This window comes from Peromyscus californicus, unplaced genomic scaffold (genome assembly GCF_007827085.1).
Source record: "Peromyscus californicus insignis strain IS unplaced genomic scaffold, ASM782708v3 Scaffold_10__1_contigs__length_136768540, whole genome shotgun sequence".
Classification (NCBI taxonomy): domain Eukaryota; kingdom Metazoa; phylum Chordata; class Mammalia; order Rodentia; family Cricetidae; genus Peromyscus; species Peromyscus californicus.
The window spans coordinates 85172214-85244302 of record NW_026294391.1 but is presented as its reverse complement, the minus strand read 5'-3'; the positions used below and the strand labels follow the sequence as shown (position 1 = coordinate 85244302).

Here is a 72089-nt window from a genome sequence, read left to right as displayed (position 1 = left end):
TTTACAGTAATCAAGATGGCTCTTAATCCAGAGATCACTTTATAGTCTGCCTCCTGGCAGATCTTCCAAAAAGCTGTCCTTGAGCCAGTAATCATCAAGAAAAAAAATCAAGGCACAGAGTAAAATCCATCTCTTGTTCCCCAGACCTCCCTGACTAAAACTTAAGCATCTGGAGAGCAAGGCTCCTGACCCCACAGGCAAAAGTGTCATCTGTGGCATTCAAGGTATGCCAGAAAGAGATAAAAAAGCCCGAAAACACAATTGCCAAATGCTGACACTCGCTGATTCCCGATGCTGTTGGGTCCCTGTTCTAAATGTGGAAAAACGGGCTAGTGCGTGCCCTGCCAGGCCATCAATAGCCTTGTTGAAAGGGCCGCCTAGAAAGACAACTGGTCAGCTGACTGCCCCCAGGTGCCAAGATGCAGGGGAGCATCAAGCTAAGACCTCCAGCAGACCTAGGTTTGGCTACAGGCTCCTTCACAGGGAACCCAGAACATAGCATGGAAGCGATCCATTTCTTTCCTTCTGGACACCAGAGCCACTGACTCAGTACTGGGAGTTTTGGGATGTCATCTCTCCTCGTTTCCCAATTGTCGTGGTAGGGAGGACAGCCTTACCCACCTCACCAGACTTAATTGCACTTTCAGAGTTACTTAATGGGAAAAGATTTCCAGCTAAGATAGGAACTTCCATGTGCCTCACTCCAGACCTACCTGCCTGTGTTTCTCAGGTGCACACAGACAGGGCCCTGATCTTTGCCTTGTCCCTAATTCAAAAAAAAAATTTCTTATGCACCACAAGCTTTTCTCTTCCCAGTTCCCTGTTCTAACTCACTGTTCAGCTAATGGTACAGGACCACCACAGAACTAGAGTCCAGAGATCATCAAGTAAGAAACTGTAACAGCTAAAAGTTATTTACACTCCCAGACCCAAAAGTGTCTGGGGTCTACAAAAAAAGACTTTAATATAACCATCTATTACTGTTAAATGCTCTCAACAATTGATCACCTGTCTCCTGGATGCCAAACTAGTAAAGGAAACAGGTGCCTTAAAATAATCTCTCTCTGATAAGGCTTAACATGTTCCAATCTCTCTGTCTCTCCCATTAACACTAATCAATACAAGCAGAGTACTAAACACCACATATGGTCACTAATCTCATGGATGCTTCTTAACATGTTCAAATTTTTCCCAAGCTCCAGAAACCAGCTTAAATCCATCTGGACAGGTCAGACCCACTTCAGGCTTTTCATGTCTCACCAGCATCCTGTCAGATACAAAAGCAGCCAGAGTGCCAAGCCAAAAAAGATACATGACTCCAGGACAGACAGCCCATCATCCAACAACACCTGTCTACCTTGGAAGATCCCCCCTTCCCTATTCCCTCCAAGAGCCAACCGACACCCTCCAAGTCAGCTGGAAGTAGTTTTTCCTGAGAGAAATGACGCCCCTATTCCCATCTACTTGCTTTTTTTATAATGAGCAAAAGTCTGGAATATAAGGATTCTATATATGTGCAGCACAGGGGTCTTGTCTGGCGCCTTATTAAGTTATCAGTGGGCGACTGCGTCCCAGCCTAAAAGCTGGACATGCACCCCCACACTCTCTCTCTGCACCTCTCTCTCTCTCTCTGCATCTCTAGGTCTCTCTCTCTCTCTCTCTCTCTCTCTCTCTCTCTCTCTCTCTCTCTCTCTCTCTCTGTCTCCTTATCCTAATAAAGCTCTTAAAGGTACCACTGGGTTCTGTTGTGACTGTAACCAGCGCCGCCGAGGTAACAAGCGCCAGCCACCAGCGCCGTATACCCTTTCAGGTATAATACATCCACATAGGTGTACACATACAACACACATTCATATACACACATGGAGAACAAGAGGGAGCCTGAGATTTGTCCTGAATGCTAATACTTTGTTTTGTTTTTCTTTAAAAAAATTTTGAGGTAGTATTTCACTATGTCACTTTGGCTGTCCTGAAACTCACCATGTAGATGAAGCTGGCCTCTAATTTTCCCAAATCTACTTTCTTATATTTCCTAAGTCCTGGAATTAATGTGGGCCATTAGACATGGCTTGGTTTTGTTTGTTTGTTTGTTTGTTTGTTTGTTTTTGTTTTTAAGACAATATCATGAGGTTCACACTAGTCTCAAAAGTACAATCCTCCTGCCTCATTCTATGTGCCTTCATGCCAACAACTCAAGAATGTTACCACAAACATCTCTCATTTTATTTATGTTGCTATAGTAAAATATCCTCACAAAAGGCAACTTAGAGAATAAAGGGGCTTGTTTCTACCCCCATGGTCTTTGGTGTTCCTTTGGCCTTGGTGAGGGATGTTATAGATGTCCTGTTTAGAGGTGAGATTCAAGAGTCACTTGTTCTCAACACTTTGGTTGGTACGGATCTCTATTAATCTCTGATTAATTACTATAAAAAGAATTTTTCCTGGCAGAGGGTGAGAGCAGCATTAGTCTTTAGGTATAAACATGAATATTTAGAAGGCAGCTTGACTGTATTTCATTTTAGCAAAACAACGGTAGTAAACCCTCACCAGGGCTTGTGACCTCTCCAGTCCTTTGACTATCTTACAGGGCATGTTAACAGGCATATAGTCTCTCCTATGGAGCAGGCCTCAGATCTAATAAGAAAGCTTTGGCTGCTCATGTTTTTGTTTTGTTTTGTTTTGTTTTGTTTTTTACCACTTAGAGCAGAAGAATGCTCAGCAGGCGAATAGTGGCAACATGAGTAAACCTTTTATATGTATCTTCCCCTGCTCCTCTCTTTTGTTTGTTTTTCAAGACAGGATTTCTCTGAGTAGTCTTAGCTGTCCTGGAACTCGATCTATAGACCAGGCTGACCTTGAACTCAGAGAGCCACCTGCCTCTGCCTCCCAAGTGCTAGGATTAAAGGTGTGTGCCATCAATGCCTGGTCTATCTATGTTCTCAATATTGGTGAACAACTTCACCTGGGTTCTTATATAAATGAACAGGAAATTGTCTCCCCAACCAAATAATCACTAACCTTTTTTGCCATCTCAGGGTAAGGTATGAAATACAATATTTTATGAATTTTAGTTGTAGTTTTAATTAAAATTCATATTTTTCTCAGTCTAATTTATCACTATAAGCACACAGTTCTCCCAGCACAGAACTCCTGAGTTACTTTGCTAAACCATGTACAAATAAAAACAGTAAAAATAGAATCAGAGCTGGAGAGAAGAGTCAGTGCCTAAGAACTCTGGCTACGGGACGTCCCTTTTGGAATACTGGTGAGTACCCTTCCTTGCCCCAGACCCCATCCCTGGGCACCAGCCACTCCAGGGAAGACCTGCCCAACTCGGCCCCAGGTTCTGGCCACCGGGCAGGTTCCCTGCTAGCCGCACCGGGAAGGATCCCCTTCTCCAAGACCCCTGGCAGACCCTGCAGTCTCCACGCCCTGCCCCCATGCCCATCCGCCTGAGCCCCAAGCCTCTTCCTGAGACTTAGAGGCCGGCCCCCAGCTCCCATCTTGCTCCGGACGTCCCTTTTGGAACAATCGTGAGTACCCTTCCTTGCCCCAGACCCCATCCCTGGGCACCAGCCACTCCAGGGAAGACCTGCCCAACTCGGCCCCAGGTTCTGGCCACCGGGCAGGTTCCCTGCTAGCCGCACCGGGAAGGATCCCCTTCTCCAAGACCCCTGGCAGACCCTGCAGTCTCCACGCCCTGCCCCCACGCCCATCCGCCTGAGCCCCAAGCCTCTTCCTGAGACTTAGAGGCCGGCCCCCAGCTCCCATCTTGCTCCAGACTTCCCTTTTGGAACACTGACTTCCCTTTTGGAACACTGGTCTGTCTGAACCAAGTGTGCGGATAAGGCCAAGAACGAACCACAAGGAGATGGGCAGACGTCAAGGCAGAAACATATACAACAAAATGAATAGCAATACAGCATCACCAGGCCCTAGCCCTCCTCCAACACCTAGACCTGAACATCAGAAATTGGAAGAAGCAGAAGAAAACAGCCTTATGAATGACATCATGAAGAAGCTAGAGGCTTGCGTAGAGGAAAAGACAAAAAAATGTGAAGAACGCTGTAAACAACTAGAGGAAAGGGCAAACAAATTAGAAGAAATCAATAAAGTCCTGGAAGAAAACAATAAAATACTGAGAGAAAATCAAGAAAAATCAATGAAACAAATGAAGGAAACAGTCCAAGACCTGAAAAGGGAAATAGAAAAAATGAAGAAGACACAAACAGAGGGAATGCTGGAAATAGAAAATCTGAGAAAACGATTGGGAACTTCAGATGCAAGTATAATCAACAGAATGCAAGAGATGGAAGAGAGGATCTCTAGCGTTGAAGATACAGTAGAAGAAATACATTCATCAGTCAAAGAAAACACTAAAACCAACAAAGTCATGAACCAAAATGTCCAAGAAATTTGGGACACCATGAAAAGACCAAACCTAAGAATAATAGGGGTCGAAGAAGGAGAAGAATACCAACTCAAGGGCACAGAAAATATATTCAACAAGATCATAGAAGAAAACTTTCCCAACTTAAAGAAGGAAATGCCTATGAAGATACAAGAAGCTTATAGAACACCAAACAGACTAGACCCCCAAAAAAAGTCCCCTCGCCACATAATAGTTAAACAACTAAACGTACAGAATAAAGAAAGAATATTAAGAGCAGCAAAGGAAAAAGGCCAAGTGACATATAAAGGCAAACCCATCAGAATAACACCCGATTTCTCAATGGAGACTTTGAAAGCCAGAAGAACCTGGACAGATGTAATGCAGACACTAAGAGACCATGGATGTCAACCTAGACTAATATACCCAGCAAAACTTTCAATCACCATAGATGGAGTAAACAAGACATTCCATGACAAAGCCAGATTTAAACAATACTTATCCACAAACCCAGCCCTACAGAAAGCACTAGAAGGAAAATTCCAACCTAAGGAAGTCAGATACACCCTCGAAAACACAGGCAACAGATAAAGCCACAGCAGTAAACCCCAACGTATAGAAGTACCCACACATCACCACCAAAAAATAACAGGAATGAACAATCACTGGTCATTAATTTCCCTCAATATCAATGGACTTAATTCACCTATAAAAAGACATAGGCTTACAGAATGGATACGAAAGCAGGACCCATCTTTCTGCTGCATACAAGAAACACATCTCAAATTCGAAGATAGACACTACCTAAAAATAAAAGGCTGGGAAAAGACTTTCCAATCAAACGGTCTTAAGAAACAAGCGGGTGTAGCCATCCTGATATCCAGCAAAATAGACTTCAAACTAAAATCAATCAAAAGAGATCAAGAAGGGCATTACATACTCATCACAGGAAAGATCCACCAAGATGAAGTCTCAATTCTGAATATTTATGCCCCAAACACAAGGGCACCCACATATGTAAAAGAAACATTACTAAAGCTTAAATCACATATAAAACCCCACACGTTAATAGTGGGAGACCTCAACACCCCACTTTCACCACTGGACAGATCTCCCAAATTGAAACTTAACAGAGAAATAAAGGACTTAACTGATGTCATGACTCAAATGGACTTAATCGATATATACAGAACATTCCATCCTAACAAAAAAGAATATACCTTCTTCTCAGCACCCCATGGAACCTTCTCTAAAATTGACCACATACTTGGCCACAAAACAAATCTAAACAGATACAAAACAATTGGAATAACCTCCTGTGTTCTATCAGACCACCATGGTCTAAAGTTGGATTTCAACAACAACAAAAACTACAGAAAACCTGCAATCTCATGGAAACTGAATAATACCCTACTGAATCACCAATGGGTTAAGGAAGAAATAAAGAAAGAAATTAAAGACTTCCTAGAGATCAATGAAAATGAAGACACCACATATCCAAATTTATGGGACACTATGAAAGCAGTACTAAGAGGGAAATTCATAGCACTAAATGCCCACATAAATAAGTTGGAGAAATCTCACACTAGAGACTTAACAGCATACCTGAAAGCTCTAGAACAAGAAGAAGCACAGTCTCCCAGGAAAAATAGACGCCAGGAAATTATCAAAGTGAGAGCTGAAATCAATAAAATAGAAACAAAGAGAACAATACAAAAAATTAATGAAACAAAGAGTTGGTTCTTTGAGAAAATCAACAAGATAGACAAGCCCTTATCCAAACTAACCAAAAGACAGAGAGAGAGCATCCAAATCAACAAAATCAGAAATGAAAAGGGGGACATAACAACAGACATTGAGGAAATCCAGAGAATCATCAGGTCATACTTCAAAAACCTCTATTCGACAAAACTGGAAAACCTAAAAGAAATGGATAACTTTCTGGATAGGTACCACATACCTAAGTTAAATCAAGACCAGATAAACTATTTAAATAGTCCAATAACCCCTAACGAAATAGAAACAGTCATTAAAAGTCTCCCAACCAAAAAAAGCCCAGGACCAGATGGTTTCAGCGCAGAATTCTACCAGATCTTCAAAGAAGAGTTAATACCAATACTCTCTAAATTGTTCCACACAATAGAAACAGAAGGAACATTACCAAACTCCTTCTACGAGGCTACAATTACCCTAATTCCTAAACCAAACAAGGATACAACAAAGAAAGAGAACTACAGACCGATCTCCCTCATGAACATTGATGCAAAAATACTCAATAAAATACTGGCAAACAGACTCCAAGAACACATCAAAGCAATTATCCACCATGATCAAGTAGGATTCATTCCAGGGATGCAAGGGTGGTTCAACATACGAAAGTCCGTCAATGTAATACACCATATAAACAAACTCAAAGAAAAAAACCATATGATCATCTCACTGGATGCAGAAAAGGCATTTGACAAAATCCAACACCCCTTCATGATAAAGGTATTGGAGCGATCAGGAATACAGGGAACATACCTAAACATAATAAAGGCAATTTACAGCAAGCCAACAGCCAACATCAAATTAAATGGAGAGAAACTCAAAGCAATTCCACTAAAATCAGGAACGAGGCAAGGCTGTCCACTCTCGCCATACTTATTCAATATAGTACTTGAAGTTCTAGCCAGAGCAATAAGACAACATAAGGAGATTAAGGGGATACAAATTGGAAAGGAAGAAGTCAAGCTTTCCCTATTTGCAGATGACATGATAGTATACTTGAGCGACCCCAAAGATTCCACCAAGGAACTGATACAGCTTATAAACACCTTCAGCAACATAGCAGGATACAAGATCAACTCAAAAAAATCAGTAGCCCTCCTATATACAATGGACAAAGAAGCGGAGAAGGAAATCAGAGATACATCACCCTTTACTATAGCCACAAACAACATAAAATACCTTGGGGTAACACTAACCAAGCAAGTGAAGGACCTATATGACAAGAACTTTAAGTCCCTGAAAAAAGAAATTGAAGAAGATGTCAGAAAATGGAAAGATCTCCCATGCTCATGGATAGGCAGGACTAACATAGTAAAAATGGCAATCTTACCAAAAGCAATCTACAGATTCAATGCAATCCCCATCAAAATACCAACACAATTCTTCACAGACCTGGAAAAAATAATACTCAACTTCATATGGAAAAACAAAAAACCCAGGATAGCCAAAGGAATCCTGTACAATAACACAACTTCTGGAGGCATCACGATCCCTGACTTCAAGCTCTACTATAGAGCTACAGTAATAAAAACAGCTTGGTACTGGCATAAAAACCGACATGTGGACCAATGGAATCGAATTGAAGACCCTGACATTAATCCGCACACCTATGAACATATAATTTTTGACAAAGAAGCCAAAAGCGCACAATGGAAAAAAGAAAGCATCTTCAACAAATGGTGCTGGCAAAACTGGATATCAACATGTAGAAGGCTGCAAATAGATCCATATCTATCACCGTGCACAAAACTTAAGTCCAAGTGGATCAAGGACCTCAACATAAATCCAGCTACTCTGAACCTGCTAGAAGAGAAAGTAGGAAGTAGTCTTGAACGCATTGGCATAGGAGACTACTTCCTAAATAGAACACCAGTAGCACAGACTCTGAGACAAACAATCAATCAATGGGACCTCTTGAAACTGAGAAGCTTTTGTAGAGCAAAGGATACGGTCAACAAGGCAAAGCGACAGCCTACAGAATGGGAAAAGATCTTCACCAACCCCACATCTGACAGAGGACTGATATCCAGAATATATAGGGAACTCAAGAAATTAGACATCAAAATGCCCAACAGTCCAATTAAGAAATGGGCTATAGAACTAAACAGAGAATTCTCAACAGAGGAAACTCAAATGGCTGAAAGACATTTAAGGAACTGCTCAACATCCCTAATCATCAGGGAAATGCAAATCAAAACAACTCTGAGATACCACCTTACGCCTGTCAGAATGGCTAAGATCAAAAACACTGAAGACACCTTATGCTGGAGAGGATGTGGAGCTAGGGGAACTCTCCTCCACTGCTGGTGGGAATGCAAGCTTGTACAACCACTTTGGAAATCAATATGGCGCTTTCTTAGAAAATTGGGAATCAATCTCCCCCAAGATCCAGCTATACCACTCTTGGGCATATACCCAAGAAATGCTCAACCACACCATAAGAGCACTTGTTCAGTTATGTTCATATCAGCATTGTTTGTAATAGCCAGAACATGGAAACAACCCAGATGCCCTTCAACTGAAGAATGGATAAACAAAATGTGGTACATATACACAATGGAATACTACTCAGCAGAGAAAAACAATGGCATCATGAGGTTTGCAGACAAATGGATGGATCTAGAAAAAATCATCCTGAGTGAGGTAACCCAGACTCAGAAAGACAAACATGGTATGTACTCACTCATAGCAGGATACTAGACATGAAACAAGGATGACTTGTCTGCTACTCACATCACCAGGGAGGCTACCTGGAAAACAGGACCCCAAGAAAGACACAGGGATCACCCAATGACAGAGAAATGGAATGAGATCTACATGAACAGCCTGGACATGAGTGGGGGTAATGAAAGGCGAGGGTTGAGGGAAAGAGAGCTTGGGGGAGCGGGAGATCCCAGCTGGATCAACAACAGAGAGGGAGAACAAGGAATAGGAGACCATGGTAAATGAAGACCACATGAGAACAGGAAGAAGCAAAGTGCTAGAGAGGCCCACAGAAATCCACAAAGATACCCACACAACAGACTGCTGGCAGAGGTCGAGAGACAGCCTGAACTGACCTACTCTGGTGATGGGATGGCCAAACACCCTAATTGTTGTGCTAGAAACCCCATCCAACTACTGAGGGATCTGGATGCAGAGATCCATGACTAGGCCCCGGGTGGATCTCTGGGAGTCCAATTAACGAGAATGAGGAGGGTTTATATGAGCGAGAGTTGTTGAGACCAAGGTTGGATAAAGCACAGGGACAAATGGCCAAATGAATGGAAACACATGAACTATGAACCAATGGCTGAGGGGTCCCCACTGGATCAGGCCCTCTGAATGGATGAGACAGTTGATTGGCTTGATCTGTTTGGGAGGCACCCAGGCAGTGGGACCAGATCTTGTGCTCATTGCATGAGTTGGCTGTTTGAAACCTGGGGCCTATGCAGGATTGTTTGGCTCGGCCTGGGAGGAGGGGACTAGACCTACCTGGACTGAGTCTACCAGGTTGACCTCAGTCTGTGGGGAAGGCTTTGCCCTGGAGGAGATGGGAATGGGGGGGGGGGGTGTTGAGGGGAAGGTGAGGGGGACGGGAGGGGGGAGAACAAGGGAATCCGTGGCTGATATGTAGAACTGAATTGTATTGCAAAATAAATTAATAAAAAAAAAAAAAAAAGAAATGAAAGTTAGTAGTTAGACATTACAATAGAAGTTGTAGTCATATTAGATATGTTTTAAAAATTGAGCAGATATATTTTAGACAGGTCATCTTCAAACCCTTCAGAGATCTACAGAATATGGCATTTAAAATGTTTTAATAACTTAGAAAATTTTTCTTTTTTGTTATGATTATGAGACATGTCGGCTCCTGGCAGTACCAATCTACTTCAGAGAAAATATGGGCATTGAAGAAACTGCATATGGAGTTAACTTTCATTGTGGCAAAAGTTAGCCACTGGACAACAAAGTATCCTTGAATCAACTGCTGACAAAATGGACAGACAGGACATGAAACAAAGGACTACTGATTCTTGCCAAAACGAGTGTGGCTATGGCTTTATCAAAAGGCATCTTCTGAGGCCAGGACAATATGGCACCATCCCTGAAGTGGCCTTCGCAATTTGGAAAAGGTACAGTGCCCTTTTCTTCGAAGGCAGCTGAATAGGCAGTGGGCCGATGGCTTCTGATGTGCAATGGAACAGCAGCTGAAACAGTTATTCTTGAAGAGTAACTAAGCTCACGCCTCGCAATAGTAAACTGGCATTTGACAGAGGGATGTGGAGAAGAACGGGATGTTAAGATGAAGCCATATATACACAGCCAAGAATGGACAGCTGAATTAAAAAATCAACAACAATTTCCAGAATTTAAAATCCTGAGTCATGACATGACACTAGTGGAATTCAGGTGTTTCTGGTACATGGACTGCTCTCACCCAATGTGAGGTTGAACTGTCGACCTTGTGTACATCCTACCTCACAAATGAGTCTGTCAGATATGCTAAGCCTATAGGCTGAAGATGATGCCCCAACACTGTGGAGAAACCTCAGGTGACTGTCCAGGCAGCTGGCTGTTTCTGTCAACTCACAAATTTTTTGGAAGTTGCTTGCATGCACTTTCTGTTTTTATTTTTGTTAGCTAATATTATTTCCTTCTTGGGTCTCTGAGGGAGTTGAAGATTAGTTAGTTATAGTTGAAGGTTAGTTAGTTATAGTTGAAGATTAATTAGGATAGAAAGTGAATTAGATACATTTTGGACTTAACAAAATAGGATAGATAATGAAATTATTTTCTCTGAATTTGTCAAATACAAATGGACTAGACATTGTTTAGACATTTATTACTTGTATATATTGTATATAGTCATTGTACTTTTGTATATAATTTTTCTTTTGTTAGTTATAACCTTTTTCTTTTTTTTCCTTTTTATTAAAATAGAAAAGGGGAAAAAAAATAAATAAATTTTAAGATTGAAAAAAAAAAAAAAAAAAAAAAAAAAAAAAAAAAAAAAAAAGAACTCTGGCTACTCTTTCAGGAGACCTAGGTTTGATTCCCAGCACCCACATGATAGTACACAACCATTTGTAACTCCAGTTACATCTAGAGGATTCAGTGCCCTCTTTTGTCCTCCACAGACACCAGGCAAGCACACTGCATAGACATACATGCAGGCAAAGCACAAATATACATTAAGAAAAATAGTACCTAGACTACTAACCTTTAATCCTACCAGTCAGAAGACACAGGCAGACAGATTTTAGTAAGTAACGTACAGAATAAAAAGTTCCTGAAATAAAGAATCAAGCTGGGATTGTCTTTCCAAAGTGGTTCAGTTGAGATAAAGAAACTGTTAGAAGTGAATAAAAAATGTCTAATGTACCACATAGTGTTCTAAATTTATATTTTATCTGTGTGTTTGTTGAGAGGACTGAGCAGACACCATAACAGGCTGCTCAATCTTGTTTCAGAGACCAGGCCTCAATTTCAGTTTCCTGAAACTGGGCAGGCAGTTTCTGAGGAGGAGCCATGAACAAAGAACAATTAATCTCCAACACCCCCAACAGCAAGAACAAGGAGACCTGGTACATGCAGTCCAGGCCTGAACCATAAACAGCTCAAGGTGATAACCAAATAAGGTCAAGGCCTGGGACATGCCTAGGCCTGCCCCCAATGAAAAACTGTAGACCTGACCAGCCCCTAACTAGACCTAGCCAATTAAAATGTACTAATATGATTGCCACTTGCTTAAGCCAATCATATCTAAAATGACCTAACTGCCTTAGGACCTCCCCTTGACTGTGCTTAAAAGGAGCTCACACATCACATCTCTCTCTCCATGTCTTCATCATCTTGCCTTTGCATGGGATGGCAGGCCTCAGCATGCTGGAATAATAAATGCTCTTGTTGATTGCATATGTGTATGGTGGTCTTTTGTGGGACTTCTCCAGGACCCTAACATTTGTATGTATGTGTGTATGTTATATTTATGTGTATATGTGCATAAACAAGCTCATGTGGAGGTCAAAGGTCAACAACAGGTATCTTCAATGTTGTTATCAACCTTATTATTTGAGACAAGGTCTCAAAGGGACCCCAGAGATTGTTGTTCAAGCTAGCCAGCAAGTCCCTAGAATTAATGTCTCCACCTTTTTCAATGCCAGAGTTACAAATCCATGCCGACATATCTGGCTTTTACCTGGGTTCTAGGTATCCAAACCATACTTATGCATGCATTTTACTCATTGAACCATCTCCCCAGCCACTGTAAGTGTATTAATACTCCCAGGCTACAGTTTAAGAATGTTGAAGCACATTTTCCCAAAGGTTATATCTTTATTAAACACACAGGTGGATTTCCAAACTAGGAACCCAATACTACTTTAGTAGACTCTCTGGGACAGACTTTCTGGAGGCAGACTTTTCTGTACCATCAGCCTGCTCCTCAATAACCACAAAGAGGTTTAATATTAATTATAAATTATCAGCCAATATCTCAGGCTTGTTACTAGCTAACTCTTACATTTTAAATTAACCCATTTATATTATTCTACATTCTTCCATGTGGTGGTACCTCTCTTTCATCTTGTACCTCCTGTTTCCTCTCCATGTCTGGCTGATGATTCCTCTAACCACTCTTCTTTTTCTCAGTGTCCTTAGTCTTGTTTTCCCACCTAACCTTATCCTGTCCATCTGTTGTCCAGTCAGCTTCTTTATTAAAACGATCACAGCATAATTTACACAGTGTTAAAGGAATATTCCACAATTTTCCTCAGAGAAATCCACTGAGATTTGGACTCAATTATTGTGGGATGGGAATGGGATGAGGTAGAGTGTAGGTAGTGGTCTGCTGAAACCAATTTCTATGGTTAATAAGAACTCTTTATTAAATTCTCTGGCCAGTGATTCTTTGGTATTTATCTGCCTCTGTCCCTTGCAACATTGTGGTTACTGACCAAATATGGCTCTTACGTGGGTGCTGGGTATTGAAATTCAGGTCCTCATTCTAGGGCAGCAAGCCCTTTACCCAAGGAACCATCTCTTCAGCCCTGCTTCACACTCATAACTCAATTTTAAAACATGTTATTTCTTTTTTCAAGATTTAGTTATATTTGTAATCTCTCTCTCTCTCTCTCTCTCTCTCTCTCTCTCTCTCTCTCTCTCTCTCTCTCTGTGTGTGTGTGTGTGTGTGTGCATGTGTGTGTGTGTGTGTGTGTGTACACATGTATGAGTGTAAGTCCTACCAGAGTCCAGAAATCAGTATCAGATACCCTGGAGCTAGAGTTACAAGTGGTTGTAAGCTATGAGATTTCGTTGCTGGGAATCAAACTTGGGTCCTCTGTAAGAGTAGCATGAGCTTTTAACCACTGAGCCAATTCTTCAGCCCCAAACCCTGTGGTTCTTAAGTCTCTGTTGTTACAAGGTTTAGGAAGCCTGAAATATTGGGGTGAGAGACAAATTGTTACACTAGTCTGTGCCCAGAAAAATCAATAAAAATATACCCAATAATATACTAAGAAATAATATTACTGAATATAGTAGCCCATGAAGCCACTGGTTTATTTTAACTTAGACCAGCATGCAATTAAGCACAAGTCCTTCCCAGTTCTTTCTTTCTCTCTTTCTTTTACTAAAACCTATATTTATTTATTTATTTTGGTTTTTGAGACAGGGTTTCTTTGTGTAGCCTTGGCTGTCCTAGAAGTAGCTCTATAGACCAGGCTGGTCTCCAACTAGTAGAGCTCCTCCTGCTTCTGCCTCCCATGTGCTGGAATTAAAGAAATGCATCAATCACTATTGCCCAGCAAAACCTATATTTATTAAGAACTTCAAGTATAATCATTCAAGTTTTAACTACTCCCAGATAAAATGTATTATCTGTATTGAATTCATATTCATAAATTCATACTCATTGTGTTATTTTATATAGCTATAATAGTAGTTCCATATGTCTAATGGTGATATGATTTTAAATCCAGGAAACAGAGTCTAGAGATACCTCAACAGGTAGGAGTTCATCCTGCTCTTGCAGAGGCCCCAGATTTGGCTCCACAAGGCAGCTCACAGTTCCACTTCCAGGGAATCTGATGCACACTTCTGGTGTCCAAAGGTTTCTGCATGCACATGGTATACATATATACATGTGGCCAAAACATTCATACACATAATAAGTAAATAAAAATATAAATAGGAAACAACTAAGATTAAAATATATTTAGTCTGGATACCTACCAACCTTGTTATCTAATTTAATGTTCTACCTTTTACCTAAATAATTGCTCCTATCCCATTGTAGAAACCATGTTGAAATATTAGAGCTTAACAGCTCAAAGTACAGGACTGTGCAAGACTACATGTTGAATTTTACTTTTGTTCAATTGTATAGTCTTCAGTCAAATGGCTCTAGTTGGTATGCTATGCCCTGGAATAAAATTTCAAACATAATTTTCTGGAAGATAGGTTACTTAAGAAATAAGAAAGGGATTACTTTGAGCTGATTTTTGTAAAACAAGATTTAGTAGAATCAAATATGATGCATGTTTAATAAATTGTTATTACAAAGTTTTGATCACCCCTGGGGCATTAAGCTACTAAACTAAGCTACTAAAAATTTTGTTAATACTCAATTTTCATTGAATTCCTCTCTCATCTAAATTCTCATACAGTAGAAAATATTTGCCTTTTTCCTAATTTGTTTTTGTTTTTGTTTTGTTTTGTTTTGAGACAGGGTCTCACTATGTAGCTCTGGCTGTCCTGGAACTCACTATGTAGACAGCAGGCTGGACTCTCTCAGAGATCCACCTGTGCCTGGTTAAAATATTTGTCTTTTTAGATGGTAATTATTTCCAACTGTTATACAAAGAGGCAGAGACTATCATAAAGACTTTGTTCTTATTATCAAATGCAGTTGTTGTGGGATATCTTTCTGTATGCTGTGAATACATGCTGCTCTGATTGGTTGATAAATAAAGTCATTTGGCCTATGGCAAGGCAGCTTAAAGGCAGGTGGGAAATCTAAGCAGAGAGACAGGAAGAAGGCAGGGAGACATGCCAGCTGCTGTCAGAGGAACAACATGCCAGCAGACTGGTAAGCCACAGAACACATGGCAACTAATAGATTAATAGAAATAGGTTAATTTAAGATATAAGAGATAGCTAACAAGAAGCTTGAGCCATAGGCCATATAATTTGCAATTAATATTAAGCCTCTGAATGATTATTTTACAAGCAGCTGCAGGACTGCAGGTGAGAGAGTTTTGTCTGGATCATGTGGGGCCAGGCAGGACACAGGAAAACTTTTGACTACATTTGGCCAGAGAAAATTTATGGCTACATTTGGCTGCCCAATGTGTTGGCTCGATTTTCCACCTAAGGCTTGAGAGAACTTAAAAATTATTCTAAAATGGAGCTAAAAACAGCTTCCTAATGTGTCTCTCAGGCCAGCCACAGCCTGCCGGCTTGAGCTACACTATGGCATGTTCACAGGGTGCAGGCTTGATCTGCAACATGACAGATTCCCACCATGGTACACAGAGGCGTCTCCAAGCCGCGCAATATGCTGCACTGCATTGTGGATTTAGCTTTTGCTACTACAAAAAAAAAAATGGTTTCTGGGCTATACACTGCTGGATGGAGTCATAGACCCACTCCTTCCCAGAGTCAATGGAGAGCATGGCTCCCAGAGCTGGAGGTGAATTACCTCTGCCATGTTGAAAAGCTGAAATGGGCAGAGTCAGCAGCCAAGGCTGCAGCTTTTCATCCTGGCCACACATTTTAGCAGTTTAATGTCTCTCCTGGTCAGAGAAGGATTAAAGATTCACAATAAGTCAGATTCAGATGAAATAAAACCCTAAATGGTTTATATTATATGTAAAAATGTACATAGGCTTGGAAGAGAGAGGAAAAGGAATATATGCAGTTATATAAAGAAATAGTTTCAAAAATAAAGTCTTTAAAGAGACAGTAAAAGTAATATATAAAAAATAAGTCACGCCGGGCGGTGGTGGCGCACGCCTTTAATCCCAGCACTCGGGAGGCAGAGCCAGGCGGATCTCTGTGAGTTCGAGGCCAGCCTGGGCTACCAAGTGAGTTCCAGGAGAGGCACAAAGCTATACAGAGAAACCCTGCCTCGAAAAACCAAAAAAAAAAAAAAAAAAAAAAAAAAAAAAAAAAAAAAAAAGTCACATAAAGATGGAAATTACTCAGAGTCTAGATTGTGTTGTTTTTGGGATTTTTAACTGGAGAGAGACATTTGATTATAAAGGCTGCTGAGTTAAACCAATACATATATTTTAAAGGTATCTTGATTTCAAAATTTATGTCTAAGGATACATTGCTTTGGAAAAGAGGTTCTGCTTTTGTTTCCACAGAAGATGAGAACCTATGGATTGCTTCCAGGCTCATTTGGTTTGATCAACCAAGACCCCCTGAAAGGTCTCCAATGACACCATGACCAATATGATCCAATATCCAGAACAGCTTCAAGGCTACTGGATCAGACAATGCAGCCTCACAGACTATTCTAGTCAGGACCTGACCATAATTCTTAATTTTCTCAGGATCCCCATAAGATTGTCAGCACCCCCATCCAGCAGGATGTAGTGTGAGAAGCTATGCCCAAATTCCTAAAATATTGTTTATAAATGTTTATTTTTATTTAAAGGGGGTTGATTATAAACACAATCTCTTTCTAAAAAAGAAAAAGGGATAATATAGATATGATAGGATAAAAGGGTAGATTATCAAACCTACTTTTAAAGAGCAGCAACTTGTTTAAAATGTTTTACATTGCTGTAGATTTTAGTTCATTACAAATTTAAAGTTAATTTTGTTGTACTGTGTATATATTTCTACTCTCGTTAAAGGTATTATGTTTATGTAACTCATTTAAATTGTAATGGATAATTAAGAAATACTGATTAATAGTTAGTCTTCTATGATAGTCAAACTTACAGTCATGTTAGGTTAAGTTTTCTAGATATACATAGATATATTTCAATTAGGTAGGTAATCTTCAAACACTTCAAAGACCTACAGAATATAGCATTTAAAACATTTTAAAAACTTAGACTTTCTGGACAATGAGACACATCTGCTTCTGGCAGCACCGATTTACTTCAAAGAGAAAGATGGGCTTCGAAAACACTCTATATGGAGTTTATCTTCTTTTTGGCAAAAATAGCCATTTGGGCAAGAAACTGCTCTTGCCTGGACTGCTGATAATGTTGTAGAAAGTGAACATACAGGACCCATAGGAAAATGACTACTGAATTTGCCAAAACAAGTTGAGATGGTCCTTCAGGTTCCTGCTTCACAGAGGAGACTGCCAGACATTCTACAGGACACAGGAAAAAGTGACTAAGAGACTAGGCCTGTGGGCTGAAGATGGATGCCCCAACATTGCAGAGGAACTTTGGATGACTGTCTAGGAAAGCAGCTTTCTCTGTCATTTCCAGAATTTTGGAATTTGCTTATAATGCTCTTCCTGTTTACTTAGGTAATATTATATATATCCTTCTGTGGTCTCTGATGTAGTTGAAGACTAAATAGATATAATTTTCCTTGGTTATGATAAAAGATAAATTAGTTATGAAACTTTAGACTCATAAATATAGAATAGATGATAGAGTATTTTCTTTAATTTTGCCAAATACAAATAGACTAGATACTGTAACTGTAATTCTTGTTTGTTCTATTATATGTAATTTTACTAAGTTAAAGTTAAAAACCTTCCTTTTTGATTAGACAGAAAAGGAGAAGTGCTGTAGGATGTCTGTCTTTCTGTATGCTGTGAGTATGTGTTGCTCTGACTGGTTGATAAATAAAGCTGCAATAGCCTATGGCAGAGCAGGATGGAGCCAGGTAGAAAGATCCAAGGGATATAGGAAAGAAGAAAGGAGAGGTAGGAGTGATGCCAGCCTTCACCAGGAGAAGCGTGATGTGAAAGTACAGGTAAGCCATGACCACGTAGCAACTTATAGATTAGTAGAAATGGGTTAAGTTATAGGAGCCAGCTAGTGAGAATCCTCAGCCAATCAGCCATACAGTTTGTAAGTAATATAAGCCTCTGTGTGTTTACTTGTCCCAGCAGAACGGGCAGGACACAGGAAAACTTACAGCTACATACAGTCTAAATATTTACATTTATAAGCACAGAGGTCCTAAAATTGAACAAACTCCAGCACCCACGAAGCTTAAAGCTGGGGAGGGGGTGCTGCAAGCCAGGGCTGCCATCCAATCAGAGAGACTTGTGTGTGACTGGGGTATGATGTTATGGTCATCTATCCAATCACAGAGTGATGGGTGGGGCCCAGGGCAGGCCTTGCTATGGAGCTTATAAATGAGAAGCTGTGCTGGGCAGCACCACTCTGGCCTGCAAGCTAGAGGTAGACTCAGCTATTCATTTAACAGGCACCTTGAAGTGAACAGGTGAGGGGGCGGGGGAGATGAGGCTAGCTGGTGCAGCACAGCCGGGTAGCACTTTGGAGTGGAATCCCATCTCAAAGTCCACTTCACAGCGGCTTTGTTTCTTGCATTGAGGTCTTTTCAGCACACAGAGCGGTATCCTGGGGTCCCACCTAAGAAGGCCCAAACGGACAGGCAACTCAGAGGAAAGGGCAAAGGCCAGGAGGAGAGTTGAGGCATGTGTGCATGGGGGTGGGGGTATGGCCTTCTAAGGTGGCTCTTGCCCTTCTGTCCCTTAGGCTGGCGCTGGGCAGTGGTAAGTTATTTGTATATGGCACAATCCAGACAAATGCCTCTGCCCTGCCCTGCAGTTAAAAACATGTGAATCCCAGTTTCCCCAACTTTTACCTTGGCACTGTTCACCCAGTAAGGAAGGACCTTAAGATACGATCGATTGAACCGGGTGGTTTGAGACACATGGAAGCTTCGGAGCTGGGGCTGGGTGGGGTAGAGAGCTCTCTGGACTGCCCTGGTCACTACATTGTGTCCTACTCCCGCTAAGATAGGTCGAGGCACTCACTGAAGAGCTCTGCCTTCTTATCTTTGAAAATGGGATTCAGCTGTATTTGGCGGTCCACATTCTACTAAAGTTTTGGAGTCTTGATCCGAAATAGCTGGATTTTTTCTTTCTTTTTCTTTTACACATTCCCTAAGGCTATAAGAAGGTATTATGAGACTTGTAATTGACAGTGACTAGGTTAAATCCTCCTCACTCCTACTGTAGTGTTCTAATATACTGACTTTGGACATTCAATGGAAATTTGTACAGCACTGTGTGCCACTCTTTTAGTGTGTGATGCTCACCAGCATTCCCAAATACCCTAAAAGGAATTGACTAGAAGGTGAAGATGCTCAGATAGTCCTGTCTTCTGTTACAAAACCATTGCTAGTCGAATCTAACCCTTTATTTGCTCTTCTCTCTCTATCTGCCAATGCTCATCACTTCTGTTTTACCTTTGCTAGGATTTTAAAAGTTGGGCTTTTATTTATTTATTTACTTACTAACTTACTTATTGCCCTGGGTTTCTAGAGAATCTTGGTTTCTAGATCATCTTCATCTGCTGTCATTTAATGCCACCAGAAATGGGCCAATGCTTTGCAATCAGAGTACTCTAAGAAAACATGACTTTCTAAGATCTGTTGTTCTCTTATTGAAAATCACCATGCAAAATATTCATTGATATTTTGAATTTTTATGAATTTTTAACCATTATTCCTAATCTGATCATAGATCTAGTAGGTAACTTTTTTGTTGTTGGTCTTTCTTTTAGTCAAATGAGTGATAAACTAGACTTGTCAGAAGTGGAAAGATTTGACAGAACAAGACTGAAGAAAACTAATACTGAAGAAAAAAATACTCTCCCATCAAAGGAAAGTAAGTCATAGAGGTTTCTAGTTAAGGTGAACAGTGGTGAAAGTTGATGTATTCAGTTAACAAAACAAAAAGTTAAAATTGCCAAATTGTATGCAGTAGAGAATCATTATAATTAATTCAGCAATTGAAATATCAAATAGTTGCCTTTTTATTTGGATAATGTACATGGTTTGCATGCTAGGTTGCATTAGTAATGCTATCATAGATTCATCCTTTTTTACAAAATTACTAAAACTACATTAAAGCTAATCTTGGAATATTGGATGGGGCACTATATAAATCTTGATTTTGCCTAGTTTTTTATTTTATTATAAATGTTAATTAGACATTTTTTTCAAGATGCAACAATTTAAATCTATGGTTTCATCCATAAAAATAATGCAAGCCGGGCGGTGGTGGCGCACGCCTTTAATCCCAGCACTCGGGAGGCAGAGCCAGGTGGATCTCTGTGAGTTCGAGGCCAGCCTGGGCTACCAAGTGAGTTCCAGGAAAGGCGCAAAGCTACACAGTGAAACCCTGTCTCGAAAAACAAAAAACAAAAACAAAAACAAAATGCAAACTGTGGTTTTGGTCTTCCATAAATAGCTATAAAGTGAGGTGGAAGAATAAGTTTAGAGCTTGTGTGTGTTCATGTTTCTCAGATTCAAAGGATCAGTTTGCTCTTCAGGATAACAGCCTCCTGGAGAAACTGAAAGCGTACTTTTAAAAGCTGAGTGGCACTTTTTGTCTTGTTAGAAAACACAAAAATTGAACAAAATCATCTGAAAAGGTCTAACTTCTAGTTGTATAAGGATAAAACTGAAGGAAAATCTTACTTCCTAGAACACTCAGTGGAAAATAGCAATATTTTAACAATATTCTAAATCTATCACTTAAATCTAGAGAGTAGATATAGAGACTATATAGATTTTAGTAAGGTCTTCAGGTGCTCTAACACACACACCTCCATTATGAGGATAAGTAGTTAATGTCTTTGTAGTCTAAATGTAAGGCATGTTTATCATTTTCAGTGACTTAGTAAAGCCATCTTTTAGAAGAAACTGAACTTAATTTCAAGAAAACCAACAAAGAAAGAAAAAAAGAGAAGAAAATCCCTTCTAATGATTTTTTTCTATTTTTTTCCCCTAGCAATCCAGCAAGAGAAGGAGTTTGTGAAAAGATCATGAAATGAGGATCTCTTTGGGAGAATAAACTCCAACATTGCCTAACAGTCTTGGTTTTGGGCTTGCTTTTTGGAAACCTATGTGTTTCTAGAGATTTATGACAATTGCTGATGGCTTCTCACCTATTCCTGACAGTTAAGTGTTAATCAGTACCCAGTTAAACGGTAATCAGGACTAGGCATTCCCTTTGTTTTTAAACTTCCTCATTGATGAATAAATTGCAGATGGCAAATGCTGACAGTAATCTTACCACTAATACCCATGGTGCTTGTAGTCCTTGTGCCCTATATAGTGAAAGCCAGTTTTAACCTAGGATGGATGACTGCATTGCTTTTCCATCATTCTGAAGTTGTACACTTTTGCAGCTTCTCACACTTGATTTTCATTTCCAATGTAGCAATAAAAATAAATATGGTTATTATCTTGGTACTCCTATGGTATATTCTTTCTTAATTTTTTTTACATTTATTTATTTTGTGTGGGTGTGGGAGCTCCAGTGCACATATTGAGATCAGAGGACAAACTGAAGGAGTTGTTTTTCCCTCTACCACAGGGATTAGGATCCAGGGACCAAACGCAGGGGATCAAATTGAGATCTTTAACATTGACAGCAAACATCTTTACCTGTTGAGCCATTTTGTTGGCCCCCATTTTATTTTTTTGAATTTTTAAGGTTTTTCATGTATATGTTTTGGATTTTTGAGACAAGGTCTCACTGTGCAACTCAGGCTAGCTTAAAATGTACTCTTTATCTCAGATTGGCCTCAAACTTGTAGCAGTCTTCCCACCTTAGCCTCTTGATGCTGGGATTAAAGGTGTGTATCTCCATCCTGGCTTTGTTGAACTTAGTGTGTGTAATAATGCAGCATATACACATGTGTAAGGGTGACAGTGTTGTATACGTGTATACCATGGAGGGCAGAGGACCGTGTTGGCTATCTTCTATTCCTCTCCTCCTTATTCATTTGAAGCAGAGTCATGCCCTGAACTTGAACTTATGTTCTTTTGGTTAAACTGACAGCCAGCAAGCACCAGAAATCCATTTGTTTCCATCCCCCATAATACAGGTTTCAGGCATCTGTGGAATTGTTATAGTTTGCTCACCAGAGATGACTACTCAGACACACTACATAGCCAATTGAAAGTCTTTATTCCAGCCAGCTGGGACCTCACCCAAGTGTTTGGGGACCTGGGTATAGCTCCAAGTTTCCAGAACACAGGGTTTTTAAAGGCAGAAACCATGTACTGGCATTTCATTTGGCAGATGCTGCAGGGCTTTGCAGAAGCAAGCAGTTTGAAACAGGCAAGTTTAACAGAAGTTTAAAATTAGCAGTTAGTTGGAGGGGCTCCTGCACAGAGGCAGTTTAACAGAAGCTAAGTTAGCTAGGTCATCCTGATCTTTGGTTCCTAGAATAGAGTTGGGTAGTTTTTCATGAGATTCTCCATCAAGGAGACCAGATTTTAGTTAAACATGGAATGGCCTCAGCAAGAATACAAGATGGAGGAATCTCTGCACTGTCTTGCTGCATCACATTCTCGACTGATTCTACGTGCATGAGTCTAATTATTGACTCATTCTGTTCTAGGGGAATATAGTTGGTCCTGGATAAGTAGCTTAACTAAGTTTATTCTCTGATGTAGTTGGTCATGCAGTTGAGGATGCAGGGTCCTACCATTAGCCCAATCAGGACAAGAATTAATGGTCCGGCTAATGCTGACAGTAAGGTGGTCAGTCACAGGGATCAGGTAAACAGAGACCAATACCAATGATCTGATCTATGCCTCCTTTCCCCCCTTTCTTTGAGGTTTTCCCTGATCATGGAAAAGTTTTCCCTAACTACACCTGATTATTAAGCATAGAAATAGCAGGTTTCTCCTAAAACCATACATAATTCTTGTTTCATCAAGAGAAGATGTAAGCCTCTTTGATTTTGCAGAACTATTTCAGCTACTAGTGTACTTGCTTCTCTAGTGTGAATATAGAGTTCTCTAATATTCCTAAGTCCTTGTCCACTTGTTTACTTAATTCTCTAAAGTTCCTATCACCGACTATGAGGGCAAATGTTCTTGTGGCTGTTGCTCCAACAATACCAGCTCCAACCAGGAGCAGAATGAGGGTAGATGTGGCCCATTTTCCCACTTGCAGACCAATTCATCTGTCCCCTTTCGCATTTTCTGTTGGTCCAGTCATAATGAAAGGACCAAGTAGATGCCATAACAGGCTGCTCAGTCTTCTCTCAGAGGTCAGGCCTCAATTTCAGTTTCAGAGGCTTGAGCAAGCAGTTTCTGGGAGGCCCATGAACAAAACATAGTCCTTGCAGTAGCTCCTTTTCTGCATGTACTCCAACTGCTCAAGGTTCAGCCAGTTGTTTACTGTCTGGGACTCCTCAACAGCTTAGAGCTATGTGCATGGGTCAATGTGAACATGCAAGGCCAGCCAGCCCCCATGGCAGTTCAAGGACAAAGCCTGGGACTTGTCCAGGACTGCCCCCCAAATGATAACTGTAACCCCCAACCAGTAAATTCAAAAGTTATATACCCTCACCCAATCATCTGATGCCAAAGCTTGTACCACCCTGCTTGTGGTTTTTCCCTTTGAAAACCCCTCACCCTGGGAGCTCAGGGCTGTCCTCCTCCACCTGCTGTGTTGGATGTTGGACACAGACCAAGCCTGGGTTTGCTTGTTATTAATAAACCCCTGTGTGTTTTGTATCTGGTATCTGCTCTGTGGTGGTCTTGCTTGGGGGTCTCACAATGGAGCCACAACATTTGGGGGCTTGTTTTGGATCCTTCATGACCCCCAGACCCTGATCTGAGGGGTTCCTAACCAGCTGGTAAGTTTCTATGTGTCTTTGTCTGTCCCTGTCTTTGTGTGACTCTGTATGTTCATTTTCTGAGGCACACTAAGGTCTGTGATGTGATCCGGTAATGGACAGTGCCTGTGCCAGGGAGCCAACAGACACATTGGTGAGCCAGGATCATGGGGGTCTCAGGAGACATTTCGGGCCCTGGAGGCAGGGATATGGAAGCCCCTGACAGGGATGTGGAAGTCCCCGGTGTATGTTTGACTAGTGGGGATGTGGAAGCCCCCAGTGTATGTCTGTTTAATGGGGATGTGGAAGCCACTGACAGGGATGTGGAAGCCCCCGCGGGGGATGTGGAAGCCCCTGGTACATGTCTGAATTGTTCTCCTTGTTGACTTGACTGTGATGGACACTATGGGACAGTCCCTTTCTTCTCCCCTAGATTTTTGCCTAGCCCACTGGAAGGATGTGCAAGCCACAACAGAGGGAACTGGGTCTCCCCACCCTACCCCCGGCTGAACTGAAATAAGCAGATCGCTCCTGCCAGGTGGGGCTTGCATACTGCAAGAGGGGCTTGCTAGCTGTGAGTGAGGCCGTCATCTCAGTGCTGATGTACCTGTACTTGGATTGTTTGTGTAACTGTTATTTGTTTCTGTCTACTAACCTCCCTTATTTTCCTGGAAGAGAAGGAGAGAGACATAGCAAGGGCCACCTCCGTCCCTCCCTAGCTCTCTTGCTATCAGGACTGTAGCCAGCTAGCTGCTCTCACGAGGGTGGGGGTGCCTGCTCTCCGTACAGGCAGGCAAAGACGCGAGTTCTGGACAGGGCAATGGGGACTGCCTGAAATTGACAAAAACAATGTGAACACTGAACAGAGAATCTGATTTTAGTCAGAGGAGTTAACAAAAACTTTTTATCAGGAACACTGGCAGCCAAGGACACTCTCTGTGTGCACCGCTACCCCTCCCTTCCTTCCTAAGCCAAGTTCTTCACTGTGATAACTTCAAGGTCCCTTCTGCCAGCCAGCAACTTCTCCTGTTAACCCTTCTCTCTCCTGATATTGCTTGAAAAAGAAATGTTGAATTAACAGTCAAAGATACATGGATTTTGGTCATTTGAGTTCAATGGGCTACAAATACTTGCCATCATTTAAGAGAATTGGTTTCAAGTTATTGTTGGTTAAGATAAAAAAAAGCTGTATCAAATTCCAAGTAAAGGATAGCTCAATGTATTAAATAAAAAAAATGTTTTAGAATGTAATGTTTTTATAAAAATATAAAGGTCTGAGATATAAAGATAAAAGTTTAAATAAATGATTTTTTGGTTTGAGGAAGCAGTTTAAGATGTAAAAATTTAAAAGCTTAAGCATGTCATGAGGGTTTGAGTATGTGATATTTGGGGTCTGAGTAAGTAGTTTAAGGTATAAAAATATGGAACTTTAAAGTCTAACTTTAAAGTTTAAGTAAGTTGTGAGGTTTGAGTATAAGTAAAGTTTATGTAGGGTCTAAGATGTAAAGGTTTTAGGTATGGGAATATAAAAAGAATGTTTTGGGAAGAAGGAAAGTATGTAAAATGCAAGTTATTGGAATGTGTAAAAGCAAGTTATAAAGGTCTGAGGATAAAAAGGCTTAAATAATGATTAAAAAAGTGACTTGAGGTGTATAAAAGAATGAAACATGTTTCAGATTTCTTTCTCTTGCTATTCTGCTGTTACATTGAGACTCCAAAGGGTCATAGTTTTAAAAATGTCTGTCTACTCTGCAGGTATGAATGAAAATGTGGCCACATGTATGTTTGGTTTTGAATGTCTGAGTTTGCATGTTCTTTGTGTTAAGGAACACAAGTTAATACTAGTCATCCAGCTATCTAGATACTAGTTTAAAGCATAAACTGTTCTATTTAAATAAAAAGAAAAAAACAGAACCTGAGAGGTGCATTTGACTAATATATATACAGGAGAACAAACTAGCCTGATTATTGTTACCAAACTTAGAGATGTTTTCAAGATTAGGCCTAGATTTGTTTAGCTCAGATATATTTAGTAGATAATGGTCCTCAAACCCATCAAAGATCTGATGACTATGGCATTTAAATTTTTTGATAAAAAGCTTACTATATACAAACAGAGACTCCCAGCTCCTAGCAATGACTCCCAAGGTCTCCAAAGAAGATATGGAACAACAACAAGACACCACCTGAATTGCGCATGACACCGACCACTGGGCAAGATGCTCTGACTCAATACCTGCTGCCAGGGATCCGGCCCAGAATGGACAAATGAGACACTGACAAGATAAGATCAGTTTTTACCAAGTTGCTCCTCCACAGAGAAAGGTACATGTTATGAGCCCAGCAGCCAAGACTGATGCTGTCCTGACACCTGTCCTGCCAACGATATGAAGACTACAGGAGCCTGGGATGATGGCGGTCTGGGTAATGAATAGTTCCGGTCATTTTTTTAAATAGATTTGGAAGTCTGCACTCAGGTAAAATTTATCTTTCTCAGATCTTTGATGACATTGATGACTGGACTAGCTATAACTTTGTCAGCTTAGTACCCGAGTCTTCCACAAGGTTTCAGCCACCTTATTAATTGATTGATCAATGAATTAATTAATTAAAGCCAATAAGTCTCTTAAAAAAAGATAGACAGGTTCTGAATATAGGCTTACAGATGCTTTTCATTGGGCCAAAGACATTTCAGTCCAATCTATACCTGGCTCTCTAGATAGAAAAGGCAGTATGGATTTCAGAGCGAATTGATAATACTACAATTACTGAGACTATGGGTCTGAAAGTTCCAAATAAGTTCATGAATTTTAACTCCTGTTCCTAGTTTATATCTGTCTCAACAGGTTTCCACTTGGCTGACAGACACATCCAAGCATCATTTGCTGGCAACAACTTACTCCAAGGGACTGTGAGCCCTGAACTTGCCGAAAGCTGATATGGACCAATTCAGCCTATATACATACCATCTCTACAGCTGGTCAATAAAACGTTCCCTCCTTGTCTTTGACTAACATTTTGGCTTTTCAGGGCCCTGACAACAATGTCCCAATGTCAGCAGGAAGTAATTACAGAAGAGAAAACATCACCCTTGTTTTCCCCCCTGGAATGTTAGCTCAAAAGGGAATTTATGTCATAGGGAACCTGAGATAAAGTAATATCTGGTCCCCATTCTCATTTCCGAGTTCCCTCAGGATAAGGAACCCTGTCAGCCATCACAGGGCTTTTGGCCCTTGTGCTTCTGCTAATTACTGTTGGCTCTTATGTCACTGATGTCTTAATTAAATGATGATTCTTGTCTGGGTACCACTAAACTGAGGATGCTAGAATCCCAATATCCACCCCTGAACCCATGACACACTTACAGATGGCAACAACTGAATAAGGGGAAGCTCACTTTGCCATTGATAATGGGAAAACTCTTATGTGCTGGTCCAATTAGTCTCCGATATGATATACTACCCTGGTGATAAAGTCTTTTACCAAAAAGAAATATCTCCAAGGTTGGAGATGATATACTACTCAAGTGGAGAATGAAAGGACCAAGTAGATGCCTGCTCAGAGATCAGGCCTCGATTTCAGTTTCCTGAGACTTGAGCAAGCAATTTCTGGGAGGGCCATGAACAAAACATAGTCCTTGCACTAGCTCCCTTTCTGCACATTCTGACTGCTCAAGGTTCAGCCAGCTGTTTATTGTCTGGAACCCCTCACCAACTTAGAACTATGTGCATGGGTCAATGTGAAAGTGCAAGGCCAGCCAATCTCCATGGCAGCTCAAGGACAGAGCCTGGGCCACTGAGCCAGCCCCCACAGTCATCACGTGCAAGGCCAGCCAACCCCCATGGCAGTTCAAGGACAAAGCCTGGGACTTGTCCAGGACTGCCCCCAAAATAATAATTGTAACCCCCAACCAGTAAATTCAAAGGTTACACACCCTCACCCAATTATCTGATGCCAAGGCTTGTACCACCTTACTTGTGGTTTTTCCCTTTAAAAACACCTCACCCTGGGAGCACAGGGCCATCCTCATCCACCTGCTGTGTTAGATGTTGGATGCGGACCAAGCCTGGGTTTGCTTGTTATCAATAAACCCCTGTGTGTTTTGTATCTGATATTGGCTCTGTGGTGGTCTTGTTCAGGGGTCTCGCAATGCGGCCACAACAATGACATAAGTAGGCTAAATCTCCATCTCTTCAGATGGAGCAGAGAGAACCTGCAGTAGTTTTGGCTTCTCTGAGTGTCCCGGCTGGACCAAGAGAACCCTGACTCCCAAAGAAAGAACACAAATTTTCAACCATGGGGGTAGATGACAGGCAAGGGTAAACAAACAATTGACATAAGAGAACTGATCAGGAAGACTGGGAGAAACTGTCACAATGTTCCAGACTGTCTGACTGCCTGGGGATTCAAAGACCCCCTCACATGGCTATCCCACCTTAAAAAGAGGGTCACTGATGTTTACAGAGTGAGACATATTCCTGGAAAGAAATGAATTCCATAATCCTCCATATCCTAGAAGCCCTTCTGAAAATGTTTTTCTTTTTTTGGTTTCTTTGAGACAGGGTTTCTCTGTGTAGTTTCGGTGCCTGTCCTGGATCTCGCTCTGTAGACCAGGCTGGTCTCGAACTCACAGAGATCCGTCTGGCTCTGACTCCCAAGTGCTGGTATTAAAGGTGTGCGCCACCACTGCCCGGCCTGAAAATGTTTTAACATACACTTTAGAAGGGTTCTTGGGCAGCTTGAATTCCTTCTATCACAAGGGCAAGTGGCAGACTGACTTAAAGATACAGAGACAAACAATACAGACACAGACAACAACAACCAGACCAATCACAGGTGGCCATCAAGCAGACATTCATCCTACAAGCACCGACCCCAACACAGGATCCAAGGGCTGGACTGGTAGTGTCAGACCTCCCTTCATGTGTCCTTTTCAACTGGCACCTTCTACAGAATGAACTTATCTCCAGAGGTATTCAGACCAAATGACTTTCATTTTACTCTTTTGAGTGGCAATGTCGGGGTGCTTTGGAGATCTCAGCAGCAATCCATCTGAGAGGATTTCCTGGGGCTCTGGAATATCTCAGGCCACGTGTCCCCTAAGAGTCTTCTCTACCTGGCTCACTCTTCATCGATCTTGGGGATCCCAAGGCCCTAAGCGTCTGTGTCCAGTCTCTGGGATCTTGGTGGGACCTCCAAAATGTTACTGGAAGCTCACTCAGACACAGTGTATATAGTCAATTGAAAGTCTTTATTTCAGCTGACTGGGACCACACCCAAGTGAACAGGACCCTGAGTGTAGACCCTAGTGTCCATAATACAGGTGGTTTGTTTGTTTGTTTGTATTTTAAAGGCATCTTGTTTGGCAGCTGCAGGGGACTTCGCAGAAGTAAGCATTTGAAGCAAGCAAGTTTAACAGAAGCTAAAATAAGCAGTTAGTTGGAGGGGATTCTGCACAAACAGGCAGCTAAGTTAAGTTAGGTGGAGGGGATTCCATACAAACAGGCAGTTTAACAGAAGCTAAATTAGTTAGAACATTCTGACCCTTGGTTTCTAAAACAGAGTTTGGTAGTTTTCTGTAAGATTCTCTATCAAGGAGATCAGATTAGAGTACAAAATGGAGGAACCTCTGCACCATCTTGCTCCATCACATTCCCCACTGGTTCTATGGCCATGCACCAGGAATTCTTTTGTTTCCATTCCCCATTATATAGGTTACAGGCATTTGTGCAATCACACCCAACTTGTTATATGGGTATTGGGATCTAAACTTGTTCTCATGGTTGTACAGCAAGCATCTTAACCACTAGGCAATCCCATCCCTGTGATACATTCTTCTTCTGTGGTACACTCTTATTTGTAATGGTCTTGTAAAGAATGAAAAACACATAAATAAGTATCAAGCGTGATATTTCAGACCTTCAGATTAGGTTTTGATTTTCTGTTTTATTTTTACACACATTAGACCTGAATTTTAAGGGGACAAGCAATTGGTAAGCATAGTATTAGTGGAAGCAGAAATAGTAATGCAAGATACTAGGAAAAGGCTGCATTATTATTACATATGGACAGGATAAATATTTTCTTTACTTGGTTTATGGTTTACATTGAAGGTGGTAAGAAATGATGTAGTTTATCTTCTGAATCAAGCTTGTGCTTTCTCTCTTGGTTCAGAGCACATGTCACAACCAGAAATCCATTACTCAAAGGCTTTTTCTTAACACTTTGCTGTCTCAGCCATTTGGACCTAATTCACTCTTATCCAGTAGTAAACATCTTGCATGTATCTAGTTTTGTATGATTCTTAAAATAACATTGAAACAATAGTTGTCATACAGAATCTGCTCTCAACCTCAAGATATGTATGTGCAAATTGCATGTGCTAGGCTATAGCTCAGCTCCTCTGCTTATGTTGCCTGTCACCAGTGGTCTCATCTGCATCTTTTCAAAGTATCTGAATAATCTGGGCATCAGTTTTGAATTATGTCATCAATGCACACAGAAAGATGTTACCTTAGTTACCAAGAGCAGAGGAAAAAAAATGACAGAAAGAAATAATATGCTATAAGCCCATCTCAAAAGGAAAAACATTTATATAATATCTCATGCCTAGTTCCTTTCATTTTATCATTAGATAAAAAAATCTCATTTACTCTGATTTAAAATTATTATAAAATGCCACAAGTATATTAGTTTCAAAAATAATCTAGAATTTAATGAATCAGCATTTGTATCTAAATGTAAAAATAAAAACAAAGGTAGGTCTATAACATGATTCACCTATACAATTTTTAGGTGCATACCTGAAGGACTCTAAATCATCATATCACAGATACCACTGCACATCTGTGTTTATTGCAGCACTATTCATAATAACCAATTTTATAGAACTAGCCTAGATGACAGCCAAAAGGTGCCCAGGATAAAGAACATGTGGCATATAGATGGTAGAGGTTCATGCATCCATAAAGAAGAATAAACTAAACTGCGGTTGGGATGTAATGTATGAGAGAAGAATTTTTATTTTTTTTTATTTTTTTTATTTTTTTTTTTTTGTTTTTTGAGACAGGGTTTCTCTGTGTAGCTTTGAGCCTCTCCTGGAACTCACTTGGTAGCCCAGGCTGGCCTCAAACTCACAGAGATCCGCCTGCCTCTGCCTCCCAAGTGCTGGGATTAAAGGCGTGCGCCACCACCGCCCGGCGAGAAGAATTTTTAAAAAAGGGGGAAAAATAATAAATTATTTCTTTTGAACAAAAATTGATACAACTTTAAATCATCACATGTATTACATGTTTTCTCTCATTTGTCAATATTATATTTTACATAGATTCATAAAATCATTTATTTATATAGGCCATGAAAGTGGAAGTGAGACAGGAGTTCAGTTCCCAGCACCTGAGGGACTAGGGACAGAGTACTGACAGACAGATAAGGACAGCGACCACAAATAGATAATAACAGAGAAGGCAAAGTTTTGGCTTCTTCCTCACTGTCTGGACCTCAAACAAAGGACTGGAGGACTTTTTGTTCTGCCAGAAGGGCTGCTTCCCTGCTGGTGGACAGGTCTGACAAGTTCAAGGCTAGACAGGACACTTTACAAAAATGTAGGCCCATCAGCTTCTCTTTCTTTGTTTAAACTGACCAACTTTAAATCAAGGGATGGTCACCTCCCCCCCCCCTCCTGCCCTGACACACACACAAATACTCCAGTCCTTCCAGTCCACCAAAGACTCTTAATAACTTCAGTCCATTGGAAGAGGTAGTACTTCAGCTTTTGAAGTCCCCTTTCTGATTTGCAAGTGTGCCTTGCTCCTTGCTGTATCTGTTCCCTCACCTTTAAAAAAACCTTTCTTCACTACCTAATTCTAACTTCTATGTCTAAGGTTTTCCCCCGCTGCTACCAGTTTTCCCGCCTTTTAATTTTTTTTTTGAGACATCCCTGGCTGTCCAAGAACTCTCTTTGTAGACCAGGCTGGCCTCAAACTCAGAGATCTGCCTGCCTCTGCCTCCAGAATGCTGGGAATAAAGGCATGCACCACCATTGCCCAGTTCTGCCTTTTTTTAATTGGCAGAGAAAACAAACCTGATCCAGACCTCTAAGATCAGTGGTTCTCAACGTTCCTAATGCTGTGACCCTTTAATATAGTTCCTTATGTTGTGGTGACCCACAACCACAAAATTATTTTCGTTGCTACTTCACAACTGTGTTTTCCTACTGTTGTGAATTGTAATGTAAACATCTGTGTTTTCCAGTGGTCTTAGGTGACCCCTGTGAAACGGTCATTCAACTCCCAAGGGGTCAGGACCCACATATTGAGAGTCCCTGTCCTAGATATTAACATATTCACATCAAGTGACTCCTAACTGTTGTAACTGCTGGTCCAAATAATCTGATCCCATCTTGTGGCCTTTTTGGGTACTGCGGTCATGTATGCAAACACTCAACACAGACATACATACATAAAAATTACTAAAAAACCCATCTAGACACAATGAACTGTGGAAACTGTGTCTGTAAGTCACAAGAGGTGTGTGTGTGTGTGTGTGTGTGTGTGTGTGTGTGTGTGTGTGTGTGTGTGTGTGTGTCTGCCTGCCATGACCATGGCTCAAAGCCACCATACACCATACAGGTACACAAAACATAAACAACAGCTTTACTTCCTGCTGTTCCTTCAACTGACATTGGAACTTGATTTTATGTTTAAAGAATTTTAAGTATTTGTTATATTCTATGTATGTGTGTTCTGTATTTGTGTATGTGGATGTGAATGCAGTTGCCCACAGAAGCCAGAAGAGTGCATGGATCCCCCGCAAATGGAGTTGTAGGGGGTTGTGTGCCACTCCATGTTGGTGGTGCACACTGAATTCAGGCTTCACTTTCTATAGCTTGGTGACATTGATAATAAGAAGATATGGGGAAGACTCAACAAGGAGAAGAGGACTGAAGCCTGGATGCTAGAAATCCCAAACTTCATGTTCCACACTCACTATAGAAGGTGGGAAGCCACCACAGAAGAAATTTATGGTACCTCAAGCACATGGCTTTGGTCCACAGTAAAAAACCCTGATGGATACACTAGAAGTTTCAGTCCAGCATCCCCTATATAAATCAGAAATTCCTTCAGTGAATCAAGCCTTAATAATAGGAAATGTACATAGTCAAATATTACTCCAAGGGAGATTATATCCTGGTGTTAGCTTGGTGGTCTTGTTTTTTCATTACCCTTAGCTGGCAAAATATACTATTGAAATGGCTTACTTTTGTATTAACTTTAAAATCCAAGAACCAAGGATAGCAGAGATGTGATACTTCTTGTTATAAATCTTTATAGTTTCTGGAAACCATTAACATTAGGTGTGCAAACAAAGTAGTTATCCTTGGAATATCCTTCCCAGGGCCCAGGAGTTGCTAGTCTTATCAAGTACTTAGCATAGTGTGTAACCAACTTTTCCTTGATCTTTAAACTTGTCAGGAGACAAATCATTGTGGTAACAAAGGATAGAGCTTCCACAAGCCGTTACCAGTGTTCTAGCATCCTATAAGATCAATGAAGCAGATGAAATTTCCAACTATCTCCAATATCAAGTTTGATAATGTCATTGTTCTGACAGTGCAGAAGCATTTCATAAATTCAGGAAATGAAACAATAAGAATTACTAGTTCAGGAAATAAAAGATGAGATCATATCTTTGTGAGAAACCTTTTTCCCAGTAAATATTAAGTTTAGATAAAGAAACTTAGTGAGAAAGTTGTTTTTAGCTTTGCATTCTTACTAATATTAGACCATATCAGTCAAGGCACAACAAACTCATTTTTAGAGATAAATATTCAGCATGAGTGCTTGGCATTGAAATGGACTAAAACTACAATTATTTCAGAGATCAGAAACTGATTAGAAGTCAGTGTCCTGTCTTAGGTTCATGTAAACTTAGAGGACTTCTGTAATAATTGTGTGTGGAGTGGGTCAGGGAGTCATGCATGTATGCAGCAACACATATGTTCACCCATGCTTAGGAAAAATTTTCTTGTGTAAGTTCAATAAATACAATTAAAGAAACAGAGGTATAACAAAATATTAAGAATATCTAACTCCACTCTATTTTTATCTAGATAAGGAACTAGTGACAAATTAGGTTTTTTAAAATTCTCATAGTTATTCAACCTTAAGGTGTTGGTATTTTAAAATTACTTTGGGGGGCATTCATGACAGTTTCTCTGTGTAATAATAGCCTTGGCTGTCCTGGAACTGACTCTGTAGACCTGGCTGACCTTGAATTCAGAGATCCACCTGCCGCTGTTTCCTGAGTGCTGGGATTAAAGGTATGAACCACCACTACCCAGCTTAAAAATCACTTTTATTTTATGTGTATATTTGTTTTGTCTGTGGGTCTGTACACTATGTGCATGCTTGGTTCACTTAGGGGTCAGAAGAGGACATCAGATTCTGGAATCCCCTGTGGCTGAAGTTATAGATGACTGTGAGCCATTATGTGGGTGCTAGGAATTAAACCCGGGTCCTCTGGAAAAGCAGCCAGTGTTCTTCATCACTGAGCCATCTCTCCAAACCCTTAAGATATTGATTTTGGTGACATTAAGAGAGGCAGAGGGAATGACAAGTATTAGTAATAGTTATTCTTGCCCATCTAGAGTTGCTTCTTAAACCCCTGGTGGCCCAAGATTTGGCCCACACTTTCTTGTTGGGTGTCTCATCAAACTCTTAAAAAATCAATCAATCAAACAAACAAAAAAACCCAAAAACAAAGCAAACAAAACAGACAAACAAAGGAACAAAGCCTTTTACTGAGGAGCCAGATCCAGAGAAATGTTCAGGAAAGCATTTTCCCATACTCTCCAGGAGAGGGCATAGGTTTACCATTTTTTGCTGTCTAGCTCAATTTTATTTATTTATTTATTTTGACAAGTTTTTTCTATAAAGGGGCATTTTGCGTGTGTGTGTTTTTACTTTTATTTTTATTGGAAATAGTTATTTTCATACAGATTATTCTGATCCCAGTTTCTCCTCTCTCCTCTCCTCTCAGATCCTCCCCACTTCCCCACACACCCAACTCCAAGCTTTCTCTCTCTCTCTGTTAAGAAAACCAACAGGTCAATAAAAAAGACAAACAAACAAGGGTAAAACAAAATGAACAAACAATAAGAATGAAAAACAAAATTAAGGAAGAGCACGAGAAGTGTATACACATGTAGACAAACAGGAAGACAGACAGACACACAGGAATACACACACAGACAACACATAAAAACTCAAAATTGGCCGGGCGGTGGTGGCGCACGTCTTTAATCCCAGCACTCGGGAGGCAGAGGCAGGCGGATCTCTGTGAGTTCGAGGCCAGCCTGGTCTCCAAAGCGAGTTCCAGGAAAGGCGCAAAGCTACACAGAGAAACCCTGTCTCGAAAAACCAAAAAAAAAAAAAAAAACCTCAAAATTGGAAACCATAGTATGCAAGCAGAAGACCAGAAAACTTTTTTTTTTCTCGAGACAGGGTTTCTCTGTGTAGCTTTGCGCCTTTCCTGGATCTTGCTCTGTAGACCAGGCTGGCCTCGAACTCACAGAGATCCGCCTGGCTCTGCCTCCCGAGTGCTGGGATTAAAGGCGTGCGCCACCACCGCCCGGCTAGAAAACTTTTTTTAAAAAAGCCAAAACACAGCAATATGAGACAAAACAATCTCCAAAAATACATTTGTAACACGAAATCTAATTGGTCTTTTAATAAAAACACCACTAGCCAGATATTGAGCTAAATGCTGAAAGATCAGAGAGACAAAGAAACAAGCCATGGCCATGTCTCACCTTGCCAACTCCAGGAATCCTCTAACTGAAATCCTGAGTGCTCAGCTGAAAGGGGTCCAGCTGAGAAGAGGCTTCAGCCGAAAAGGGATTCAGCAGACAAGGGGCTCCTTAGCCCAAAGGCTTCAGCCAAAAGAGAGCTTCTGCAAAAAAGGATTCAGCTGAAAAAGCTTTAGTTGCTGCCTCCTCACACCTTATATACCTTTTTCTGCCCAGCCATATTACTTCCTTCCTACTGCTGGGATTAAAGGTGTGTGACTCCCAAGTATTGGGATTAAAGGTGTGTGCCACCACTGCCTGGCTCTGTTTCTCTCCTAGACTGAGTCAATCTCATGTAAATCTCATGTAATCCAGGGTGGCTTTGAACTCACAGAGATCCAGATGAATCTCTGCCTCCCAAGTGCTAGGATTAAAGGTGTGTGCCACCACTGACTGACTTCTATGTTTTGTATAGTGACTTTTTCTGTTCTCTGATCTTCAGGCAAATTTTGTTAGGGTAAAAAATATATCACCACATTCCCCCATCTCTCCCTGGTGAATGAAGAGGCAGCGATGCCACTTCATTCTGCATTCGTGGGTGTACTGAATTGATTACTTAGACCTGGTAAGACCTGATTCAAGACTTCCATGTTGCACAATACCTGGTCCCTATGTGGCCCGAGTTTACCTGGGCCTGCAGCTAGCCCACGCAAGTGGCCTACCGGCTTGCCAGCGTCCAGAAGCCTTCTGGTGCTTGTAGCCAAAAAAAAAAAAAAAAACCCAAAAAACAAAAACCCAAAAAGCAAAAAAAAAAACAAAAAACACCCTCCCCCAGTCCCACAGCTAGGTGCATGGCCTGCTGCATGCCTGTCTTTTAAAATCTCCACTGTGTTGGACACACACAGTGGCTGCATGCAAGGGGCATTTTTTTTCAGTTAAGAATTGAACTGTGTCATGAATAAAATGATTTGACTTTATGAGGTTTAGTAGAATTTGATAACCAGCATGAAATCCCCTATAAGACCCTCAAAAATCTATGTAGGATGCACTACTACTCCCAAAATAACAGCATTCCACTCAAACTCTATTGGTAAAATTACCCTGGGATTTTCAGGCTTTTTGTTCTTCCTTAATTGTGCTTTATCAACTATTCTGCATTTCTCTTTCTATTAGCTATTGTGCTTATGATCTATGTTAAACAATGTCCTTTGGCAGATCTCCAATACTGCTAAGAAAAAAAAAATCCCAAAGCACAGGTGTAGTTGGATTTTTCTTTGGGCCACTAGCTCACAAATAATGACAGAGAAACATTATTAATTATGAAAACTCGGGCTTGTTCCTCTTACAACTTAAATTAACCAGTTTCTATTCATCTGTGTTTTACCATGTGGCGTTTTACCTTTCTTTCATTTGTCTGACGCCCTCCGTGTCTCGATGATGTCTCTCTGCCTCTGGATTTTCTTCTTCTGCTTCCTTGCTCTACTAGGAAGCCCCACCTATACCTCCTGCCTAGCTATTGACTGTTCAGCTCTTTATTAAACCAATCAGAAGGCGCCTTGGCAAAGACACATCTTCACTGTGTAAATAAATATTCTGCAACACACAGGTAACAAGAGAGAAAGCATTCTAATATTATCACACCAAAGAAAACCTTCTGCATAGCATAGAAAACCAGAGAGTGATTACACAAGCCACAGAATGTAAGAAAACATTTTGTAAGCTATTCATTAATAGAAACAGTAACAACAAACCTCACCTCCTAGTTTCCTTCTTTCTGGCTGTGATAAAAACATTGACCAAAAGTATGCTGAGGAAGAAAGTGTTTATTTCACTTTACATTTTCAGGTAACAGTTCATCACTAATGAAAGTTAGGGCAGGACCCTGGAGTCATAAATTGAAACAGAAGTCAAGAAGGAATGCTGCTTGCTGGCTTGGCCTCCATGACTTTCTCAGCTTGATTTTTTTTTATATAACCCAGGACCACTTGCTTAGGAATGGTGCCACCCACAGTGGGCTGTGCCCTTCAACATAACTAATTAATCAAGACAATGCCCTAGACTTCAGGGCTTAGAGACATGCCCACAGTCAGATATTATACAGACAATTCCTCAACTGAGATTCCCACTTCCAAGTATCTAGACTTGTGTGAAGTTGATAAAACCAACCAGCACACACTAAAAATAATTAATTTAAAAGGTGGACTGGTGTGGGAGGTTCTGTATGTCAAATGTGTTGCTGATTGGTCAATAAATAAAACACTGATTGGCCATTGGCTAGGCAGGAAGTGTAGGTGGGACAAGGAGGAGAATAAAGCTGGGAAGTGGAAGGCTGAGTCAGAAAGACACTGCCAGCCGCCATGATGACAAACAGCATGTGAAGATGCCGGTAAGCCACGAGCTACGTGGCAAGGTATAGATGAATGGAAATGGATTAATTTAAGCTGTAAGAACAGTTAGCAAGAAGCCTGCCACGGCCATACAGTTTGTAACCAATATAAGTCTCTGTGTTTACTTGGTTGGGTCTGAGAGGCTGTGGGACTGGCGGGTGAGAGAGATTTGTCCTGACTGTGGGCCAGGCAGGAAAACTCTAGCTACAGTGGACCATAGACATAAGCAGGCATTTCAAAATAAATAAATATACAAATGATCCATAGGCATGTGTAAAAATTTCAGCATTACTAATCAAGGAATGTGAATGAAAACAACAGCGAGATATCATCTCACTCTTATTAAAATGTTTATTATCAAAGACTGACAATAACAAGTGGGGGGCACAAAGAGAAAGAGAAAAAAAAGTTTTCATATACTGCTGGGGAAATGTAGATTATTGTAGGCATTGTAGAAAACAGTATGGCGGCAACTCAGAAAATTAAAAATAAAACTACTGTACAATCTAACAATATTACCACTATCTGAAAGAAATGAAAACATCAGAGACGTCTGCACTTCTGTCCTTATTGTAACACCATAACAGCCCCAAACTGAAGTCAATCTAAGTAGTCATTGATTGATGAATGGATAATGAAAATGTGATGGATATACATAACACAGAACACTACTCTGCCACAAAATGTTGCAATCTGAAGCAAAATGGATGGAATTGGAAGACATTATGCAAAGTTGAAATAAACCAGGCACAATAAGAAAATTACCACATGATCTCAGTCACATAGGAGGTCTAAAGATGTTGATCTTTTTTTCTTTTTTCTTTTTGGCTTTCGAGACAGGGTTTCTCTGTGAAACAGTCCTAGCTGTCTTGGAAATCACTCTGTAGACCAGGCTGGCCTCTAACTCACTGAGATCTGCCTGCTTGTGCCTCCTGAGTGCCAGGATTAAAGGTGTGCGCCACCACTGCTGGGCTAAAGATGTTGATCTTATAGAAGTCACATGTAAGGCCTAAAGATGTTGGTCTTATAGGATTGTGGTTACCAGAAGCTGAGGAGGGTAGTGGGGAGGATAGAGAAAACCTGGTTTAGGGATGCTAATTCTCCAAATCCTATCCAGAGAGTAACTGCATTCGACAGCAAACCATTTAACTTTTTCTAATGAGCAGAACACAACAAAACAAGTCATTCTTTCCACAGTTGGACAATGTTTGCTGAGGTCAGCAGAATCCCTGATAAGAGCAAAGGTATAGTATACAGTAACATCCAACTTTTCTAGAGTCTGGCTTTGACTGTGTTTTATGCTAACTGAGCCTGTTAGTCACCTCTGCTACTTTAACAGTACATCGTGCTCTAAACTCAGGTTTCTATTAAATCAGATGAGGCATTGATAACATTACAATAATTGCCCATAGTCTTCCACTTCCCCATTAAAAACTCGTAACAAATGAATTTACTCATCAAGAGGAGCTTGTATGGGTCATTCTTTGGGCTGTAGGTATAATTCCCATTTGGGAGTGGATTTTAATTTTATATCTTCCCTGCAACATTTGGTGCCCAAGTAGAGACCCAACAGATGTAAAGGTAAGCCAGGACAGAACATCAATGAGGATGATACTGAGGTAGCTATCCTTCTTCCAGGTGGTGTGGAATAGCATGCCTTCCAGATGTGTGTGGCTTAATATGACTATGGAAGATGCCTTATAGCTAAACAGGATGCATCGTGGGCAGGACAAGCTCTTTCTCTTTGTTTTTCCCTCTCTCCTCTGCCAATATCCCAGTCCTTCAGGGAAAAGGAGAACTAACCATTTGCTACCCCTCCTTAGTTTTTCAGGGGGTACAAAAGCCTTTTGTATCCTAAAGTGCAATTACAAGATGAACACACACAGCTTTTTTGTTCTCTGTACATTTTGTCTCCTTTCTCCCTTTTCTTGCTTGAATGCAAACCGAACAGGTTGCTTTTTGCCCTTCAAAGTCATGTGAAGGTTTTGCTATCTTGGGCAGGAGAGCTGTGTATGGTCAGGTGATCTTAGTTTGTTTCCTTCTGTTGTAAATGTAGTTTGAATTCAGCTTTCTTTTCATAAGTTAATGATTTGTTATACTACTTTGTCTCATGAATAGATTTTAAGTATAAAGTATTTTATTATATAAGAGAGGAAAAAGGGATAAGAGTGTATCACGGAAGAAATGTATTAAGATAAGTGCCATGTTGGCCTGCCATGAGATGTGACTGATAGCAACCCCAGTACCTCCAGGCAGTGGTAGCACGTGCCTTTAATCCCAGCTCTGGGGAGGCAGAGGCAGGCAGATCTCTGTGAACCAGAGGCCAGCCTGCTTTATAGTGTTAGTTCCAGGGCAACCAGGGATACACAAAGAAACCCTGTCTCAAAAAACTGAAAAAAAAAAGAAAAAAAGAAAAGGAAAAAGAAAGAAAGGAAGGAAGGAAGGAAGGAAGGAAGAAAGAAAGAAAAAAAGAAAAGAAAGAAAGAAAGAAAGAAAGAAAGAAAGGAAGGAAGGAAGGAAGGAAGGAAGGAAGGAAGGAAGAAAGGAAGGAAGGAAGGAAGGAAGGAACCCCAGTACCATCTCGGTATGTTTTTGGAAGTCTCCAGAGCCAAAGCAGCAGTTCCCCAAGGCAGGAAAGGATGAATGTGTTCAAGCTATACCTATGGCACCTCATGCACTGAAATTAGAAGTCCTCATGCGGTGGGGGTTCCAACCCCCAGCCTCCCCTCAGATGATATTACTTGAAAGAAACAAGGACCGTGCTTATTTGGAGGTGGGGGGGCAGGCAATCATCCTATCTAGGAGTATACCATTTGTATATCTTCCCTGAAAGAAAGGATAAGATGTGCTTCTGGGGCACACTACACGTACCTGTGGGGGAGAATTTTGCCTTAGGGTGTAAAGGCATAGACATGTAGCTGGATGAAGAGTAGCTGGTGGGATTGCATGCCCAACAGGCTACTTAATGCCAAGCAATATAGACTGCCAGGGGAATAGGACAAGATTATAGTAAATTTTCATTTCCTCCTTGGCATGTAGCTCAGATTCAACAGAAAGGTGGACATTATTTTTTCTTTTCTTTTCTAAAAATACATTCAGCTTGTCTTTATCTTCTTAGTGGTGATTTGGGCTTTCGCATTAAGTTATTGAAAGTGGTTGCCAGACGGTGGTGGTGCACACCTTTAATCCCAGCACTCGGGAGGCAGAGGCAGGAGGATCTCTGTGAGTTCGAGGCCAGCCTGGTCTACAGAGCGAGATCCAGGAAAGGTGCAAAGCTACACAGAGAAACCCTGTCTCGAAAAAAAAGAAAGTGGTTGGTTAATTCCTATGACCTGTCATGGAGAGGTTCTTCTCTGGTCAAGTGTGTTTGGGCACCAAATGTTTCTTGTGTTTGGATGTCCATTTCTTTTTCTTAAATCTAAAACGTTTCTGATATAATTTTATTGAATAAATTTTCTATTATTTTTTAATTTTTTTTCTCAGCTCCTTATTCCACCTCATTGACTCTTAAGTTTGTTCTCTTAAATGTATTTCAAAGTTCTTAGAAGTTTTTGTCGTGCTTATTTACATTTTTCTCTGTGTACAAGTATATACAATAATCCAGGCAATGTATGTATGTATGTATGTCTTTTGTTGTATTGACCTTGCTCTCCATCCTGGACATTCTTTCTCCTACTTGGTGTCATTTGGTGATGACTGACTGGTTCTTTCCTTTCCAGCATTTCTGTGTAGTTCTTCTTCTTCTTTTTTTTTTTTGTGTGTCTATAATAATCATCTTTTATTTTATTTATTTATTTATTTATTTTATTTTATTTTGCAATACAATTCAGTTCTACATATCAGCCACGGATTCCCTCGTTCTCCCCCCTCCCGTCCCCCTCCCCTTCCCCCCAGCCCCCCCCCCATTCCCATCTCCTCCAGGGCAAAGCCTTCCCCACAGACTGAGGTCTACCTGGTAGACTCAGTCCAGGTAGGTCTAGTCCCCTCCTCCCAGGCCGAGCCAAGCAATCCTGCATAGGCCCCAGGTTTCAAACAGCCAACTCATGCAATGAGCACAGGACCCGGTCCCACTGCCTGGATGCCTCCCAAACAGATCAAGCCAATCAACTGTCTCACCCATTCAGAGGGCCTGATCCAGTGGGGACCCCTCAGCCATTGGTTCATAGTTCATGTGTTTCCATTCATTTGGCTATTTGTCCCTGTGCTTTATCCAACCTTGGTCTCAACAATTCTCGCTCATATAAACCCTCCTCATTCTCGCTAATTGGACTCCCAGAGATCCACCCAGGGCCTAGTCATGGATCTCTGCATCCAGATCCCTCAGTAGTTGGATGAGGTTTCTAGCACATCAATTAGGGTGTTTGGCCATCCCATCACCAGAGTAGGTCAGTTCGGGCTGTCTCTCGACCATTGCCAGCAGTCTGTTGTGTGGGTATCTTTGTGGATTTCTGTGGGCCTCTCTAGCACTTTGCTTCTTCCTATTCTCATGTGGTCTTCATTTACCATGGTCTCCTATTCCTTGTTCTCCCTCTCTGTTGTTGATCCAGCTGGGATCTCCCGCTCCCCCAAGCTCTCTTTCCCTCGACCCTCGCCTTTCACTACCCCCACTCATGTCCAGGCTGTTCATGTAGATCTCATTCCATTTCTCTGTAGTTCTTCTTAAGAGTCTCGATTTCCTTGAAGAATTGTTTCCTCATGTTTTTTAATTTCTTCTCCAATTACTGACCCTGCCATCAGCTTTGGCAACTTTCTCGTCTGCTTTCTGAATTACTTTCTTTACTTCATCTGCTTATTTGAGTCCTTGGTGTGGTCACAGAACCTTCTCAAAAGTAGGACACTGAAATTTTTGTCTGACATTTCAGCCATCTCAGTGCCTTTGGTTTCCAGTATTATGGATTAATGAGCATGTTGAAGTGACACTGTGGCTTGTTTTCTCATATACTTTTTGTTTCTCATGCATCTGTTGTGTGCTACACAGCTTGTATTCTCCTCCCCCCCCCCCATGCCTTTCTAATGATTCTCTCTAGTGAGCTGTCTTCACTTAGGTTTATGTTCCTCTCTACTACTTCTGGGGTAAGCTGACTGCAGTAACAGATACACTGATCTGACAGTAGTTTTGGTGTTCATTTGTGGTGGAAGACGTGTGTACTTCACTGTTTTCCTTAAGGAGTTTAAAAGATAGTGGCATTCTGGTAGTGGTTGGTAAAAAAACAATTTATAGGTTTTTAGAGATACAGTATTAATAATTGCAAGGTGTCTTAGTGTTTCTACTGTTATGATAAAATACCATAACCATAATCAACTTGGGAAGGAGAAAGTTTATTTCCATTACACTTCTACATCACAGTCCATTCTCTAGGGAAGGCAGTGCAGGAACTCAAGGCAGGTACCTGGAGGCAGGAAATGAAGCAGAGGCCATGGAGGAGTGCTGCTTAATGGCTTGATCCTTATGGCTTGTTCAAGTCTATTTTCTTCCAGCACTCTAGCCTAGGGCTGACACAGCCTACAGTAAGCTGGGCATTCCCACATTCATCATTGGTCAAGAAAATGTCCCCAAAGGCTTGCCCACAGACCAATCTAGTTGAGGCATTTTCTCAGTTGAGGTTCCTTCTTCTAAAATGACTCAAATGGTGTCAAGTTGACATAAAAACTAGCCAGCACAATGGTATTAATTCCAGTGAGTAAGATCTTTTGTCTAGGCCAAGGCAGATTTCCTTTATCTCCACATAAATTGCTACAACACATCTATTTTCTCCATCACCCTGCCAAAGGAATTTGATGTTGAAATACACTCAAAGAGACTGTTTAACTGATTAGAATTAAGTTCTAGATACAGTTTCAGATATCACTGGCTGAACTGTTTAAAAAATGCAATTTTTTTAGAAAATGAATTTTTACCATTTTGGAAATATTTTCTTAGTGCGAAGTCAAATAGAATTTTCTATTTTAAAATGAGAAATCATTTGAATCTTTTCATACAATCTATTTTGATCATTTTCCCCTCCATCAACTATTTCTAGATCCTCTCTGCCTCCCTACTCACCAAAAAATTAAAATGAGAAATTAATTTCTGGTATAGTACAATATGTAATTTAAGGATATGGAAATTTATATACAGATAATATTGTGGTGGGGTGGCATAGCCATATCCGATGGAAATAACAAAGATCATAAAACCAACACAGTTGCTTGGCAGAGATCCAGCAACTGGCTGCTGTGCCACTTTTGGTTTTGATCGCATGCCTTTAATCCCAGCACTCGGGAGGCAGAGGCAGGTGGATCTCTGTGAGTTCGAGGCCAGCCTGGTCTACAAATCGAGTTCCAGGAAAGGCACAAATCTACACAGAGAAACCCTGTCTCGAAAAACCAAAAAAAAAAAAAATTTGTACAATTTGGGGATATTAGATTTATGGAAACTTCATATAAATCACTTGTGGCCTCTTCCAGGAGTACTGCTTCTAAGCTTCCCCTCACAAATGTCCAGAGCATACTACACCCCCTACTTTTAGGGAAATATCTTCTACTTCAAGGCCTTCCTTATGCCTTGGAGGTTGTGACACGTAGAGAGGCCAGAGGTCTCTTTATGAGGTTCTGAGATATTCTCGAAACATCTGTCCCTCAATGAAGATATGTTTGTATGTGAGGGGGACCAAGGGTTGCCCTCCTGCACTCAGAGATCTCTCCGCCTTTGGATGTGAATTCACTGAGCTAGTGCCTGCACTAATAAAACTCCTTCCTAGCAAAAAGTCTTCATTGTCTATTTTCTTTCTATGAGAATTCTGTAAGAATGTGAAATGTATTTTGAACATTTTTCCTGGGTTAGGTGTGACAACAATTTAACAGTTGACATGACTGAGGCCAAACACAGGGGAGGTGAGGAGGGATGCAGATTTATATTCTTATGCTATAGTCGCCAGTTAAACAGATACTTTATTGCCCAAGTTCCCTTGTGTATTACTATGTCAAGAGTATAGAGTGAACTTTCCTCAGACTAAGATGTCCTTGAATCTCTTATAACTTCCTTCTTCAAAATGAACTTGCTAAAGATACCTACATTCTATTATTATCGCTAGAAGGGATGATTATGATAAGAATTTGGCAACTGTATCATCTTATTTTATGAAAAACGTAAGTGAATGTATAAAGAACTAAGTGAAGGTCCTGGTACACATACACCACACTAGAAAAATACCCATACAACATAAAATAAAAACAAAGGAAGTCTTTGTAAAATAACGTAAGTGAAGGTAAATGAAGGATGAACTATTGTAAATGAGTGAACATCTTTTGAAAAGATTGAAGCAGGCCAATTTTGCTCTTGTAATCAGCTAAGGAGTGACAGAGGAGTCTAAGAGTTAAAAGTAAGAAGCATGGGAGCAGCGAGAGTCAGCCACTCCAGCATCCTTGTGTTCTAGATGAGCATCTAGCTTTTTAAAACAGTGTTTTTTTTTAAATTTTCCAAGTTATAATATATATATCCCCCTTCCCTTTCTCCTCCAAACCCTCCCATATATCTCTCCTTGCTCTCTTTCAAATTCATGACTTCTATTTTTCATTAGTTGTTTATATATATTATATAATTCCTAAATATATAAATATATCATGCTGTCAGTATAATATTACTTGTATGAATATGTATTTAAGGCCATTTGACATGGGATAACTGACTGGAATGTCCTTTCCTGGTGAAGACTATTTGTCCCTTTCTCTCAGCATTTCTTAGTTGCCTCGAGTTCTTCCTGTGGGGTTGAGGTTTCCTGAGCTTTCCCCCATAGTTTACTTTACTATGACTGTTGTTGTCCTCATTCCGCTTACGTTTAAGTAGTAATGTTGATAAGCTAGTATTAAAATTGAATTGTAATCAAGAATGGACTGTTAATTCAGCTGGAAGAACACAAAAACCTAGGCCCCTTCTCTGCCCCATGGTCTGGTTCTTTTACCACATAGCTTCTATGACCAGAAAACTTAAATGACTTCTAGTTTCTATGTTTGTAAAATATGAATTTAACAGTTTATCCCTCTATTGTGGGGTATCCACCAGAGAAGGAGGCTCAGACAGGGGTCCAAGCCAATAGAAAGTCATTATTAACTGGCCAATGACTACACTGGGTGTTTGGGTTGATTTACTCCAGTTAACAAGAACAATAAGTTAAAAGAGGTAACTCAGAAACCAAAAATCAAGGTTAGTACATTTAGAGACTTTCCTAGAACTATGGACTTGGATGGATTATATCTTTGTTTTCATTTTGGTAAGTGGTGCTTTCTATGTACTGAATTTTACAGCCTGAATGGCACTTCCAATCATGGGAGTCAGCCATGCTTAGGTCTGCGGACCTAGTAAGGTCTGGGGCACCTCTCTCCATTGCCTTTTGAAGACCCATTTACTCAATTAAAAAAACAAAAAACAAAAAACAAAAACACTCTTCTAGAAATTTGTAACTTTCTAGGTATTTCACTGTTAAGATCAATGTAAGAGAAAGAGACTTTGAACAGCATGAAATTAAATAAGAATGTGTTCTTTTTCCTTTCTAAATAGTTGTTTGCAAGCTATAAGTTTCATCTGGGGGAGTGGGACTAAAAGCTTTGGATAGCTTCTTTTTTGTTGTTTTTTGAGACAGGGGTTCTCTGTGTAGCTTTGGAGCCTGTCCTGGATCTCGCTCTGTAACCAGGCTGGTCTCGAACTCACAGAGATCTGCCTGGCTCTGCCTCCCAAGTGCTGGGATTAAAGGCATACACCACCGCCGCCCTGGGTGGTTTCTTGATTTTAGATGAAACCAAGATTTAGAGATTAATTCTAATCTGAAAAGAATGATAGCAGCCTGAAGGCCCCGCACAGGAAATTTTAGCCTCCTGCCTCTATTGTGTAGTAAAGTGAACGTGTTTGCCTGTCTGTCTGCCTTGTGTTTTGGGGTACCCTTGGTGTAAGACAACCCCCAGTTTACTCCCCAGGAAACACCATCCTTTGTGACTCATTTTGGACTGTCTAACTTAGCGTCATGCGTAGGGGGGTGTGCCACGCGGGCTTCATGATTTCCATGGTCCTGTCAAAGATTTTTCTGATGGTATCCCCTCTTTCTGGCAGCTGTGGTATGATCCAGGGACCTCCTTGACTGGGAAGCCAGAAGGCTTTTCAGTAACCGAAGCAGCTATCGTGGGGAAGGCCTTCAAACAGCAAGGACCAGAAAGAGTTAAGGAACCAGGTAGGCTTTGGGTGTGAATGTTCCCTGTTGTCCAGGTTTAGGACGCCTAATGGTGGACCTGAAAAGAGAATTCAAGAGGAAGAAGCTTTTCCTAGTTTGGCTGGTAAAGTGGTAAAGTGTTGTGTCTTCTTTCTGGTGAGTCCACTTTTGGATTATGGTTTCTCTTTTGCTTGTTTAACGCTAACGCTAATTATTTTAGTAAAGGAACTTCCATTAGTAGCAAGTTATTCTTAAAGTATGTTTGAGGACCTGGGTTCTTTCTCTCAGAGGCCCTAGAAGCACTTTTACTCTCCACAAGGAATAGCGACATTGTCTCAAAGGCCGACCACCGCCATTGAAGAGCTCCCCCACCTTGTCCTTGAGTCAGACCTGTGTGCTACATAAATTTCCCTCTTTCCCCTTCCAGTCCAGATACCATCAACATGCCCAAGGCCAAGAAAACTAAATCCAAGAATGACTCCAGTGAGTCAGAAAATGGGGTCCTAAAGCCTAAAGCACCAAGCAAGAACCAGGACAATAAGACCAGTTCAGAGGGCCCCTCTCCAGGTGGGTCGGTAATGAAAGTTATTATGGCAGGTTAAAAGACCTTGCCTTGGAGGTGGTGGGAATGGGAGGTGGGTTGGGGGGAAAGGCTGGGGGGTGGGAGGAGGGAGGACAGGGGAATCGGGGGAAAAAAAGGAGAAAAAAATCGTGAAACCACCAGGTGGTGGTGGCACACATCCTTAAGTGCAACACTCGGGAGGAAGAGGCAGGTGGATCTCTGTGAGTAGTTTGAGGCCCGCCTGATCTACAAAGTGAGCTCCAGTCTTGAAAAAACAAACAAACAAACAAACAAATCAGGAAACTTGTGGCATAGGTGCCTTTAAGGGATATAGAGAAAAAGCCTTTTGCAATGAGTCATTTCCTCTTCATTGCTCTGCCTGGCCCCTCTTAGGTATTAATTTCTTGTCTCTCTTCCAGTCTTATCTTTACATACAGGGTTTAGGGCCTTCATTGGTAAGTGAAATGAAAATTCAATTTTAGAGACAAAGTATAAATGTCTGTGTTTGAAGCCTTATTAGTGTTTGAATCACTTAAAGGCATGGGGAATATAAAGCAGACACACCAGGGCAGTTGCCCTTATGAGGTCACAGTGACTGTGACAGCATGCTCAAGAGCTGCCACTCTCAAGGCAGACAGACTCTCAGCATGGGTGGGGGAGGTGAGCACAGAGCTTCAGCCTTAGTTGGGAAGCTATTGGTAGCTGATAGCGCTGTGAGATGGAGTCAACTTTCTTTGGCCTCCTCTCCAGTAGATGGCTACACACTCAATTATCAATAGCTTCTCAGTTGTGTTTTAGTCATCTGTTGATTCATGAACATTAGACTTTCCAGCTTTTAGTGTCTTTGATTTGTATTTTCAGCATTTTGCAATACTCACTTGACAGATCTTACACGTAATTGGGCAAGTTTATTCTAAGGCATATTTCTGACTATTTTGATGGAATTACTTTCATGAGTACCTTCTCCAAATTCATTATTGATTCCTAGAAAAGCTGCTCTTTTTTTTTTTTTTGGTTTTTTTGAGACAGGGTTTCTCTGTGTTGCTTCGCACCTTTCCCAAGTGCTGGGATTAAAGGCGTGCGCCACCACTGCCTGGCCAAAGCTGCTGGTTTTTACAAAAACATTTTTAGGACATCTTCATACATGTATACAATATGAGATTTTATGCCCAATTTCATACACATCTACAACGTATCTTCCTAGATTCACTTCCTATTCTTTTTTCTTGTCCCCCTCCTTGTCGTGGTGAACCATCTCTTCTGTCCAACTAGTCTCCCTCCTACTTTCGTGCTTGCTTTGATGATTACATAAATTTAGAATTACTTGAATGAGGATGGGTGGGAGATATTTCGTGGTATTTGAGTGGGTCTTACCAGTGGTTACACCACTGTGGAAAAGATCTACTTCACCCCTGGCAGCCAGTTAACTGCCCAAAGCTCCTCAGAATGGAGTGGAACCTCATGAGCTCCTCTCCCAACTACCATGGAAAATTGATGGGCCTGATCTTGTGTGGCTATTGTGCAGGTAAATACTATGCGTTCCTGGTTGCAATGACCATACCATATCCAGAAGATAGTATTTCACAGTACTCTTCCCCAGTCTCTAGCTCTTAATTCTTTCCACATCCTTTTCTCTGGTCCTTGGAAGGGGTGGTATAGATGCTCCATTTAATGCTGAGCATGCAACACTCACTCTCAGCCTTTGGAGCAGTTGAGTCTCTGCATTGACTGCCATTCACTGTAGAAATAAACTTCTCTGACAAAAGGTTAGAGCAGCACATATGTTGGGTATAAGCAGAGATGTTTAGAAGACATCATGACAAGCATCATTTAGCAAAATAAATGTAGTAGACTTTCTACTCGGGTTGTGTGTTCCCCAGCTGTGGGCTTTGGACCAGGTTTATAATTCCAGGTATGAGTTCTGTCCTACGAAACAGGCCCCAACTCATTTCACAAAGCAGTTGATTTACCCCATAACAGTCATGCCATTGTTGTACCATTGGAGGTATCTATTGGAGGTAGGTATTTGTTCTGGTTTGAGTGCAAAATATCAGCTATCGGGTCTCATATTTGAATACTTGGCCCCAAGCTGTTGCTGTTGTTGGGGAAGGTTGTGTAACCTTTAGTAGGAGTCTTACTCAGGGAAGTAAACACTGGGAGAAGGCCATGCTATAGCATAGCCCCTGTTTTGGGTAGGGTTTACTATTGCTGTGAAGAGACATCATGCCACAGCAAATCATATAAAGAAAACATTTAATTGGGATGGCTCACTTACAGTTTCAGAGGTTCAGTCCATTGTTATCATAATGGGGAGCATGTGTATTATTAGGTCCAATTTTTGGGTTTTGAGGTTTTTAAAGGCCTATCTAAAGATTAGAGTGGAACATGGAAGTTTCCCACTCTCATTGTATCAGTACCTATCTGATCTTTCATCCATTTAGGGTTTTTTTTTTTTTGACAATGAGGCCCCACCATTTGGTGTGTTAATATTTCAAATTGGTATGTCTATTTAATGAATTGTTTCATTTACCAACAAGCAATAGCCCTTTTTGTTCCTTGTGGCTGATTTTTGGTTTTAAGTCTACTTTCATCAAATATAAGAATCACCACATCAGTTTGTTTATGGCTTCCATTACATGGAAGAAGGTTGATTTCCATCCATTGGCTGTGTTTGGATATCTTTGCCATTGGACTGTTTCTTATTAGAGAGCACAGGTAGTTGACTTTTGTTTTTGAACCCAGTCAGTCTGTGATTTTATATTGGTGAATTGAGGCTACTTATTTATTTATTTATTTTGACCAGTATTGAGAAAGCTTTGCTAATTCTATGTCTTCTTTGGTTGTTCTGATTGGTTGGATTGTTGGCAGTTAGTTTCCTCCTCCCACACTGATGTTGGGAGTTTTCTGCTTTCTTATTGGACTCTTCCCTGGTTGGTTTTTGTTTATCATTTTTTCCTCTCATGAACTGAACTACTTCCTGTTTCCTAGTAGGTAAGACAGAGCATTTCTTTAAACATTTTGTAGTCTTGGTTCAGTTGTCATAAATTGCTTTAATTTATGCTGGCCTTAAAATACTTATTTTGTCATCAATTTTAAGAAATACCTTTTCTGGATATAGCAATCTTGATAATTGACAGTGGTTTTTTTTTTCATGACAATGAGACCCTACCCATGAAATCAGAACAATACAGTCAACTAGACAATTTGTGTGGGATCTCTTTTGATGACTACTATACTTTTCTTCCAGTGAGCCAGCCTGTAGTACTTTCTACTGAAGATATAGAGACAGCTAATGAAGTTTCCAAATTGAGCATTGCCCATGAAATCGTAGTAAACCAAGATTTCGTGGTACAGGAGAATGATTTATCTGGAAACAGGTACACGTACTTATTTATTTACTTGTCATAGTTATATAGGATAGATAGTTTTTGGTCATGTTTGATTTTTTTTCTATTAAAACATGCAGTGCTTGAGTCTGTCTTAAATAGTATCAAATACAACAGCAGAATAATCAGTATAATTATTTAATTCTGCTGAGTGGTGGTGGCACACACCTTTAACCCCAGCACTTGGAAGGCAGAAGCAGGTGGATCTCTGTGAGTTTGAGGCCAGCCTGGTCTACAGAGCAAGATCCAGGACAGGCATCAAAACTACACAGAGAAACCCTGTCTCGGAAAAAAAAAAAAAGGAAAAAGGTGTTCAAGTGGGAATGAAGAGATGACCCAGTGGTTAGGACCAATTACTGCACAAACACGAGGACATAAATTCAAATTCCCTGAGCACATGTAAACAGTCTGGCATGGTGTTGTGCAACCCATGCACTGTAAACCAAGCAATATGTGAGGCAGAGACAAAGGGATCTCTAGGCCTTGCTGGCTGCCACCCTGACTCTATTTTCTGTAAGAGGCCCTGTCTCAGGGGATAAGATGTAGAGTGGCAGAATAAGGCATCCAGTGTCCTTCTCCGGCCTCTATATGTGAACCCTCTCAAGAGCACATAGACTGTACACACATACACCACAGTCACACACACACAGTCAAAATATCAAACTATATCTAAATAGTAAATAAACCAATGTAATTATTGTCAGAATGTTAATTCTTGGTTTTTAGAGAAAAATTTCAGATCCTTTCAGGTATACTTGAAGGTTAGAGGTGCTCGAAGCTACTCTTAATTTCCTGCAAATTAAGTGGATCCAGATAAACAACTTTCTTATTTTAATTTCATTTTCTGTGGATGAGTGTTTTGCTTCTCATGAGTGTATCACATGCACGCAGTGCCCAAGAAGACCAGAAAAGAGCATTGGCTACCCTAGGGCTACAGTTCCAGAGAGTTGTGAGCCACCATGTGGTTGCTGGGACTCAAACCCTGGCCTTGGAGATAAGCAGCTAGTGCTCTTAACTGCTTAGCCATTTCTCTAACCCCACAAATAACTTTTCTAATAATGATATTGCCATTTGTCATGAGTAAGAAATTTCAGAGCATTTATATTTTCTGATTTAGTAAGAAAAATGAGCCTTATTGGAGTTTTTTATAATTACATTAATATTGAAATACATAAATGAGTCATTCAGCAATTGAATGCCTCTAATGGATCATTAGTAGTTAAGTGTGGGCTGGAAAAATGACTTAGAAGGTAAACGTGCTCACCATCAAGCAAGTCTGACAACTTGTTCCATCCCTGGAACTCTCATGGTGGAAGGAGAGAACCAACTTGTACAATTTATCCTCTTACCTCCACACAGATTCTGTTACACTTTGTATGTGTGTACATGTGCATACTCATTTGTGCACACAAACACACACACACACACACACACACACACACACACACACAATGTAAGCATAAAGAGTTAAAAGAATACAGTTTTTGCCAGAATATTATTTTATAGCTTTTTAAATTTACCATCTTGAATGCCTCTTTTATTTTGCCGCTTTAGGGATTCTGTTACTTGGTTTTTGTGATTCTCATGTACCTTGGATTTATTCTGCTTGTTGCTAATTGTGACACAGCTAAGTACACCTTCCATGAATGGAGTTTTCACCAAAACACATGTATCCTAGAAATCTTCATTCAGCTCATAGTCCTTAGAATCTGAGTTATATTTCTTTTTCTGGATTTACTTTCCAATACTTATGGAAACACCATTGCCATTCATTCTTTAACAAGCATTTATTGAGTACTTATTAGGTGGAGAGTGGAATGGTGAAAACTGAGGACATACAGGTAAGTATGATGTTGTCTTTGCCATCAAGAAGCTCTGTAGAACAGATAATCCAAGAGCTATTGTGCAGAGGGGCACATTCTGTCTTAGCTAATGGATGGAGTTCTTTGTTAGTATGCAGTTGCCTGGGTGACTATCAGAGGAAGACTGTCTTGAAATCATAAAATTGGAGTTGACTCTCCAGAGTATGAATGGGTACGCTTTAGGTGATCTGTTGTGAAAAGTACTCTAAGGGATATGTCTCTTCCAGGGCAGAGAAAGGTAGAAAATTATTCCTACTCACTCTAAACAGATTACTATTGCTTCAGTGCAAGGTGTTGGGGAAAGGAAGGATTCAAAGTCAGGGAGAGTTGACAGAATAGCAGCATGCTGAGCCATTGAGGTTGTATATCTGGATTCTGTGATGGAGCTCTTGAACGACATTAGATGAACAGGACATGTGCCCAGATTTGGATCTTGGGAAAATCATTGATTTTCAGCAAGGATGTGTCATATTTTGGGGGAGGATGTTCACTTTACAGACCATTGTAAATGTACAGGTGTGAGATGATGTTTGATAGGATGGATTCCGGAGACACTTAAACACTCTGGAATGTTTTGACCAAATGGATAAAATGAATAGGGGCAGTGGAATTCAAAACTCTTAAATATGTCAGATGGATGACAGTTGCTTGCCTTCCACGGTTAGATGGGTGTGGTGGGGGAGTAACGTTAAATTTTTGTGTAATTTGTATTTCAAAAGAAAAATGTGAATTTTTATTGCAAAAAGTTTATTTTTGGGAAAAAGGTAAGCTTTCCAGTTTTTAGAAATAAGGTAAGTGAAAAGCAGGTCTGAAAGGGGGAAGGGTAATAAGTTCCATCTTGTCCTTCTGTGAAGTGTATGAAATTCTTCATCACTATCGACATGAAAAAATCCTCTCTACACTCCAAACTCGTGTGAAAAATATCACACACTATGTATACAGAAATAAAAATGCAGTCACACAGCTAGGCTAGATACAGGATTAGGTTCAGAAAGTCTGAATCCAATTTTGGTTTGTGGTTCTTCCAAGGGGGAGGTAGAGGGAGGGAAAGGAGAGGAGAAGAGTGGGGTTGGGAGTGGGGGACAGACTGAGAAGAAGAGAAGGGGACAGAGAGAGAGATATTGATGGGGGAGATAGAAAGACAAAGAGAGACACAAGGAGATACTGGGAGGGAGGGAGGAAGAAAGGGAGGAGGGGAGAGAAAGGGGAAGGAGGAAGGGACGGGAGGATGGAAGGAGTGGGGTATGTGTGGGGAGACAGCGGCTGATTGTGCGCTTTGGTATCTTTCTGTGATGATCTAAGGTTTTTAATTTATTTATTTTTTTAATGTGAGATCAACTGCAGTTAATTCGGCACTTCTCAAATCTAAATGTAGCTCTACTCTGGTCTATAAGTTTAATGGTTTTTCATAATTTTAAATGCTGTTTGAGGGGTCATGATCCTGTATCAAGTCTCTAGGTAAAGATCATTTTGCACATTTAACTTTCTTAATAGTCTGGAAAGCAAGTTTGTGGAGACAATGTACAATGCATTTTGGGACCACTTGAAAGATCAGCTGTCACACAATCCTCCTGACTTTTCTTGCGCTCTTGAACTTATAAACAACATAAAACAGGTGAGTAGCCAGCCCTCTTTCTGTTGATACAAAGTTTCCAGGCCTTAGACCTTGGATTGTTAATATTAGTATTATTAATTTTCTAAGTAGCTTACTTTCTGAACACATATGGAATGGATTGACCCTCACTTTATTTGTACAAGATATAGCTTGAGGGTTAGGGTATTACTTTAATAACATAATATGTCATTCAATAAAACATGTTTTCACTTAACTTCCACTTCGATTTAAGTGTTCCAGAAGCACAGAAAATAATGCAAGTTCTTGCCCACAAAGAATTTATATTTTGATTCAAAAAGCTATTTCAAGTGAACATTTAAGAATACCTTGCTTATTTCACTCTTGCTTTTTGGAGCAAAGTCATCTAAAAATGCCCGTAGCCCTGGTTAAGAACGCATCATCAGGCTGGAGAGATGGCTCAGCCGTTAAAGGCTAGGCTCACAACCAAAAATATAAGAACGCATCATCATTTTGTGGAGGTGCACATGTTGTTGTAACCTATACTTAATTGTTGCCCCACTCTTATTTTATTCATGGTTTTATGTCATTCTTCCTTGAAAATAATCACTACTGCTACAAATGATTGTAAGTGAAGCCTAGAATTATAATTGTCTTCCAAAAGAGAGAAATGACTGTGTACGAAATTTAAAAACTCACTTTCTTTACCTCTAGAAGACAAAGTCTGACATGCCTTTAGCCTGAAAGCACTGCTCACTGGGTGTAGATTTAGGATTCTAAACCAAATATGGCTCCTTTGATTTTCCTTTGTGGCAGATTTTGGTGTCACTGCTACTACCACGTCAGAACCATCTAAGAATTGAGATTGAGGAAGTGCTGGACGTGGATCTCCTAAAACAAGAAACAGAGCATGGGGCTCTGAATGTTCCTCATCTTTCCAACTATATTCTCAACTTAATGGCCCTCCTCTGTGCACCAGTTCGAGATGAAGCTGTTCAGAAACTAGAGAGCATAAAAGATCCAGTAGAGTTACTGAGGCAAGAATCTAGTCATGCTGTTTTAATCTATTTTCTGTTGTTAATAACGTGGTATCACAGTATGGGTAAATTATAAAGAGAAAAAACTTATTTTGGCTCTTGTCCTAGAAGTCCAAGGGTTAAGGGACTGCATCCAGTGAAAGCTTTGTAACTGATGAAGTCTCAAGGTGGTGCAGAGCACCCCGTGATGAAAGAAAGTGTGTGTGTGTGTGTGTGTGTGTGTGTGTGTGTGTGTGTGTGTGTCCTAGTTTTTCTTAAATCACTGGTTTTCAGTCATGTGAGTTCTAGCCTGCCATGCTTCTGTAATCCTGGTGATGGTCTAAAGGCTTTATCCTTAAACTCCATAGTTGCATTAAGTTTTCTACCCTCTCACGATCTCACTGTTGGGTTTAAAGTTTACTCTTTTTGGAGCAGCAATCTATTTTCAAACAGTAGCATATGCTGCTTCTGAAATCTACCTTATGTACCATGAAAGAAAACTTTAAGCCAGATATTATGATAGACCTCTGTCTTAATTGTTGTACTCCCGTGTGGAAGACCTGATGAACGTCATTTGTTCACTTTTTAATTCTCTACTTTTACTTTTTCATTTTTAACAAATTATTTATTATTTTATTTTATGTGTATGAACATTTTGCCTGCCAAAATGTATGTATGGGCACCATGTGTATGCCTAGTACTTGCCATGGCCTGAAGAGGGTGTTGGATCCTCTGGAACTGGAGCTGGGATGTTTGTGACCCACTATGTTACTACTAGGAATTAACCCAGTCCTCTGCAAGAGCAGCAAGTGCCCTTAACAACTGAGCAATCTCTCCAGCTTCTCTTTTTTCATTATTTTTGACAGCTTCATAATATATACAATGCATATTATCATTTATTATCCCTCTCCCCATCCTGCTGATCCCCTTCTTCTTCCCAATTGCTCCTCTTCTGACATTTGTGTCTGATTTGATGCAGGGCGTGAAGGTAGCTGCTACTGCCTTGCGTTCATGATTGCAATGGACTTGCCAAGTCCAGAAGACAGCATTTCCTCTTCATTAGATCAAGAATACTTTATTGGTATCCAAGAATATCAGACATATTATAGATACTCTCCCTCACCCTACTCATACTCGATACCCCATTCACATTAACCAACCTTTTTTTTTTAACGACTTTCTCTAAACTCTTTCAGATTCTGCCCGTTTCCCACATTTTCAGGTATTTCATAGATTAGCAGTCCTAATGTTCAGCATTACTTTTCTCCCTTAGTCTGTTTTGTTGTGCTGTAGCAAAGTACTCAAGTTTCATTAATTTCTAAAATGCATAGATTTATTTCTTGGAGTTACAGAGGATGGAGCATTTAATACTGAGTTACTGCATCTGGTGAGGACATTCTTTTTGGGGGGTGGGGACAGTTTGAGACAGTTTCTCTGTGTAGTTTCAGTCCCTGTCCTGGATCTCGCTCTGTAGCCCAGGCTGGCCTCAAACTCACAGAGATCCACCTGGCTCTGCCTCCCGAGTGCTGGGATTAAAGGTGTGCGCCACCACCACCCGGCCGTGGTGAGGACATTCTTAACGCATTATAACATGATGGAAAACATTACCTGGTCAAATTAAGCAACGTTAAATTCTTAGCCTCGAGTTCTTTTATAATTGAATCCACTTAGACCTGACATCAACACCTCTCATTAGGTCCCTACTCAAAGCAATTAAATATTTTTTTGAGTACATGTTTGTAATTGAAGTAAGTACTTTGCAGGTCTGTTCTTATTCTAAATACTGGGATTTTATTATTCCTTCCTTGAGCTCCACTCCTGAACATTAGATTTCCTTTCAAACTGTAAATATTCTGTTTTTGTCTGTGACAGGGGGATTTTCCATGTTCTTAGCCTGATGAAAATGGACATGATGAACTATACTATCAAAAGCATTCGGCCATACCTGCAAGAACATTCTATCCAATATGAACGAGCTAAATTCCAGGAACTCCTTGACAAGCAGCCCAGTATGTTTAAAATTTAACTGGAGTGGGGGGAATTGGCCTTTGAGTTCCTTTTTTATGGTGATTTTTCTATTTTTGAATAGAAAGTTTACTTCTTGGATCAAGAATGAAGAGAAGCAAAATTTTCTAAGACAGAAAGACCAATACAACTCACTTTAATTGAGTTTATTCTTTGCCACTTTCATACATGTACACAGTGCAATCTGATCACTCCCAACCCCAGCCTTCCTTATGCCCTCCCACTCCCACAATTCCCCTTTTAAAGAGTCCCCTGTCCTACTTTCCTGCCTTTTTGTCTGATGACCACCCAAGTTTGAAGATTACCCACATCGTCATGGGTATGGAACTATCCCCAGGAGTAGGGACAGCTCACTTGGTGGTACAGCATTGAATGACTTCCCCTCCCCCAGCAGCTACCTCCAGGTAGTTCCTGGAGGACAGCACAGCCCCATGAGCCCCTCCCCTCCCCATGACTGGGTTTTGACAGACCCAGTCTGCACAGACTCAGTACAGCCTAGCTGTCTCAGCTGCTTTGAGATCGTGACTGCAGCAACCATGTCATGTCCAGAGTATAACACTTCACTGTCCTCCTCTCTGTCGTCCCACTTTTGTCCTCTCTCCACCTTCTCTTCTCCGTGGTTGGTATTCCGTGAGCCTTCGAAGGGGTGTGGTAGATGGTCTGTTTAGAACTGAGTGTGCAATAGTTACTGTTTCTCAGCACTTTGAGCCACCACAGATCTTTACACCAATTGCTGTTTGCTGCAAAAAGAAGCGTCTCTAATCAAGGCTGAGAACAACACATGGGTATGGATAGAAATATTTAGAGGTAGTTTGGCAACATTTCCCTTTAGAAGAATGAAGCAGTGGGTTCATCCTTAGGGACTATGAACTCCTCAGACACGGGTCTTTGCCAGGCTCACAAAGCCAAGCAGGAACTCTCTCCTATGGTGTGGGTCTCCGATTCTATCAGAAAGTTATTGATTGCCCCCATGTTGGTCCTGTTGGCATTGCACTGGTTTGCAGATCTTGCCTGGAACATTGGTATTGTGGTAAATGGGGTCCACAGGTTGGTGGTGAGTTTCCCACCCGATGCCGGCATAGCACCTTCTTGTACTGTGAAAGCAATTCTGGAAGGAAATACCCTGTTCGGTTCTAGCTTTTAAAAGTACTGAGACTATCTTAAACTCTCCAACTCTAGGCCTTGTGGTTTAGACATATATGTTCCTTTCTCTTTCCTAGATCTCCTTGATTGCACCACCAAATGGATGACTAGAGCTGCCACAGATATTTCCACACCACTGCCAAGTACATCTGTCTCGTCAAGCTCCTCTTCTGGCACAATAAGTTCATTTCCATCTCCAAAAACTGATCCAGAGCCACCTAGTCTTACAACAGTGTTATACCAAGGATATTTAAATCTTGTTCTCAGGGACCATGGAAATGAAGAATTCCCTGAGGTAGGAATGTGTGCTGAGGCACAATCTTGTCTTTTACTTAGAAGCTCCATTCTGACTCCTGACAGCCTGTTCTTTCTTGCCTAACCAGACTCTACTGATGGATAAAGCACGACTACAGAACATGAAATCCAGATTACGCCACTTGACCATTTTAGCTTCAGTTTTACTTGTGGCAAGAAGTTTCTCTTGTGGTGTTTTATTCAACTCACCAGAATTTGTGGATAAACTGAAGTGTATAACCAAGGCGTTAACAGAAGAATTTAGCTCCAAGTATGTCCCATCGATCTTTCCGTGTGTGTGTGTGTGTGTGTGTGTGTGTGTGTGTGTGTGTGTGTGTGTGTGTGTCCAGGCACATGCATACACACATGTATGTACATGGTCATTTTGTCTGTGCAAGTGTGTGCACATGTCAAGGCCAGGGATCAATTGCAGGGGTCTTCATCTTGTTTTCCAGCTTATTTTTTGAAACATGAAGCTGATTAATTAGGCTAGGCTGGCTGGTGAGCAAGTTCCAGGGAGCCACCTGTCTATGCCTCCATAGTGCTGTGATTACAGTCATGCACTATCACATTTGGCTTTTTGTGTGGCTACTGTGGAACTAAGCTCAGGTTCTCATGCTTATGTGGCAAGCATGTTACCATGTGAGCTTCCCAGTTCTCTCATAGATTTCTTTTAGAGTGACATTTAGGCCATCAGCAGGCAATATAACATCCCATTATCCTTCACGCAAAGGCCCTTTGGGAACTAGATCCAAAGATTGTTGGTATTTTAGGTTTGGCATAGAGAAGAATAACAGTTTCCTACCCAGAAGGAGGATAAGGTGATTACTTTGCTACAAATATTCATTATTATGTTTTCCAACACTGAGACACTATGTATTTCATCAAGGGACTGTAGATTTTTGTTATTTATACCCAGAAGTTGACCATTTAGTCATTAATATTGATTGCTAATTCTCTGCATGTAGAGATTCTATATCAAAGTAGAAAGAGGAATTAGAAATTTAGTTTTATTAATTTATTTGCATTTTTTGGTAAAGTAGGAAAGTATCCTATGTAAAATATCTAAGAATCTTTCAAGAATATTTTAATGTTCAGGATCTATCCAAACCCTTGCCCGATATATATTGTTCCATTTAAAGTTGGCATCTAATACCACTTGCATGAATAATTTGGTACTTCAGGGATAATAACAGAACTCTTTTACATGCTCATTGATTCATGTTGTGTATTGATGGGGAGAGGGTCACAATTCTTCCTGGGTATGCCTAACTTCTAGTATGGGCTTTTTGGGCTTGGCCTCTATGTCAGGGAAACTCTATTTTCTTTTCTTTCTTTTTTTATTAAGAATTTTTTTTCATTTTACATACCAATTACTCTATTTTCTGTCTTCACTATCCAGGCCAGAAGAGTCTATGCTCAGTGTCAGTGAAAAGGTATCGCAGGAAATCCATCAAGGGCTCAAGAACACAGGCCTCACTGCTCTGAGCAGTGAGAACAGGGCATCTCTTGTAGGCCAGCTCCGGAACATTGCCAAGAAGGAGAACTGCATTCGTACCATCATTGGTAAGAGTCCTGAAAGTGATAAGAAATAGCACTAAAATGCCAGGTGGGAGGTAAGCTCTCCTCCAGCAAGGCCACACCTCCAATCCCTTCAAATCCTATCAAAGAATTCCACTCCTTGGTGACTAAGCATTCAAACATATGAGCCTATGGGGGCCATCTTATGCAAACCACCACATTCCATTCCCTGACCCAGACAGGTTTATAGCCATATCATAATGCAAAAAAAAAAATCATTCAGTCCAACTTCAAAAGTCCCCATAGCCTATCAAATTCTCAACACTGTTTAAAAAGTCCAAAGTTCAAATTCTCTGAGACTTGTGGCAATACCTTAACTGTTTGTAACCTCTTATAAAATCAAAAAGCCGATCACATACTTCCAACATACAATAGCACAGAATTTACATTAATATTCTGAAAGTGGGAAAAGGAGCATAGTGAGGGAATATTGGCCCAAAGCAAGTCCAAAACCCAGCACATCTGATGTCAAAGTACTCTTCACATCTCCAACTCCTTCTAGTTTTGCTGACTGCAGCATGCTTCTTTCTCTTGGGCTGGTTCCACATCCAATCTGTAGCCTTTCTTCATAGGTATCTCACAACACTGGCATCTCCAACATAATCCAGGCTTCACCTTCACAGCTTCACAGAGTGTCCTCTCTGGACTTCCATTCAGGGGCGTTCGTGCTACACACCTGGGGAGGGAGATTCCACAACCCTTTTCTTGAATCCTTACTCTAAGCTGGAACTACATGGCAGAAGTTGCCAGGTTCTGCGGCTTGCTGGGGCTGGAACAAGGTCCCCTCCTATAATTACATATGCATCAGATTTCTGGTTTTGATGGCTTTCTTCACTGCTTAAGCTTTCCTTTTATTCCTTTTCACAAGGTGGAAGCTTAGCTGAGTGGGGCCTTACCCTGAAGTCACCACTTCCTTTATTTCATTTAGCATCGGGCTTTTCTTGAAATGTTTTATCTCAGCATTGGCTTTAGCTCCATTACACTTCCTGATGCTCCTTTTCTCCCCAAACTATACATTTTGCATTTTTCCTTGCTCAGCTTGTTCCTTTTATTATAGATCTGCATAAAAGTGATGACTGAAAGCCACACAACAGAGTCAATACTAGGCTGTCTTGAATCTCTTCTGCCAATGACATTAATCCAAAACTCTTCATTTTAGCTTCAGCCAGGTTTTTAGGACAAGAGCAAAATACCACCACATTTTTGGTCCAGATATTACAAGAACCATCTCTAGGCCACTTACTACTATTCTTCCCCCTATGAAACCCCTTGAGCTGGGCCATCATAATCTAAATTGTTCTCAGCACCACTGTCTTTTACCCTCTTACCAGCATGACCTATTAAGCCCTGCTTAAAATATTCAACTGATTTTTTTTATTTATTTTTATGTTCTTGACTGCATTTCCCCTCACTCCTCTTCTCCCAAACCCTCTTTCCCCCTCTGTCCCCCATTCACTCCTCTTCTGTTTCTATTCAGAAAATGGCAGATCTCCCATGGATATCAACAAAACATGGCATATCAAGTTACAGTAAGACTAAGTATCTGCCCTCATAATAAGGCTGGAAGAGGCAGTTTAGTATGAGTAAAGGGTCCCCAAAGTCCCTGCTCCCACTATTACTAGTCCCACAAGAGGACCAAGCTACACAACTGTCACATATGTGCAGAGTGCCCAGGTAAGTCCCACGCAGGCTCCCTGGTTGTTGGTTCAGTCTCTGTGAGCCCCTATGAGCCTAGGTTAATTGATTCTGTGGTTTTTCTTGTGCTGTTCTTGACCCTTCTGGCTCCTACAATTCTTCCTCCCACTCTTGCGCAGGATTCCTGAAGTCTGCCTAATGTTTGGCTGTGAGTCTGGATCTGTTTCCAATAGTTGTTGGATGAAACCTCTCTGATGACAATTAGGCTAGGCACCAATCTATGAATGAGTATAGCAGACTATCATTAGACATCATTACATTGATATTTTTTTTCTCCAGTTGTGTTTTGTTCTATCCTAGGTCTCTGAGCCATCCAGCCTGTGGGTCCTGGTGCTCCAGGCAGTGTCAGGTGGGCTCACTCTCAGTCATGGTTCATCTGCTTTCTTAATGCAAAGTCCTCAAATCTATATTCCACCAATAAGCAGCATGATCAGGCCTGTCATAGCAATAACCCATTTCCCAGGACCAATTTCTGTCTTAGTCACTGTTCTAAGGTTGTACAGTAACACCATGACCAAGGGAACTCATATAAAAGAAAGCATTTAATTGAGATTTTCTAACAGTTTCAGAGGCTTAGCCCATTATCACCATGGCAGGCAACATGGCAGGAGGCAGGAGTGGTGCTGAAGAAGTAGCTGAGAACTACATACTGGTTTGCAAGCAGAGAGCGAGACAGAGACTGGACTTGACATGGGATTTTGAAACCTCAAAGCCCACCCCCAGTAACACATCCACTCCAACTAGGCTGCACCTCCTAATCCCTCTAATCCTTTCAAACAGTTCCACTTCTTGGTAACTAAGCATTCAAATATATGAGCCTGTGGGGGGGGGGTCATTCCTAGTCAAACCACTACACTGAAAAAATGTAAAGTTTTCATGAGCAGGCAGTGAATGGTGAGTTTCTTCTGAATCTCTTCTTTCTACTTTTCATTTTTTCTCCTGTGACAGAACAACGGATACATTTGTTTCTTAAATGCTGTTTGATTCGTGGAATGCAAGAATCTCTTCTAGACTTCCCTGGAGGGCTTCTTTTCATTGAACCAGAGTTGGCAGAACTAGGCTGGAAGTTTGTTAATCTGATGCATCACAACCAGCACGTATTTGGTCCATTCTATGCTGAGATCCTAAAAAATATCATCTCTCCACCGAATGTAGAAGAAAACGAAAAACCCATCTGATAATGCTGGTCCCCAGTCCTGGCATGACGTATCTGAAGAGAGGACTCATCATACTCCCAGAATGACATCATCTGTGGCACATAATTACAAGTAGCCCTCTTCCTCATTAAAAGCCAGGATGCAACTGAAGGGGCCAGACATATAAACACCCAATGGCCCAATCCCCTTCCTTAATAAATTCCTGAGCTGCAAGAAAACCTCAGTGTCTTTTATGATGCAGCTGAATCCAGGTCTCTTGCACCTTTCCCCCAACTATCAGAAAAACCACGGGGCTCAGTTTTTCCTGCAGTGGCAGGCCAGTTTTCAATATGGTAGCTTGGGCAGGCATCAAGGAATGGTATTAACATCATTTTCTTCACTTAGAAAAAATTTTCTTGAGTGATACAAAAAAAATCTACAAGATTATCTAGAATTAAGTGCTTCTGAAGTCAGGAACCTATTGAATTACAAAAGAGAATACAAAACAACAATTCTGCTTCCAAAGTCCCCTATGCATTTAAAGGGTATAGTGATACTATTACTGCATCCTATTTTGGCATGTGGTTTGAAGCATTTTGAAATTGAGAACAGTATGAAAGTTGCTGTTGTCAGCGTACATTCAAGTGAGACCAAGATTCAATTATCATAGGATTTCTCTCTCTAAAGTGATCCTACAGATCGAGATTGGAGTCCCTGACAGTGACCCACACCTAGAAAGTTAGATCAGTTATTGACCTGTATCAAGTCTATTCTTGTTCCTCTTCTATAATGTAATGATGCTTCTGTTTCCATATCTCTAGGTTTTGAATACCTTATTTTTGAATGAGTATTCAAAGATAGGACAGTCACTATGCTTTTTACCACTTCTGTTTTGGGGCTCTTAAGTGCTAGCTATGATCATTGACTAAACTAGCATCACAAATGTTATAAGTTCACAAGGACTTTAGTTTATTTTCTGTTATAGCCAGGCAAAAGTTAAACAGACAAACAGTTACATAGAAAATTAGAAGAAGCCGGGCGGTGGTGGCGCACGCCTTTAATCCCAGCACTCGGGAGGCAGAGCCAGGCGGATATCTGTGAGTTCGAGGCCAGCCTGGTCTCCAAAGCGAGTTCCAGGGGCGCAAAGCTACACAGAGAAACCCTGTCTCGAAAAACCAAAAAAAAAAAAAGAAAATTAGAAGAAGGTGAGATTTTTGTTTGGAATTTATTGGAGTGAAAAATGAAAACAAAGTAACACTTAAGGGATATCCCAATTCTGTGAAAGAATGTCCTTACTATTTCTGAGGGAGGAAGGGCTGAATATAACTTGATTTATTCAAGAAAAATGGCAGATGAGATTTGAGTTCTCTTAGTCCCATGATGACCTAAATGATTTCTCCAAAGGATAGATTCCAACTGGGTGACACAGCCAATTGAAAGAGTGATGTACTTTTTCTTATTAACATACCATTATATGGTACAATATTGTGATTAAATATATGCTTATAGTGTATAATAATCAAAGCAGAATAATATGCATTTCCATGCCTCCAACAATTAAGTGTTGGAAATTTCATACTCTTCTAGTGATTTAGATATATATCGGGCTGGAGAGATGGCTCAGCCGTTAAAGGCTAGGCTCACAACCAAAAATATAAGAGATATATCATAGGTTGTTTCAACCAGTAATTACTTGAGTATGTTAAAGAAGATCCAGAGTTCTACCCCCCAGTTTAGATGTGTTTTGTTGCAGCTAACTGAACGATACTACTCCTCTGACTTCATCTTCCAAGTGTCTCCAGAGACAAATATTCTGTTTTTCCATGAGAATGATTTATTAATTACTGAAAATAAGAGGTAATAGGTAGTATTTGCCTTTCTTTGTCTGGCTTATTTCACTTTGCATAGTAACCTCTAGTTCAGGCCATATTGTTGAGAATGACATGAGTCATATCAGATAAAGCAAATCTAAAATAAAAAACTGTAAAACAACAAATGTTATTATAAATTATTAAAAGAACAATTGATCAGGGAAGAATAACAATTATAAAGATGTACACCCTCAGTATGGTACCAAACAAATATTAGATGTCAAAAGCAAGAGAGATGTGAATATAATAATAGTTGGGGACTTGAATATCTTACTTTCATCAGTGTATAGATCATTTAGACAGAATATCAATGAAGAAATATCTTGAGTTGAGCCATACTATAGAAAAAATGAGTGTAATAGACATTTATAGAACATTAGAACATTTCATTCAACAACATACTATATATTTCTTTTCATCATTCAAGTTAATACCTTTTTGATTTCCTGATAGTGGCTACTAAGGTTGCTTAATCTTGGCTGGTTTATTAACTGCTTGCTTGCTTTGACAGAGTTTCTCTGTGTAGGTTTTGGAGCCTGTCCTGAAACTCACTTTGTAGACCAGGCTGGCCTCAAACTCACAGAGATTCACCTGGCTCTGCCTCCCAAGTTCTGGGATTAAAGGCATATGCCACCACCGCCCAGCAGCTGCTTGCTTTTTTTTAAAAAAAAATAATTTTTTACCTGATTATTTGGGAATCTCACATCATGCGCCCAGATTGCACTCCCTTCTCAGTCTTTCTATGTCCACCCCTTCCCCACCCCATGACCTCCCCACAAAAAAACCCCAAAAGTCCATTTTGTGTTTTCCATATATTCACTGGAGCATGGTCAAACCTAGTGGCTAGTCCCCCAAGAGAGGATGAGTCTTTCTCTACATGCATCTGTGCCAGAAGCTATCAGCTGAGGAGAACTGAGCAACTGCCACCAAGGGGTAGGGCCAGCTCTCTCGATGAGCAAGGCACTGTAGATGTAATTCAGTATAGATATAGTCAACGGTTTTATCAGACAAGAACACAGAGCCGATTCAGAGAAGAAAGCCAAGAGGTCAGAGCCAAGAGCCTCACCCTTCCTGATTCAGGGATCCTCCTCAGCCAAGAGAGCTCTCCGAAAGAGGAGCCCTCCTTCCTGTGTGTCTGTCTCTCAAGTCTCTCTGTTCTGGCTTCTGATTGGTTGTAAACCCAATCATGTGACTGCCTCGTCACTGCCTGTATGTACTGCCCTCCAGGTCCTTAAAGGCGTACACCACCACTGCCACGCACTTGCTATGGCTCTAAAAGCTCTGACCCCAGGCAACTTTATTTATTACCACCACATTTCCCCTTTTCTAATTTAATAAAAAGAAAAAAAAAGGAAAAAGGTTATAACTAACAAAAGAAAAACTACATACAAAAGTACAATAACTATATACAATGTCTAAATAATTTCTAGTCCATTCTTCTTGGCTTTGTATATATGGCTTCATCTCAGCATCCCGTTCTTCTCCACATCCCTCTGTCAAATGCCATATTCTGTAGATCTCTGAAGGGTTTGAAGATGACCTGTCTAAAATATATCTGCTCAATTTTTAAAACATATCTAATATGACTACAAGTTCCATTGCAATGTCTAACTACTAACTTTCATTTCTTTATATCCTAATAGTTGATAATAATAACATTCAAGGATCAGAAAATTGCATTGTTAAATGAACGGTATAAGTACAATTAGAAATATACATATAGCATTTTCTAACAATATCAATTTCAATATATATAACTTGTATACAATATAAAACAATCCAATCCAATGTAAAATATTTAAAACTAGTAATTTTCTTTTTCTTCTTTCTTTCTTTTTTTTTTAAACAAGAACCTTAAATCTAATCTCCTTTGCTTAGCCTTTTTCCTAACCCTTGAAAACAACTTGTAACCAACCCCCTAAACAATGAAAACTATCCCAGACCCAAAACCCATTAAAAAGATCAAAAAACCACCTGCCCCACACCACCTCTTTGGGAATGTGAGCATCGTATTCTTAAAATTGCTTCCTGCTGGGTATGGGCGAAGTTATCTTTATCCTGAAAGAAAAATTTTAGGTTAATTGTCAAATTCTAGGAAAGGTAACCATATCCTTCATTATCCAGTCTGTGTATAATGCCAAAGTTCAGGGTTTATCTCAAGTCCTTATTCAAGTAGTCTTTGAGACTGGATCATCTCAGCTAGTCATCTCACAATTACTCTGAGCACCTTGTAGTTCAAAGCTGATCAGTTGTCTCATCTGTCCAGTGTTCTTCAGATTCCTTAACCTTCATTCTCCTAAAAGACAAAAACAAAAACCTTTCCCCAAGACTAATTTTGGGGATGTTCCTTTTTGGCAAGTTATTATCTGATTAAATGAAAAGACATGTGTTACTGATATAAGTTAGTTTAAATTGGATGTTCATGTTGGTTGATGAACTATCACCTCCTCTAATTAAGAGGTTTCTCTTGTTCAAATTGAACCTTTATCAATTTTGATGGAACCCACAACTTATCTTCTCCTGTAGAAACAAAAGCAAAACCTCGTCCCCAACGTAACACATACCCTGGTTTCCATTCTGAGGTCAGCACATCCTTAAAGTATATAGGCTGATTTAATTCTGTAGTTTTTTCTATCATCCAATGTCTCTCTGCAGCTGTTGTTCCTTTCTCATTGGCATTAAGAAAATTCAAAGTTAATAGAGCATTATGCAGTCTGTTTCTGGGGGTTTTTGTTATCCCTTTCTGTTTATTTAGCATATCCTTTAGAGTTCTGTTTGAAATAGAAGTTTGCCAAAAAATTTTCTTTATGTTTTCTCCTGAATTTTCTATTCTCTCTGTTTCATCATCCTGACCAGCATGACTTATTCCAATAGGCATTTGGTTATTTAATTGCTCTGAGTAGGGGTTTCCTCTACGACTGCAGGAAAGGTTTGAACTGGATTTGCTATTGGGGCCTGCATGAGGCCCCTCTGGGAGTTTCCCGAAGACTGAGGCAAAGGATTACCCTGTTTGTCCCTTGTTGATCTACATTCCTTGGTCCAGTGTTTTCCCTTACCACACCTTCTGCATACTCCAGAAGGAAGGGGCCTTCTGTTGCCATTGTTCCTTGAGGAAACATTGTTTCTAGGAATGACCTGTTTACAGTCCCTTCTCAAATGTCCTTGCTTTCCACATCCAAAACATCTAACATTCCTCAAACCTTTTGAAATTGCTTCTCCTACCCACGTATCATCATGCTCATGAGTTTCAACATTAACCGTGTCTCTAATCCAATCTTCCAAAGGTGCAGATCTTGCCTTTAACGGCCTGATTATTGTTTTGCATGCTGCATTCACATTCTCAAAGGCTAAAGTTTCAATTATTATCTTACCAGCTTCTGAATCCGGGACCATTCTCTTTACTGCTGAAGCCGTAAAAAACCTGTGATTTGTAAAAAATCTGTGAAAGATTCTTTTGGGCCTTGTACAACCTTTGTAAATGACTCAGTTTTTTTTCCCTGGTTCCTCAACTCTGTCCCATGCATTCAAGGCTGCTGTTCGACATAAAATTAGGATTTGGACATCATATAAACATTGTGCTGGTGCTGAAGCATATTGACCTTCTCCAATAAGCTGATCCTGGCAGACTTGTATTCCTTTATCCCTCCACTGTTTTTCTATGTTTTTAGCTTCATCCTTGAACCAAGTTAGCCACTGAAGCCTTTGACTGGGTTCCAGAACAGCTTGTGCCAGCTCCCGCCAATCCTGTGGTACAATCCTATTATATGTTGACCAAGAGTTTAACATTTGCTTTACATATGGGGAATGCATGCCATAAGATACTATTGCCTCCTTAAACCTTCGTAAATCCAATATTTCGATTGGAGCCCAAATATTTTGTGTAGTCATTTGATCAGGCAACTGCTGTACGGTTACTGGACAAACTAAGGGTGACTGTGTGAAAACAGGCTTTCTTTCTTTTTTCTTTTTCTTTTTTTTGGTTTTTCGAGGCAGGGTTTCTCTGTAGCTTTGCGCCTTTCCTGGGATTCACTTGGTAGCCCAGGCTGGCCTCAAACTCACAGAGATCCGCCTGACTCTGCCTCCCGAGTGCTGGGATTAAAGGCGTGCGCCACCACCGCCCGGCGAGGCTTTCTTTCTGTAACCCTATGATCCAATCTTGAAGCAACTTCACTGTTAGTTTCTTCTGTCTGAGTTTTTACAAGTGTATCAAGTTTTTCTAAAGCTGTCACCCTGGCACTTAAATTGACTATCTTCTTAAATAGTAAAATAAGAATAAATATAGTAATAAAATGCATAATTCTATCAACATTAATCTTCTCATATAGCTGTTCCATTGTTAGACTGTCTAAAATTGCAAACAAAGCCCAATTTTCTTCTAATGAACACAGAAAACCCATTTTTTTTTAATGTGGAAAAAAATTTCTCTTTTAAATAGTTTCCTTTAAAATATTGGATAACTAAGTCCTCGTAGAACAGTACAAATCCGAGGGAATTTCAAAACAGCCACCTAGTGTCCGAGGTGTGAATCCAGCTCAGCAGTTAAACGGTTTTTAACGGATTCTTGTCACGTTGGGCGCCAAATGTAGATGTAATTCAGTATCGATATAGCCAACGGTTTTATCAGACAAGAACACAGAGCCGATTCAGAGAAGAAAGCCAAGAGGTCAGAGCCAAGAGCCTCACCCTTCCTGATTCAGGGATCCTCCTCAGCCAAGAGAGCTCTCCGAAAGAGGAGCCCTCCTTCCTGTGTGTCTGTCTCTCAAGTCTCTCTGTTCTGGCTTCTGATTGGTTGTAAACCCAATCATGTGACTGCCTCGTCACTGCCTGTATGTACCGCCCTCCAGGTCCTTAAAGGCATACACCACCACTGCCACGCACTTGCTATGACTCTAATAGCTCTGACCCCAGGCAACTTTATTTATTACCAACACAAAGCACCACATGGGTTTTGGTGGTAACATGGGCTGTAGACATCAACATGTATCAGGACCATTGACCCACTCATGGCCCTCAGCAGTTTCACAGACCACAAGCCTCAGCATGGTCTCCACTCATGGCCCTCAGCAGCTGCACAGACCACAAGCCTCAGCATGATCTCCATTCATGGCCCTCAGCAGCTGCACAGACCACAAGCCTCAGCATGATCTCCATTCATGGCCCTCAGCAGCTGCACAGACCACAAGCCTCAGCATGGTCTCAGGTGGTTACACATGCCACTCACATCAGCATGGCCCCCTAAGGCAGCAAAGCCTGAAGACATCACCAAGACCTCAGGCAGTGGCACAGACTGCATATGTCTATATGGATCTCAGGCTTCATCATGGTCTGGGGCAGCAGCATGGACCACCAACACCAATATGGCCTCCAGTGGCACTGAGGTTCAATCCAGAGAGTGAAACTTTCCTTATCTCAGGCCTCCCCATCATTGTCCAGAGAGCCAGGGAGAATGTTATGGCCAGGCAGAAGGTTCAGGGGCTAAGTCTGTGTCTGTAAATGCTCCAGGCTGTTGTACACCATCCTGCAGACCCTACTGGGCAATGATAGCATGCCTCAGCCCTCTCTCTCACCTGTCATTGCCATTATATCTACAGTTCCACCTCTCTCCCTGGAAAGCGTTCACCACTCCGTTTTCCTATCTTGTCCACCTCTTCATCAAATATTTGTTGATTGTAGTAGCACCCACCCACTCCAGGCCACAGGGCTGGGGTGGTGCTTGGGGGTCTTCTACCCATCTGAGAAGCGTGCACTTATCTTTTTTTTAAAACTGGATCTTTTGTGATAACTATTTTGTCTCTTTTTTGTTCACATAATATGTTAAATTACACACACACACACACACACACACACACACACACACACACACATATAAATTTGGATTATAAAGAGAAACAGGTGAAAATTATTAAACTAAAAACTGTAAACCACCACCCAGCGTGGCTTTTTTCTTTTACTCTCTCTTTAAAGACTTTATTTTCAAAATATTTATTTTTTTAATGACTGTCCATACCCTTTTTCTTTCTTTCTTAAGCCGAACATTGTTAAACACATTGTAACCTGTTTAGAGGGTTTTGTTCCATCTGGACCTCTTGTACTGCATATTGCTTGTCATTTTTGACTGCATGAGCAAACTTTAGACTGTTAACCTATACCTGGATCCTCCACATATGACTCTTGGCTGGCTCTGCCCACTTATGGGTTAGTGAAAGCGAAATCTAAAGCTCAAGGCCCACATGGAGGTGCTTGACTAAGAATTACATTCAACCTTCCTAGAGCTCTAAAATGCTGGTGCTTGCACTGCGGCAGGTGTTTTTACTTAGTTTTTTGTTTCTATTTAGCGTGGGGGCGGGGGAAGCTGTTTAAGTGCTCTGCTGTACAGCTGGATTCCCTAAAGGAGTCGTATTTTTTTCTTTTCAGCTTTCTCAGGCCCTTAGGGATATTCAAGCCTCACATTTGGGTGCCAAAATGTTGTTGTTTGTTTTTGCTCTTTTGAGGAGCCTGCCACTCAGCTCCCAAATAAATCACACATGGAAGCTTATTCTTAATTATGAATTGTTGCTAGCCAGCTTTTCTTCACTTAAATTTACAAGGGCATTATCCCATAGCACATCTATCTTTGGCCTTGGGGCTTTTCCT

At 40.7% G+C, this 72089-nt stretch overlaps 2 protein-coding genes across 2 annotated transcripts; both read left to right on the top strand.

The window, feature by feature from the left end:
- Nucleotides 1–19882: 19882 nt before the first annotated feature.
- On the top strand, nt 19883–21148 carry Tmsb15a (thymosin beta 15A). Its single transcript, XM_052735994.1, has 2 exons — nt 19883–19982; nt 21111–21148. Exons 1-2 carry the CDS (start codon nt 19883–19885, stop codon nt 21146–21148), a joined length of 138 nt encoding a protein of 45 aa, XP_052591954.1.
- Nucleotides 21149–47755: 26607 nt separating this feature from the next.
- LOC128108955 (T-complex protein 11 X-linked protein 2-like) lies at nt 47756–63627 on the top strand. Its single transcript, XM_052735982.1, has 9 exons — nt 47756–47879; nt 51122–51251; nt 54617–54737; nt 55512–55732; nt 57584–57720; nt 58957–59174; nt 59263–59444; nt 60576–60739; nt 63398–63627. The coding sequence occupies exons 1-9, from the start codon at nt 47756–47758 to the stop codon at nt 63625–63627; spliced, it is 1527 nt and encodes a 508-aa protein (XP_052591942.1).
- The last annotated feature ends 8462 nt before the right edge of the window (nt 63628–72089 follow it).

What these genes read in the sequence shown, in the direction of transcription:
- Tmsb15a (XM_052735994.1), top strand. Translation starts at nt 19,883, where the DNA reads ATGAGTGATAAACTAGACTTGTCAGAAGTGGAAAGATTTGACAGAACA. An exon ending in TACTCTCCCATCAAAGGAAA is followed by an intron (nt 19,983 to 21,110) that starts GTAAGTCATAGA and finishes TTTTTCCCCTAG; the next exon opens with CAATCCAGCAAGAGAAGGAG.
- LOC128108955 (XM_052735982.1), top strand. Translation starts at nt 47,756, where the DNA reads ATGCCCAAGGCCAAGAAAACTAAATCCAAGAATGACTCCAGTGAGTCA. An exon ending in GATCCAGTAGAGTTACTGAG is followed by an intron (nt 55,733 to 57,583) that starts GCAAGAATCTAG and finishes TGTCTGTGACAG; the next exon opens with GGGGATTTTCCATGTTCTTA. An exon ending in ACTCCTTGACAAGCAGCCCA is followed by an intron (nt 57,721 to 58,956) that starts GTATGTTTAAAA and finishes TCTCTTTCCTAG; the next exon opens with ATCTCCTTGATTGCACCACC.